The 72,089-nt window shown below is 37.4% G+C and overlaps 9 protein-coding genes across 9 annotated transcripts in view; 6 read left to right on the top strand and 3 right to left on the bottom strand.

Moving 5' to 3' along the window:
- LOC141677078 (uncharacterized) overlaps nt 1–1,347 on the bottom strand; it is a 12,405-nt gene extending 11,058 nt beyond the window's left edge. Inside the window, exon 1 of the mRNA XM_074482814.1 lies at nt 1,104–1,347. Coding sequence (XP_074338915.1) covers nt 1,104–1,283 — 180 coding nt within the window. The 5' untranslated portion in view covers nt 1,284–1,347. The remainder of the gene's footprint in view (nt 1–1,103) is intronic.
- Nucleotides 1,348–15,582: 14,235 nt separating this feature from the next.
- LOC141679160 (uncharacterized) lies at nt 15,583–17,010 on the top strand. Its single transcript, XM_074485669.1, has one exon. The coding sequence runs from the start codon at nt 15,583–15,585 to the stop codon at nt 17,008–17,010; it is 1,428 nt and encodes a 475-aa protein (XP_074341770.1).
- Nucleotides 17,011–17,508: 498 nt separating this feature from the next.
- LOC141679158 (uncharacterized) lies at nt 17,509–17,982 on the top strand. The gene has a single exon (XM_074485667.1). The coding sequence runs from the start codon at nt 17,509–17,511 to the stop codon at nt 17,980–17,982; it is 474 nt and encodes a 157-aa protein (XP_074341768.1).
- Nucleotides 17,983–29,924: 11,942 nt separating this feature from the next.
- On the bottom strand, nt 29,925–32,874 carry LOC141677425 (leucine-rich repeat extensin-like protein 4). Its single transcript, XM_074483356.1, has one exon. It carries the CDS (start codon nt 32,666–32,668, stop codon nt 30,416–30,418), a length of 2,253 nt encoding a protein of 750 aa, XP_074339457.1. The 5' UTR covers nt 32,669–32,874; the 3' UTR covers nt 29,925–30,415.
- Nucleotides 32,875–39,736: 6,862 nt separating this feature from the next.
- LOC141679157 (uncharacterized) lies at nt 39,737–42,626 on the top strand. The gene is made up of 4 exons (XM_074485666.1): nt 39,737–40,120; nt 40,777–41,301; nt 41,419–41,639; nt 42,134–42,626. The coding sequence occupies exons 1-4, from the start codon at nt 39,737–39,739 to the stop codon at nt 42,624–42,626; spliced, it is 1,623 nt and encodes a 540-aa protein (XP_074341767.1).
- Nucleotides 42,627–51,346: 8,720 nt separating this feature from the next.
- LOC141677749 (uncharacterized) lies at nt 51,347–52,327 on the bottom strand. The gene has a single exon (XM_074483797.1). The coding sequence runs from the start codon at nt 52,325–52,327 to the stop codon at nt 51,347–51,349; it is 981 nt and encodes a 326-aa protein (XP_074339898.1).
- A 7,504-nt stretch (nt 52,328–59,831) lies between these two features.
- On the top strand, nt 59,832–60,350 carry LOC141677745 (uncharacterized). The gene has a single exon (XM_074483793.1). It carries the CDS (start codon nt 59,832–59,834, stop codon nt 60,348–60,350), a length of 519 nt encoding a protein of 172 aa, XP_074339894.1.
- Nucleotides 60,351–62,184: 1,834 nt separating this feature from the next.
- On the top strand, nt 62,185–63,393 carry LOC141677743 (uncharacterized). Its single transcript, XM_074483792.1, has 2 exons — nt 62,185–62,714; nt 62,901–63,393. Exons 1-2 carry the CDS (start codon nt 62,185–62,187, stop codon nt 63,391–63,393), a joined length of 1,023 nt encoding a protein of 340 aa, XP_074339893.1.
- A 7,391-nt stretch (nt 63,394–70,784) lies between these two features.
- LOC141678729 (putative sulfate transporter 3.4) overlaps nt 70,785–72,089 on the top strand; it is a 3,722-nt gene continuing 2,417 nt past the window's right edge. Inside the window, exons 1-4 of the mRNA XM_074485098.1 lie at nt 70,785–71,076; nt 71,423–71,471; nt 71,574–71,781; nt 72,026–72,089. The exon at nt 72,026–72,089 is cut by the window's right edge and continues 108 nt beyond it. Of these exons, the coding sequence (XP_074341199.1) occupies nt 70,795–71,076; nt 71,423–71,471; nt 71,574–71,781; nt 72,026–72,089 (603 nt within the window). The 5' untranslated portion in view covers nt 70,785–70,794. The remainder of the gene's footprint in view (nt 71,077–71,422; nt 71,472–71,573; nt 71,782–72,025) is intronic.

Here is a 72,089-nt window from a genome sequence, read left to right as displayed (position 1 = left end):
AATCCTATAATATTTACAGAACTCTGTGATACTGATGGTGATCTAAATATTTTTAACTACGGGTACCATATGAAGTCAATGCAAGTTTCGCAACATCCGCACTGGTCAAACTTAAATCATCAATAGGCAAATTCAAACTCCACGATCTCGCAAATAGAATATGTATCACACAAAAAGAAAGCAACACATGAAATGCTAAACTACTACGATAAATAACAGAATCCTACAATACTTATTGTGATTGCAATTTTACTTATCATCAAACTAAACTGAATTAACGTTAATTCGATTTCTGCACTTGTCAAATCAAACTCTACGATCTTTCAAATAGAATATGTATAGCACGAAAACAGAGCAACACATACCAAATGCTAACTACGACGATATTTCAAATAGAATATGTATAGCACGAAAACAGAGCAACACATACCAAATGCTAACTACGACGATAAATTACAGAATTCTACAATACTTATTGCGATCGCAATTCTTAGTTTCTTACTAATCATCAAACTTCTAAAACAAAGTCAATGCTATTTCCGCACTAGTCAAATTCAGATCATCATTAATCAAAATTCAAAACTCAACGTTCTCGCAAATAAAATATGTATTGTGTGAAAACAAAACACACATACTAAATGCTAAACTACTACGATAGATAACAAAATTCTACAATATTTATAGTGATCACATTTTGTACGAATCATCAAACTATACTGAAATAGTCAATGCGATTTCCGCACTCGTCAAATTCAAATCATCATTTATCTAATTCAAATCCTATAATTCCGTAAATATAACACGTACGTAAGCACAACTAATCTCTCTCTCACTCTCCCGCTATCTCTATCTCTCTCTCTCCCTCCCTCTCTCCCTCTCTCTCTCTCGCTCTCTCCCTCTCTCTCTCTATCTCTCTCTCTCTATCTCTCTCTCTATCTCTCTCGCTCTCTCTCTATCTCTCTCTCTCATATCACGCACACAAAAAACAGCAGTATTATTCAGTAATTATATCAAACACAAAGCACGCAAGTTATATACATACATATTTATAAATATATGTGATCGCACAGGAGATAATATGGTTATATGAAATTTGAACCAACTTTGAGCTGTGTGTATGATATAGAGACTGTATGTATCGTCGGAGGCACAGTTCCCGAGGCGAACGACATCTTAGGCGGCGAAAACGCGTGTGTTACACGGCGATTTGGTGCGGCTTGTGAAGAGAAGTGATTGTGAAGGGTTGGAGTTTGAGAGAAATGGTAAGGCGCTGTTTGGGACATCGAAATTCAAAGTTTTGGCGTGGCGTGGTGGGAGGGATGAGTGTTTAATTAAAATGCTAAAAGTTCGGGTGCAAATAACCAACTCCTATCGAATTTTTAAGTGTTCATGTTCTAAAAAGCGGGAATCGGGAATTTTTGGTGGAGGGACATTTCAATGATTAATCGGATAATCGGTGATTAATTGAATTGAATAATCGGAATATTATTCGTAAGCAGTTTCTTTAATAAATAATAATAAATAATTTTATATAAATGACCTTTCATGAAATTTATAAAAATAAAACTAAATATCATTAATTCAAGATTTTCATAGTTAGAAAATTACTAATTACTATTTCAAACCTTAAGATTTAAAATAAATTAAGTGAGAGTAGCACAAAACAATTCAAATATGAAAGATATAATCATTGTCGAATAAATTTCGAATACCTTAAGATTGTGATGGGGCATGCGAGTTGATTGTTGAGATTTAAGAGTAATTCAAATAGGAATTTGTGTAGAGGATTTAGGTATATAAGAATATATGATTGTTTATGTACGTAAAAGAGTCAATATATTAATATATTATTATTATGAATTATTAAATTTTTAATATTATTATTATTTTCAAAAAACTATAATTTTTCTTAAAAAAATATTTTTATTTTTATTTTTAAACTTTGACCGATTCGACCGATTTTTTACCCAATTCGACCGATTTTTTCCCGAACTACCCGCCTTTTGACCATTTTTTTTAAAAACCGTACTTTGACCGTATTAATCATTAATAGAGACGAAACCCGTCTGAACTCCGATTAATCGGCCGATTTTTAGAACACCGGTTCATGTTAATATTAAGGTTAAAAAATTCATTTTGACTAAAGATATTTATTGACATTAAACTATTAAAGTTTAATTAGAAAAAAATATGATAATATCCGATAATAAATTAAGAAAATATAAAAATATTATTACTTAAGTTTAGTTGTGATTTTACTAATTTTTTAAAATATATGAATATGTTCGACAGCCAGAAATGCAACTTCTTTCATGTTTTCTAAAAATTAAAAACAATATATCGTATTTCAGGTCGCATGTGGTTACTAGGGGTGTAATGTCGTTTGGTTCGGTTGGAGGGTAAAAAATATATCAAACATCAACTTGCGTTTTTCCAATATCTTCATCTACAACTAGATCGTTGGTATATAAAAATCAACTAAATCCACCCACATCATTGCGGTTGCTTTTGCGGTTCAATTGCTCAAATATTTAAAAGAAAACTAATTTCAATAAATATTGCATATGAAAATTATAAGCACTTACAAGAGAAATTCAATATTCCTAAAAATTCAATAAACTTAAATGTCAAATAAATTTAATAGTCTAGTAACATATTACAAAAGAAAACCTAGTCCTGAAATATAAAAATTGATGCAAAAAAATTCGGACTTTATTTATATTGGACCAAGTCCAAATTTCAATATTTGAGTAATTTTGTTTATATGTATATTTCAAATATTTTTTTAAAAATATATTAATATATATAATATGCAGTTGCGGTTGGATTTTCACAGTTTTTAAATTAATGAATCTGCAACCAAGCCACAAATTAACGTGTTGTGCAAGACATGTTTATATAATAACAAGATTAAGTCACGTTAACAACCCTTAGATTTAGTTGTACGATAATCTAAATCTGTATTATGTATTGTATTTCTTTAGTCTATAAAAAGGTTAGAAGATTGGATTGTAGTATTTTTCTGTAAACAATTTCAAGCCTAAGAATAAACATTGGAAGAAGATCAAGTAAAGATCATGCCTCGGAGTAAAGGGTAATCTCACATGGAGGTCATCCAAGGAAGCAATACAAGAACGAAGACATGTAATAGTTAACATCTATTTATTTTTCACCTTAGATTGACCTAGATCTTTGTCATTAGCTTGATGAAGATTACATAAGATAAAACCATAACCAACCACGTTTATTTATTGCATTTTACATATATATGTGCATATGATGAATGTATGTGTAGAGTAGTTTATAAAGATGCATGCTTAATTAGATTAAGGATGTATGTATTAGATACGACACACATGTCATGCTTGCTAAACAAGATAAAATATGTAACGACTCAAGATTTTAAAATCAACGAACGATTATGAGATTCTCGTGTTTATGAAACACAGAATAAAATACAATTTTTTTTTATTTATGACATGGGGCGATTTTGTCAAAAGCGAGTTCTTTGAACTTGTAAGGTTGTGGGTTTTAAGCGAGACCGTTGTGACTCCCTCACTACCTGGAAATCAAACCATTGACGAATATTGATTTAAAGTATTTTATTCAAGGAAAAATTGAGAATCTCTTTCTGATGGGATCATGATCGTTTTAAAATTAACAAAACCCTAAAATTAATATTAAGTTGATCAGATGCCTTCCAATAAGTCTAATACGTTAACCCTAGATCGATAAGGAGTGGGTTCGCCAAAGCGAAGTACTCCCATCTATCGTGGGAGATGTGTTGAAGTATATTGATACTTTTGACTATTGGGTTTGACTTAACTAAGTTACCACACTAGGATTGTGAACTTAGAGGTATTGAGTTTGGCGAGATTTATTAGATAAATGTGAACAAATATTGTTCCACCAAGCTATCCAAGAGTTATATAGTTGATATAATTGACAAATGTTGTCTACCTAAATAATCATGTTTTAGGAGAAAAGCCAAAGCTGACCTAACGCATGGTGAAATATGGATCTTGGCTCACTAGAAAGGAGATAGAAGATATTCTTTCCGAATTAATAGTTAGGGCTATTGATTTGATAAAAATATTGGGAGATATATATTTTGTATATATATATGAATAATCACTTGAACATAATTTAATGATCATTTGTAGACTAAGTCATTTTATGCACTTTAATATTGTAGATATCAAATGGCAAATAACACAAATAATTTCTCTATGTAATAGTTCTTGAGAAGGACAAACTGACATGAAATAATTTTCTCGATTGACATGGAAACTTGAGGATTGTCCTCGAGTTCAAGGATGTCACTCAAACCCCTCCCTTATTTCTTCTAGCTGGGAATGAAACATGTGTTGAACAAAATGCTTACCATAAGTAAATTGATTATGCAACTGATGTTTCATGTCTCATGCTTGTAATTATGAGTGCTGATCTTTAGAAGCAACAAGAGCATAATGATGCTTATGATATGATTGAGCACCTTCAAAAGATGTTTGAAGGATAGGCTCGTCAGAAAGATTTGACAATAATAAGACACCATACTTTTGCATTAATGGGAGAATCATATATGGTTTGACCACATGTTCTAAAGGTAAAAGGCATATGTACCTTGATATTTTGGGTTTCAAGAATGGTCTGGAGACTCAGCTTGATTTGATCAAACGATCTTTGAATGACTTCTATTCTCAGTTTGTTAAGAACAAAAGGAATGAGATAGACAAAACACTCAATGAGTTGTTAAGCATGTTTAGAACTGCTGAAAATAACACAGTAAAGGCATGAATTACGTCCATATTGATGATGTACACATGGAATGCAAATGGGAAAGGAAAGTGGACAGACAAGGTGAAGATTTGATCTTATTCGGTGCCAAACCAAAATCAATCCCAAAGGGCTTTTGAAGCCTGATAGTGGTGTTGCTAAAGGAGATGATTGTCATTTCTGTGGAAATAACTGGATGATTGGAAGTTAAATTGTCGAGCTTGTTTGGAAGATCTAAAGAAGAAGACTAGCAATGGTCAAGCTTCAGGTATAGGGTTAGAATTGGAGCAAAAGTTGTTGCTTCAAATTGCTCTAGTTGAAGCAACTCGATACCTAATGTTTCCCATAAGGCGAGATTGAGAACTTGATAAATTGTTATGACGTGCCTGCCTTTAGCGGATACATTAAGTCAATTTCTTGTCAGGACAAGAAAGGTTTTCATTTTAATTAAATAAACAATAGTTGTTTATTATATTTCAATGATAAGACTTATAATGTTGCACAATTAGTTAACAATTTATATGTTCTAAGATGACTCAAATCAAACATTACCTCTAGCATTGTCGTTAAGCCATATTAATGAAAAACGCATTTTCGAGTTACATATAGATGAATACTTGGATAAGTTTGATTTTGAATCATACGGAAGATGTGAACATTGTCTCATTGGCAAAATGACTAAAGCTTCGTTTACCTGATCAGGTGAAAGGGCCACCGAACGATTATGACTTATACATAATGATGTATGTGGTCGAATGCGTATGATGGCAAGGGGGGGCTTATACTACTTATATTTACTGATAATTTCAGTAGATGTGGATATGTGGTTCTTATGAAGAACAAATCCGATTCTTTTGAAATGTTCAAAGAATATAAGGCCGAAGTAGAAAAGAAAACAAGGGAAAAGTATAAAAGTTTTACGATCAAATCGTGGTTGAGAATACTTAAACCTCAATTTCAAGAGTTTCTTGAAGGAGTGTGATAGTGTATCATAACTTACTCCTTCTGGAACACCTCAATGGAATAGAGATTCTGAGAGGAGAAATCGTACCTTGTTGGACAGAGTGCGATCGATGATGAGTCAAGCGGATCTTCCATTCAGTTTCTAGGGTTATGCTCTAGAAACGGCTGCATATACACTTAACCAAGTTCCGACTAAAGCGGTTCAAAATACTCCGTATGAGATATAGAGTGATAAATGTCAAAGCATTTCATTTATGAAAATTTTGGGACGTGAAGCGTTTGTAAAATGTTTAGCCTCGGACAAGCTTGGACCAAAATTAGATAGATGCTATTTTGTGGGATACCCAAGTGAGACTAGGGTATAGTTTTTATAATCCTTGCGGGAACAAAGTGTTTGTTGCTCGGGCCGCTGTATTTCTTGAGGGAGAACTACTTTCTAAGAAAATCAGTGGGAGGATAATACATCTTGATGAAGATCGAGAACCACATGATAATATTAAACCAGAGTTGGAATAAGATCAGGATGTACATCAAAATGTTGAAAGTAATCATGTCCAAGAAACACGGGTTATTCGTAGAGGGAGAAATTATGAATTTCTTTTGACTCAAGATGGTGATGTGATGCTTACGGATAATGATAAGCCTCTCACCTACCAAGATGCTATGAATAGTTGAGACTCCGAGAGATGGCTAGCGGCCATGAAATCCGATATGGAATCCATGTATCAAAATAAAGTATTGAATTTAGTTGATATAATCGAAGGGGTAAAACCTATAGGGTGCAAGTGAGTTTTCAAGAAGAAAACTGACATGGATGGTAAAGTACAGACCTATAAGACGTGATTAGTGGCAAAAAGTTTCAAACAAATTCATGGTATAGACTATGATGAGAGATTTTCACCGGTTACTATGGTCAAGTCCATCAGGATTTTGTTAGCAATAGTTGTTTACTTTGACTATGAGATTTGGCAAATGGATGTCAAAACTGCTTTCTTATATGGGAGCCTTGGAGAGGATGTATATATGATACAACCTGAGGGTTTTGTCGATCCAACGCTTGCTAAGATAGTTTGTAAGTTGTTTCTATCTATTTATAGATTGAAGCAAGCCTCAAGGAGAATGAATATTCATTTTGATAAAATGGTCAAGATGTTTGGCTTTATTCAAAACGAAGATGAACCATGTATTTGCAAGAAGGTTAGTGGGAGCCATGTGACATTCCTAATATTATATGTAGATGACATATAACAAATAAGGAATGACATACCTTCTCTATAGGCTGTTAAGACTTGGTTGAGAAATAGTTTCTCGGTGAAAGACTTAGGCGATGCTACCTATATATTAGGGATCAAGATCTATAGAGATAGATTGAAAAGATTAATCGACCTAGTCGGAGTACATACATTGATAAAATATTACATCATTTTAGGATGCAGGAGATAAAGAAAGGATATGTTTCGATATCTCATGGGATAGTGATCTCAAAAGATAACTGCCCCCTAAATTATTAGATGATATGGGCTGTTTGAGAAAGTTCCAGATGCGCCAACAATTGGATCTATAATGTGTACAATGATATGTATTTATCCTGATGTTTCGTATGCTTTGAGCATGACGATCAGATACCAGTCTAATCCAGGTGAGGGTCACTGGATAGTTTTCAAGAATATTCATAAGTACTTAAAGAGGACTAAAGATTTATTGTTGGTTTATGGAGAAGATAGGGAACTGGTTGTAAAGGGTTACACTGATACTAGTTTCTGAACCTAATTTTTGGACAGACAAGGATGATTACGAATTTATGTCTGTTTTGTGTTTTGTCTAAATATAATTGATTTTAGCTTGAATAATTCACAGCAAGAACATTGATGATTCTATGGAAGCCGAATATATTGATATTTTTTTTGAAACAGCCATGGAGACTGTTTAGGCATATTTTTAGGCAATATCGCCTTATTAATGAGATTAATAATCAAGGAGATATAAATGTAAAGTTCATATTATGATAATGTTGCAGACCCATTGAATAAGGCTTTGTCACAGCAGAAGTATGATGGTCATACTAGTTCCATGAGTATTAGATACATGGGTGATTGGCTCTAGTGCAAGTGGGAGATTGTTAGTGTTTGTGCCCTAAAGACAACACTATGATGTTTTAGTTTAAGACATTAGGATTATTAATGTTTATGTTCTATCAATTATTCTCTTTATAATTTATTAATTCTTAGTTTACTGCGATATAAATGTTAGATTAATAAATATCCTTGGAATATGATATGCAATTCTATATCTCTAAGTACGTGACTTAGAAATGAGATTATGAGAATAGTATCAATATTCCTAAAGGTCCCTAGTCGAGTATTATTATTAAGGGACAATAATAATGCATTAAGAATGGTGTGTTTGTTGACTGAAGATCACATCTCATTGATCATAGGTATAGTGATACTAAAGTCAAAAACACAGGCAAATGTATATGTACATGGTGCTGGACAGACCCAATGTGAGATTCTACATGTATGTTGTGTCATAAGTAATTCTCACAATGATAATGATGTAATGGTCCTTAGGCCTGAAGTCATTATATTTCTATACGAGAATTAATATACATCGATTCCATTAAAAGTTATCATTGACCGGGTAATGATAAAAGTGGATATTGGGTATATTATGAATCATATGAGAAATATGAATGATCTATATGAGATTTAACCCTCCTATTTAGGAGTGATATTATTGGCCTCTTGTGTGAGTTAGACTATGAAATGCGTGGTCACGCTCAAATGTTGATTTGATATGATAGTCTACTCATTGATCAAGGAAACTTGGATTAAACTATGATGAGGAGGACACATTACATGCCTATAGTTTAATCTATAATATTTGGTTAAAGAGATTATATTACATTGTACATTATTCATGAAAGGTTTAATCGATCACCGATTTAATTATTATTACTTGGATAACAATGATGTATTACTAGATGTCGCTCATTATTTACGATTTTTAATTAGATTTAAAATTCGTTATCAACGTAATAATAACCTATAGGGTCACACACAAAGAATGCTTGAAGGATTATTTAATTTAAATTAGATTTAAATTAAATTAAAGTAATTTGAATTATTTATAATATTAACTAAGTTTGTTTTAATTAATTAGATAAATAATGATATTCGAATTTACTAATATTAATTATGAAATTTATTTGTTAAATAATTCAGTGAGACTTATTATAATACAAATAGGAATTTCGAATTAATAATAACTCCTAATTGGTTAAGAGTTATAATTCGTTTTTCTATTCTCTATATAATATCTCTTGTGTGACTGATTTTTGTGTGCAAAAGACTTTTACTAAAACCCTAGTCACCAAGAGAGAAGATGGAGAGAGTAAGAAGAAACAAGTTTGTGCTAGTACACATCCAATCCTTGAGTTCAAGCATTCGTGTGGATACCGATATAGCGTAGATCGCGAGAGCGGGATACGTGGTGATTGAACAAGCTTTGGATCTCCATTAGTCAACCAATTGGTAAAGTTTCTTAAGGTAAACAATATGATCTACGAATTAAATATATGTTTTCGCATGGATTCTGCGGCGGATTTCGAAAATTATGATTTTTTACGTTTTTAATTACTGTTTCCGTTGCGTTTATGTGCTCGAAACTCAACAGTATATTGGCGTCGGAAGCGTTTTGCGTGATTCACAGTGGTAGCTCATGAGAGGTCACTGTAAACGTATGGTTAAATCAGGGCACCGAGGGAAGCCGGAGCACTCAGTCTTATGGAGTTGCTAATCAGTTGATTTACATCACTGTGTTATGGAAACATATTCAGGAATCTCGGAGACGGTGTGAAGAGGAAAATAAGGGAGATCATATTTTGATAATATCATTTCAGGTTGTGTTTATTTATTAAAGTACCTTGATCACGTGTTAGTCGAGTTTGTTTATAAATCTGCAAATAATGCAGATGATTTCTTAGCAAGAGTTGCATTTTCTATGTCAGACTTTGTGGAGTGAAACTGCTTCTCCTGATTTTATTTAACATGTACTGGATGATGATATGAGTTAAATAATGCAAGTGTTATGCCAAAAAATTGGTATAAACAATATTCAGATTGAGATTGATAAAATAGGCAAAATCGAAGGAGAAACACCTAAAATCTAGGGAAAAATAAGATTGACTTTCCATAAAAAATAAGGCACGCCCTAAGAACGCGCCCCATTGATTAAGTAGCTGATTAACAGTTGTGGTTATCATGTCTTAAAGGCGCACCCTCAAACATGATGGAGGAGGCGCGCCCAATTATTGAAAAGGAGGAGAGGAATTACTTGATTGGAATCTGTCCTGTAGTGAGCCTTAGGGCGCGCCCTAAGTAAGGAAGGCTCCTTGGACGGATTACTCGGACATGATTACTTTGACTGACCCACACTTTGGCTTGGACAGAATTAGAGCAAGCCCTAACGATGAATAAATTAGGGCTCGCCCTATGATGTAGAATGACATAGGAATAGATCAAAGGCTGATGACACGAGGCGGCGCCAACATACAAGAATGTTTGGGCGCGCCCTTAACTTCTACTTGACATATGAATGCAACTTTGACATGCTACTTGGATGAACTCTCTGGAAGATTTAAGGAAGATGGAGAATGTTATTACTAACCTATTTGATGCAGGTACTCTATTGAAGAACTCCTTCCTGTAGCACGTCTACAGGAAAGGCGGTGTCCGTGGTCAGAGACCTCCAGGGGTATGCCTGGACTGAAGGCCTCCTCCTGTAGTCAATGGGTGTCCTCATTAGGGATGTGGGGTGAAATCTGGTGTGTGCTTTGGGAGCTCTGTCTCTGTAGTCAACGGGTGTCCTCGTTAGGATACTTCGGAGTATCCTGCACTTTGCACCCAAAAGTATGGGATCACTTGTCCTGCAATCTGGTAGGGGCTCCTTATCGGGGGACAAGGATGCGTCCAATATTTGGGGTGAACCACGGCTATACCTGCGTCCGCAGACGAGAGAAACAGCTGGTAGCGGAGGGTTATCCTTGGCCAGGGAGATGCCTTATACGTGAAGTCTCGAAGTCGCGGACGAGCCTTGGGCCTTTGTAGTTGGGCCTCATCGGCGGACATTCCTAAAGCTAGTAGAAGACGGTTTCTAGTGGGTTTCCTACTGGGCCTCGGGATAAGAAATCTAAGCCCGTTAGGTTTCTTGTTCCCCAAGAACTACGTGGGCTTGATCCCCTATAAATAGGGGTACGTAGGCACATTGTAAAGGGTCAAAAGCGAGAGCGCAAAGGAGCTACCACTGACCCTAAGCAATCTCAGCCCCCAATAATTATCACCACCAAACACTCTTCATCTTTTCCGACGAATACTGTTCATCGAATCCACCGGTTACCGTTCAAGTTTCCGACGAAGAACCGCCATCAGAGATCTTGTTTCCGGCTACGAACCTCAAGTTTTGTTGCTCCCAAATTCCTCCGTCAACAAATTGGCGCTAGAAAGAGGGGCTAATCGAGATCTGCATCTGGGAGGAAGGATGTCTCAATATCATGATGGAAGTTTTTATGATGAAAGTTCTGAAGAAGATTCTGATCATGGCTATGAATATGAACCCTACGTTCCGCCAATGACTGATCGTCCCACGCCGGACGTTGGGGGACGACCACCTGTGCTCATCAGCAACGCCGACTTGTTGGAACAACTGTATCGCATGGGCGATGCTTTGAATGGTTTCGATTCAAGGTTGAGCACTGTGGAACGGCGCAAGACCAGGAGGGGTCTTCGCCACAACCGAGCGACTCATGCACCTGGAAAAACACCCATGACTGATAGGGATGCCTCAGCCGGCCATGACCGCACTGAAGGAGGGCGTGTGCTGATAACCCCGCGGCGCCTGGACTATTCTAATGACACGTCCCCAATCATCGAGCTAGTGGAAGAAGATGCTGATGGACGGCAAATTCTGTGGACAGACACCCGGGGAGCCACCCATCCGCACCGGTCTGGACGTAGTCTCGAGGAAGGCCGACAGGCGGAGTCGATGCCGGAGAATCAGCAACGGGGCTTCGTAGCTTTGAAAGATCGCTTGGGGATCCGCTTGGGCGATGATGATTTAAGAATGGTGTTACTTGAATGGCAGAAAGAAGCTGATCGTGGAGATGTGACGCCCCATGATACAACGCGTGTGCCCCTATATTCCCAGAAAAATCGGGAGCGGCACCATGATCCAACGCGTGTGCCCCTGAATTCCCAGGAAAATCGGGAGCGGCACCGCGATCCAACGCGTGTGCCCCTGAATTCCCAGGAAAATCGGGAGCGGCACCGCGATCATGAGAGAGCTCCTCCCCGCAGATCGCTGGATCGATATGGGCGTGGGTATGGAAACGATCGTTGGAGAAGGCCTCAATGGAGAGGAAGATGTGGAGGCCGAAGTAGATATTTAGAGGGATACCATCGCGACAATTACCGCGGTCACCTTGATTCCCGCTGGAATAACCAAGCAGATGGCTATGATTATGCGGAACATGATGATCACAGAAATGTAGAAAACTATGATCGTGGTACGACTCGGGACCGCGGCCAAGGTGGAGAAGAGAATCAAGGGAGAAATCAAGGACGAAATCCTGAAGTAATTGTGATACCCGAAGATGCCCTGAATACGAACCAGCAGCAAACCCTTCCCGGAGGGAATCAAGTGGAGGTACCTCCATTACAGCCCCAAGGTCCGCAGCCTCAAATGCAGACCATTCCAGGTGTGGGAACTTTCAATGTGGGAGATTTAAAAAGGCTACTTAACCATATGGAAGGCAGGGTGACAACCACAGCTGAAATCCCTTCCCCATTTTCGGTGGCAGTAAGAGAGGCACAGTTGTTGGTCGGGTATCGCAACACTACTAGCAATCTCCGTTTCCACGAAAACTCAGATCCGATGGAATTCCTGGGTCGTTTTAATATAGAGATGGATGTGTACCAAGTCCTGGACTTGGCTCGATGTCCTCTCTTGGCGGTAACCTTTAGAGAAAGTGCCCAACAGTGGTTTCAAAAGCTCAGGCCATGAGTGATCACCTCATGGGATCAGATGAAGACTCTGTTCTTAACCAAGTTCCAAGCCGCGGTGAGATACGCGCCCTCTGTCACCACTCTTGCCAATGTTAGGCAAAGGGAAAATGAAAGCTTGACATCGTACTTCAAAAGGTTCAATGCTGAATCTACTAGTGTGAGGGGAGCATGGGACGAAGCCCTGAAAAGCTTCTTGATCGCATGATTAAGGGTTGGCTCGGACTTTTGGAAGCACTTGCAAGGGAAAGACCCGGCTACTCTAGCAGATGTCTTCGCTTTAGCAGAATCTTTTAAAGCTATAGAACAATCTCTGGCAGAAGTGCAACCGACTTCACAGTCAAGTCAGATAAGCAAAGGAAGGAAGAGGGATAGGTCTCCAAGCCCAAGGTACCGAAGAAGTAGTCGAAGCCCATACCGGGTGAATACAGCAAGCACAAGGAGGGGATGGAGTCCTCCCTCAAACTACGACTACAGGACAAGCCGGTACACACCTTTGGTCGCATCTATTGAGCATATCTACGAAGTAAACAAAAATAAAAGGCTATTTAGAAAACCTGAAGCTTTATCATCATGGCAAATCAAAGACAAGAAAAAATATTACGAATACCATGAATCATCTGGACATAACACGCATGAGTGCCGACATTTAAAAGATGAAATCGAAGCGCTTATCAAGGAAGGATACCTCGGAGAATGGGTAGTCAAGGAAGTAAGGAAACACAAGGATGACAGAACAAGGGAAGAAGAAAGACGAGCCCCGCGCGGGTCGAACAATGATATCCTGGAGGAAAGTAAATTTGTCAGGGATGGCAGTATCCGAACAATCTACGGGGAAGATCCCGGGATGGAATGCAGCAACCGAGTCTTGGCAAGATACGCTAGGGAAGCCCGGTTCAGGCCTCTCACGGACATTCATAGGGTGGAAACTCGGCCGCCCAAAGTATTTAAGGGTGAGTCCATGGATATCACCTTCAGAGAAGTAGATGCCCGATGGGTACATCATCCCCACAATGATGCGCTGGTTATTTCCATCCAAATCGGAATAAAAAATGTCCATAGAGCCTTCGTGGATAATGGAAGCTCAGCAAACATCCTCTATTACAGCACCTTCAAAAAGATGGGACTACCTGATCATGATATGTCGGGGGAAGACTCGTGGGTCTATGGTTTTTCAGGAGCAGGAGTTAGAGTCATGTGATCGATTCGGTTGCCATTTACTTTGGGGGAAAGCCCATTGTCGGTAACAAAGATGCTTGAATTTAAGGTCCTAAATTAGGAATCATCCCACAACGTGTTGTTGGGACGACCTTTTCTGCGGGAAATGAGAGTTATCACTTCAATCCACCACCTAACTATCAAATTTCCAACGCCAAATGGGGTGGGAAGTATACAGGGTTCCCAGTATGACTCTCGGGAGTGCTACATGCAAGCTATGAAAGGCTTTAGAAAAGAATCCCATGCCGAAGATACTCCGGACGTAGATCAAGAAAAAAGTATTGAGCAACCAATCGAGGAAATCTGAGTCCACTATTATGTTGAGCAAGAAGATGAGCATCCCTCCGGGCTGCCCCCAACAATGTTGTACTTGGAAGACGCGATCAGAATTGAGATGTTGGAAGAAGAGGAGGCGATGGATACCATAGTCCAAACAGATTTCCATGGGGAACGGCTAGAAGGGAGATTCGATGTCTTGCAAAGCCTCGAACAGGATGATGCCCTTCCCCCTGAAGGAGCACCCTTACCCGCAAAACATACTAAAGAAGTTGATGCCCCTGCTATGCAAGGCGCGCCTTCTAAAGAAGTCGACGCTCCTCCTAAAGGGGATGCGCCTTCTCTACAAGATAATGAAATTCGTGATTCGCCTGACCTGGATCCCCAGATACCAATGCCGACGGAAAAGATGGGGCCGGCAGAAGATACGATCGAAATCGCAGTCGATGAAAAAGATCCGAGTAAGGTTTTGAGAATAGGATCCCAGTTGGCACCAAGGTTGAAGGAAGGTCTTTCTATATTTCTGTTGGCGAACCTTGATGTATTTGCATGAAGTCATTCTGATATGGTAGGAATTGATCCAGAGATAATGTGCCACCGATTGAATATCGACCCCAAGCATAAGGGGGTTCGACAAAAATGAAGGGCCGTAAGCGGAGAGAGAGCTATAGCCCTAGCAGAGGAAGTAGATAGGCTCTTGGATATTGGACTAATCCGGGAATCCTTCTACCCAGAATGGCTAGCAAACCCGGTGTTGGTAAAAAAGCCCAACGGCAAATGGCGAACATGCGTGGATTTCACCGATCTAAATAAGGCGTGCCCGAAAGATAGTTTTCCCCTACCAAGAATTGATCAGTTGGTCGAAACCACGGCAGGACATGCCTTGCTCAGCTTCATGGACGCATACTCCGGGTATAACCAAATCCTTATGTATGAGCCGGACCAGGAGCACTCCTCTTTTATCAATGATAGAGGGCTCTACTGCTATATCAGAATGCCATTTGGTCTGATCAACGCCGGCGCCACTTATCAAAGATTGGTAAACAAAATGTTCAAGAAGCAGATTGGGAAAACAATGGAAGTGTATGTGGATGACATGCTCGTAAAATCGAAAAAGGCGGAAGACCACATCGCCGACTTAATTGAAATGTTCCATATCTTGAGAAAATATAAGATGAAACTAAACCCGCAGAAGTGTGTGTTCGGCGTGGAGTCGGGAAAATTCTTGGGATTCATGGTCAACCACTAGGGGATTGAGGCTAACCCGGCAAAAATCAAAGCTCTGCTAGACATGAAATCTCCCACCAGCGTCAAACAAGTACAGAGCCTGACGGGAAGGATTCCGGCCCTGAATCGATTTGTCTCAAAGTCATCGGATAGGTGCAAAGAATTCTTCAAGACAATCAAAGGAAGGGGGAAGGATTTCTTGTGGACTCCTGAGTGTGAAGAAGATTTTCTGAAAATCAAAGAGCAGTTGGGAAATCCTCCGATGTTAGCCAAACCAGAAGACGGAGAGACATTGATTCTTTATTTGGCGGTGTCGGAATATTCCGTCAGCACGGTATTGGTAAAGGAAGAAGCAAGCTACCAGTGGCCCATATACTATGTGAGCAAAAGGTTGTTGGATGTAGAAACCAGATATACCTACATGGATAAACTAGTGTACGCACTTATTCTTGCAGCACGAAAGCTAAGACCATACTTTCAGGCTCACCGAATAGAAGTTCGCACCGCTTATCCGCTTCGACATATTCTACATAAACCCGAATCATCATGGAGAATGTTAAAATGGGCAGTGGACCCGGGACAATTCGATTTGGAATATTGTCCTCGCACGACAATCAAGGGACAAGCGCTGGCTGATTTCATACTTGAGTTCGATGCAGAAGTCGATGATAAGGCCATAGTATTGGCAAAACCAACCTCACAAGGAAGTCATTGGGATGAAAAGAGGCAAGAACTCCCACACCCTTGGTGGATATTACATGTGGAAGGGGCCGTGAACAACAATGGATCAGGTGTCGGAATTGTCTTGATCACTCCGGAGGGACACCGTTTGATGAGTGCTATCCATTTCAAGTTATATGCTACTAACAATGATGCTGAGTATGAAGCCTTGATCAACGGTCTGAAATTAGCTCTGGAGGTAGGGGCCGTGAATCTGATAGTTCTGAGCGATTCCGAATTAGTTGTGAACCAGGTCAACGGAGGTTTCCAAGCCCGGGGACCACGAACAGAGCTATATATGAGATGTGCGCAACGCCTACTGAAAAAAATTTCAAATGCCAGGCTAGAAAGCGTTCCGCGAGAAGAAAATAGTAATGCGGATGCTTTGGCCAAGATGGGGTCACAGATGGACAGCATTCAACTTGGACAAATCCCTTTGGGAATCCAAGAAATCCCAAGTATCCCAGAGGTGGAGGTGTTTCAGATGCAAGAAATCCCACAAGAAAGTTGGATGACCCCCATTCATAACTATATTCAAACAGGAGCTGTACCAGAAGACAAACTACAGGTTCGACGCCTTCGTTACCAGGCCGCAAAGTATGTCGAATATGACGGGGTACTATTCAAGAGAGGATTTAACCAGCCACTGTTACGTTGTGTGGATATGAAAGAAGGAAATTATATTCTCAGAGAGGTGCACGAAGGGATTTGTGGCAATCACTCGGGGGGTGGTTCCTTGGCATTAAAAGTGCTCAGACAAGGATATTACTGACCGACTATGAAAGAAGATGCTTTCAATTTTGTCCGGGCTTGTGATCATTGCCAGCGATTCGCCAACTATTCCAATGCCCCGGCATCTACCATTACCTAGTTGGCGAGTCCCTGGCCTTTTGCCATGTGGGGAATTGATCTCATTGGAGAGTTGCCCAAAGCAAAGGGGGGTGTGAAATACGTCGTGGTGGCTGTGGACTACTTTACCAAATGGGTAGAGGCTATGCCACTAGCCACGATCACGACAAAGAAGATAAGGGATTTTGTGTTCAATTTCATAGTATGCAGGTTCGGTATCCCCTACAAACTCATCTCAGACAATGGAAAGCAGTTTGATAGTAAAGAGTTAAGGAAGCTCTATGAGGACTTAATGATTAAAAAGGACTTCGCCGCGGTTTATTATCTGCAGAGTAATGGTCAGACATAAGCCATAAACAAAATCATAAAACACACCTTGAAGGCAAAATTAGAAGAGAAAAAAGGAGATTGGCCAGAAGAGATGCCCATGGTCCTTTGGTCTTACAATACCACCCCAAGATCGACCATAGGAGAAACCCCCTTTTTGCTGACTTATGAGTATGAGGCCATGGTTCCCGTGGAGGTAGGAGCGGGATCCCTACGGAGAGACGTGTTTATCGAGGAAGATGCAGAAGTTAACCAGAGGCTCCACTTGGATCTGTTAGACGAAGCCCGAACGAACGCTCAATTGAAGCTTGTTGCATATCAGCAGAGGGTCGCAAGGTATTTCAATAAAAGGGTAAAATCCGTACCGTTCAAGGTTGGAGATCTTGTGTTGCGAAAGGTTATGCCTAACACTAAGATAGCTCAGCACGGAGTGCTTGGAGCTAATTGGGAAGGATCGTATAAAGTTAAAGCTATACTCTGGAAGGGAACCTATCGCTTAGAAGATCTAGACGGTAAACTTATTCCTCGAGCATGGAATGCAGAACATTTACGGAAGTATTATCAGTAGGGTGTGGTTGTGTCCCCCTTGTTTTCTTATTTTGATTCTTATGTAATAGGCTAGTAGCAAATAAATTCCTCCTATCCTAGGGGGTAGTATATGTGACTGTGAACCTTGGAACTAGCAGAAGGAAGAAAAATTTTCAAATAATTTCCCCATAGAGCATAGTAGCCATGGGACTGGTGTAATTTATACACTAGAGCGCATTATCAATAAAAGGGAAAAGTTACTTCAAATTGCTTTATTTGCTTGACATAAAATTTCTCATTTGAAAAACATCAGAGGCGCGCCCTATGTTGAGGCTCGCCCTGTCTAATAATTTCTGCTTCATAATCAAGATAAACATAATATTCAAGGGTGAAAAAAATAAATGTACATGGACAACAAAATTAGCTAAAGCAAAAGCTAATCGAATTAAGGCGCGCCCTTTAACTGATAAGTAAATAAAAAATCGCGAAGGGATTACTGATAAGAAAAAGTACGTGTTATTTGCACTATGGCGCGCCCTCATATTTAAGTGCTACGATAAAAGGGACGATAACAATTTCAAGATCACATAAAACACCCACGAATGTGCTAAATAAATAAGCTCTGATATCAAAGGGGGCGCCTTGTAGCAACATTAGTCATAATGTACTGATAAGATTTGTGATGATATAAGGGCGCGCCATCGTGAAAATATGAGTCATATTTTTATAAATGGCCAAGGGAAAAATCAAAATGCCTTAACAAATTTGTATGCATATAGGGAAGAATAAAATTAACGTCGAGCCATACATGCAAAACTAAAAGGGTAGCAGAAAGATAAGTCATACAACTTTGCACAGCATCAAAAGAGGGCTGGCTCCTCAGAAGCATTTGAAGTTTAAATTAAAATGAATCAAGGCGCGCCCTGAGACTGGTCTGTTGGAGAAATAGATTGAAGAGGAACAGTGGGATCAGCTTCAGGCGCGCCCTTGGGGACTTCCTCTTGTGGCGCGCCCTCAACTTCTTCCTCCTCCAGCCCAAGTTCTATCCTCCTTGCTTTGCTTTCAGCAGCATGCTCCTTTTTAAATTCCACCATCTCAGCAACAGTCTCTTCCCCATACTTTTCAAAGGTATAATCAAGGTCATTGGCCAAAATATCAACCCTGTAGAAGTGGAAGCCACTGGCAAATGCCTCATCAGTCATTTCCCTCTTCTCATCAGGCCATCCCAGTTTCTACTGCTCCTCTAGATACTCAATCCTCAAGTTGGTTGCATCAAGCTCAGTATGGAGAGAGGTAGCCTTTTTGTTGGCAATCTCTAGCTGAGAAGTGAGTTTGGCCACCTCATCATTGAGGAAGGAAATCTCAGAATCCTTGGCCTTGATATCCTTAGCGTGCAAAAAGTTCTTGTCCTTGAGGTTGTTTCTCAGAATGTTGTTGTCACCCTGCAGCCTCTCTAGGAGCGCCCCCCTTCAAGTAGCTTGTCCACCACTCGAGTGGAGTGGATGAACAATTGACAAGATGATTTTATAGAAGCACGAGCAGCATCTCCCAAATCCATGGCTTGCCACTGTTCCACTTCTTCATCCGAAACATGAAGGGAACCCATGGGGCCAAGAGCGTTCAAGGTAGCGAAAGAGCCAGAAGGCGCACCCTCTGCTCTATGCCTCTTAGGCGCGCCCTATTTCTCTGTAAGATCAATTATGGGCCTTTTTGGAACAGGTGTTGTTTGAGGAATGGGAACAAAAGTTGGAATGAAGGCCTGTGCTGCAGGAGCGTCTTTCTTTGACTTGGGCCTAGGTTTGTCACCAGGGCGCACCCCAAAAGATTTAGGGATTTTTGGAGGAGCCATTTCTGCATAAAACACAGAACATGTTAATTGAACGTGATATTTAAATGTGCTGAACGGAGTAATAAATAAAGGCAATTGATAAAGATAACATTGATAAACATGTATAAAGTGCTACGCCCAGAGTAGGAGGGCGCGCCCTAAAGGGCGGAAAGATCGACCACGTGAACATGTATTTATATCTAGCAAGCTAATACAGAAGCTGACAAGAAGGAAGCTAAGACGCACCAATTGTAAGAAGGCGCACCTTTAGGTTCTGCAATTAATGAACCTGAAGGATCTTGGCCTTGTAAGGAGCCATCCTCTGTCTCTTCTTCTTCCTCTTCAGCTTCTTCTTCACTGTCTAAGTCAATGACACGAGAAACAGGAGCACCCTTCCTAAATTTTATATATATACACTTCATTCCTACTTGGTCAGAAAGAATTCCTACTCGCATCAAGTTGGTCTGGGTGACTAAGGTTTTTAAGTTCCACCTGTCAGCAGCCACTCTAAGGAGGGCTTCAGCTCATTTTTTGGGCTCGCCCTTAAGAGGTTTGGCCGCTGGTCTGTCTGAAAAAGTATAAGGATGAGAAAAGAAAGAAAAAATATAGAAATAACGCAAGAAAAAGAAAGAAAGGGTGTGCCCTTACTTGGTGACTTGTTAAATCTTATCCTTATTCTGGGAACGTCGTACAGGTAAAAGAAGTTTTCCTTCCAACCTTTCTCATGGCTAAGCTTGCCAGAGGAAAAACCCTTCTTGTTGTGCTGCTTGTCTACCACCAAATAGTAGTACCTGTGGTCAGACTTTCTTAGATTGAAAAATAAGCGACTTCAGCCATTACCGGCTGGGGGAAACCCAAGTCCGTATAAAGGATGAACAGAGCCAGGATAAACTTGTAGTTGTTGGGAGAAAGTTGGAGTGGAGCCACGTCGTATAGTTCTATCACTTCCCTAAGATAGGGATGTAAGGGCGCGCCTATACCCAAAGATACCAGCTTGGGGCTGGTTACCATTCTAGGAATCTTAAAGTTTCTCCCATAATTGAAGATATGGGGCCGCATCATGCTTAAAGGGCGCACCCATATGCCCTCCATATCATAAAATTCCATGAGTCATCCCAGTTGCTCATCTGAACAAGCTGAGGACAGGCCCACACAGAAAAGCTTCCCATGCTCCTTCCTGAAACGTTTCTTCACAGCTTCATTGCATGGTTCGAATTCCTCCCAATCAAAGTCTAATTCACTGTCAGAAACTTCCCAGTGTTAGAAGGGGATTGGAGAAGGTTTAGGGGAGGTGGAAAATTGGAAGGAGTCCTCGTCAAAGAAATTTTCTTCATCACGTAGAGGTGACACACTTACTTCAGGCGCGCCCTCAGTGACAGGAGAAGTAGGTGCGCCCTCTGTTTGTTGAGGAGATGGGCTTGGGGATACAACCCTGTAGGATACTTTAGAAGGTCCTGCGCCTACGTTGACACCCCTCTCAACACCCCTATACCTATCGGCATTCAAACTCTCGAACCAGTCATCGTCATCCAGTTCTGTCCTATCTGGGGCTGGCGATCTGTCCTTTTGGACCAGCTTCTGCTTCCCCTGTCTACGAGACAAAGGAATGTTGTCCGTAGAAGAACTATTTGAGGAATCTGCCATCAAGATACCCTTTTTGAAATCTTGAAGAAGGCGCGCCACCCGGTTCAGAAATTCAGGAGTATGGTGGGCGTTTGGGGTTGAAGATCGAAGTAAGTAATTGGAGGCGAATAGATCCCCAAATTTGTGAGGAAATTCTTGAAAGGGTGAAAAGGAGAGGACGCACCCTCGTCTCCCAGCTGTCAAAAAAACCAATAGAAATGTTGAGGGCGCGCCTAATTTGAAAGAGTGAGATACGAAAGCATGAAGGAAATAGAGAAAATAAGAGGAGGCTTAAGAAAATGATATTTCCTATTATCTATGACAGTTTACTTTGAGACGGGTCGTACGCTAAGAAGGCGCGTCCTAACATTTAAAGGATCTATAGAGACTGCTATGAACGATGAGCTATTGGATAATTAGATGACAACGGCGCGCCCAATATAAATGTAAAGGCGCGCCTTATCATAAGATATATGCTTTTGAATTTGGGGATAAACGATTAGGCTTCCTAGAAATATATAATTAGAAATTAGACCTAATAAATTTGGATCTAAAACAGCAAGAAGTCAGAATTAAACATATACATACACAGATACATACATCATTTTATGCATATCATCAAGAACAGCTAAGGAAGTTGAAAAGACAATGTAGCATGCAATGTGATTTATGCAATGAAATTAAGAAAAGAAAGAAGTTTTACATACCTTTTCGAATGAAGAAGAGAATGATCGGAAAAAACTGGAGAAATGGTGGTCGAGAGAGAGGATTCCGAGCAGAAGGATAGTGCCGCCGGTGGTGGTGCTCTGAAAAGGAAAAGAGGGTGAAGTAAGAGAGAGGGTAAAAGTAAAAAAAAATGACTGCTGGTGACTATTATTTAAAGTAAAAAAGAAGACAGTTGTCAAATCAGTCACATCAATCACGAATTCCTAATAATAAGGGGGATTATTTTTAAAACTGTTTGAACTTCTAAGACGCACCCTCTTGAAGGCACGCCTTATTTATTATGGCATCATTGAAACTGTAAGGAAAAATTGGAAGGCACGCCCTGTTTAAGGCGCGCCCTGTAAAAAGTATTGGAAGATTTGTTTATACATATTTTGATAAGGATGAGAAAAAAAATTTCAATCCCATTTTCAATGACATATGGAATTTGGGGGGTAGTTGTTATGCCCAAAAATTGGTATAAACAATATTCAGATTGAGATTGATAAAATAGGCAAAATCGAAGGAGAAACGCATAAAATCTAGGAAAAGATAAGATTGACTTTCCATAAAAAAGAAGGTGCGCCCTAAGAACGCGCCCCATTGATTAAGTAGCTGATTAACAGTTGTGGTTATCATGTCTTAAAGGCGCGCCCTCAAACATGATGAAGGAGGCGCGCCCAATTATTGAAAAGGAGGAGAGAAATTACTTGATTGGAATCTGTCCTGTAGTGAGCCTTAGGGCCCGCCCTAGGTAAGGAAGGCTCCTTGGACGGATTACGCGGACATGATTATTTTAACAGACCCACACTTTGGCTTGGACAGAATTAGAGCAAGCCCTAACGATGAATAAATTAGGGCGCGCCCTATGATGTAGAATGGCATAGGAAGAGATCAAAGGCTGATGACACGGGGCGGCGCCAACATACAAGAATGTTTGGGCGCGCCCTAAACTTCTACTTGACATATGAATGCAACTTTGACATGCTACTTGGATGAACTCTCTGGAAGATTTAAGGAAGATGGAGAATGTTATTACTAACCTATTTGATGCAGGTACTCTATTGAAGAACTCCTTCCTGTAGCACGTCTACAGGAAAGGCGGTGTCCGTGGTCAGAGACCTCCAGGGGTATGCCTGGACTGAAGGCCTCCTCCTGTAGTCCATGGGTGTCCTCATTGGGGATGTGGGGTGAAATATGGTGTGTGCTTTGGGAGCTCTGTCTCTGTAATCAACGGGTGTCCTCGTTGGGATACTTCGAAGTATCCTGCACTTTGCACCCAAAAGTTTGGGATCACTTGTCCTGCAATCTGGTAGGGGCTACTTATCGGGGGACAAGGATGCGTCCAACATTTGGGGTGAACCACGGCTATACCTGCGTCCGCGGACGAGAGAAACAGCTAATAGCGGAGGGTTATCCTTGGCCAAGGAGATGTCTTATCCATGAAGTCTCGAAGCCGCGGACGAGCCTTGGGCCTTTGTGGTTGGGCCTCATTGCCGGACATTCCTAAAGCTAGTAGAAGACGGTTTCCAGGGTTTCCTACTGGGCCTCGGGATAAGAAATCTAAGCCCGTTAGGTTTCTTGTTCCCCAAGAACTACGTGGGTTTGATCCCCTATAAATAGGGGTACGTAGGCACATTGTGAGGGGTCAGAAGCGAGAGCGCAAAGGAGCCACCACTAACCCTAAGCAATCTCAGCCCCCAATAATTATCACCACCAAACACTCTTCATCTTTTCCGACGAATACTGTTCATCGAATCCACCGGTTACTGTTCACGTTTCCGACGAAGAACCGCCATCACGGATCTTGTTTCCGGCTACGAACCTCAAGTTTTGTTGCTCCCAAATTCCTCCGTCAACAGCAAGTAAGTTCATTTTAAAAAAAAATTGCTAATGAGCTACGACTTCATATTACCCAAACAATTGCATCAATAGCCTGAAAGCACTGAACACAAGTTAGGCTCAATCACGTATATTCCCTTTGTTTCTTTTTAATAGTCTTTAGACTTTTTTTACTAATTTCTAAGTGTTTTGACTGAATATTTAAAATAATAATTTTTAAAATTTTCTTTTTTTGAATAAAAACATATAACTTAAATTTTTATTTACAAAAAAAAATTAAAAAATAATAATTTTTACTATGCGGTCAATTTATCTTGAGATGTGTAGAGAAAAGCCAAACGCAGATAAAATGAAACAGAGGGAGTATATAAAACTACATGACAGGTACTCTCTCAGTCCCTTCCAATTGTTTACATTTCTGAGTAAGTGTCTGGCACGCATATTAAGGTACACAAAAAGTATAGTTATGTAACTTATTTTTACAATTTTCTTTTTCTGAATAAAAGTTGAATATTTTAATTTTTATTCAGAAAAACAAAATTATAAAAAAAATTACATAACTATACTTTATATGCACCTTAAAATACGTGTCGGACATTCTCTAAAAAACGTAAACAATTGAAAGGGACGGAGGGAGTAATATAAATATCTAGATTACGGAGGCCTTGTGGGATTAGCCCAATCAAATCTAATGCTACAAAATTTGCAGATTATGAAGCCTTGCGGGATCGGCCCAATCCAACCTCATCTTGCATGTTAGCTAATGTACAATGGCACAGGTAATTCCGAAAATGCCAAAGTTTGTATTTATTTTTAATTTAGAAAATTTTAATATTTGACCTAACTTAATTGAACAGTTTTTTTTAATGTTGTACTGTAACCGTATAGTATTTAAGAATATTAAACTCTATTATTTGACGTCCTACGTTTAAATTGGTCATACTTCGTCATTTAAATCGGCTTAAAATTTTAAAATTTTAAACCGTTCATATTATAAGGGTTATTAATTTTTTTAACACGGTTATTAATCAACTAAAACATGCTCAAAAACTACAAATAATTTATTTTTCCAGCACAAAAAATAGGGACTTTTTTATAAATATCCAAGTATTACAATCTTTTTATAAAAATACTATCACTTTTTAAAAATATTTACAAAAATACGTGTAACAATTTTTGCAACCACGTTTGCAACCTGAAATTATAAAAAAATTGTAAAAATATGTTACGTAAATTGCAAACATATTTATAACCTAATATTCAACATAAAATGCAACCGAGAACAGTTACATAATTTATACTTAATTGCAACATATTATGCAATATCGTATTTTTGCAAATATTTTAAGAGTAATATAGTATTTTTGCAAATATTTTCATAAGTTAATAAAATCGTAAATACTTTTACAAAAAGTAATGTTTCTAGTAAATTCCCAAAATATATTATAAAATATCATTTATAAACCATAATACAGAATTGGAGAATGTATGGTTATGCCTCCCGAATCAGAACATGTCGCTTAAAGGCCGTATAGCTTACCCAATACGCAATCGAAGGGTATCTGCTGCAGATTTTCTATTATAAAAATATCAAATAAAAAGATTATAAGATATTTTAATGCAAAATTAAATATCCGAACAGTCGGTTGAATGCTTGAATAGTTTGTCTGAATTGAACTAAGAATAGAAAATATCCACATAAACAATTTGACAAGTAGGGTTTTCAATTTATGAAGATTTGGTGCACAGTGAAATCACCGGATTTAGCAAGATTTTAATCTGTTTCTATGGGGTCTCAAACTCGATATGATCCTCCTGTGTTACATTCTTTTGATTCTGTATTTTTTTTATTTTAATATTATATTCATTAAAGTTAAAATATTTATTTTTTGTGAAATTTAAGTTTAGAATCCCGTAAATCGGCGATCTCATTTAAATTAAAAAAAAAACTTTAATTTTGTATAAGTCATCAATTTTAACCGCACAAATCACCTATTCTTTTTATTTTATTATATTCATTTAAATTAAAACATTTAATTTCTTGAAAAGTTAAAGTTTAGAATTCGGTAAATTGATGATCTCGTATAAATAAAAAAAAATCAATTTTATATAAATCATCAATTTTAACTGCATAAATCACTTGTTCCGGTTATTATTGTTTTTTATTTTAAAAATAATTTGAGGACAAGCCTACTCCTTCATACATAATATTGTTACGAAAATATTTTTTCGTATAAAATAACAAAGGATTTTTTCAAAACTACTCATTTTGTTGAAAATATTTTTAAAAATATGTTTGCAACATTTACAATCTCGTATGCAATTTCGAGCAATCTCCTCGCAACATCTACAACTTCGTATGTAATATCGGGTAGTGCCCTCTGCACGCCCGTGCAATACTGACCGTATTTTTGTAAATAAGTTCAAAAATATGAATATTTTAAATAAATTCCCAATTAACAAAACTATACATAAATGTGGACAGCACTTCGCCCCTACATTAACAATTAATTTCAAAAAATAGATATGATAATGAGAAAGAAAAAATGTATATTTATATTCAATATATTCATGTGGCATGGCCTTTATTTAAATATTGTACAAATTTGAGTACGTGTATATATATATATATATAACTCTATATATATATATATATATATATATATATATATAACGAGAGTTACAAACAACTCAAATTAATAGTCTTGACCAACAACACCTCACAACAGCCTGTCTTTTGAAATACAGCCTCTTTCATGGGGTTGTTTAAAAGGTTGAGCCACAATCATGATAACGATTCAATTAAACAACATAGGGGCGTCATTTTTATTAATTTTCTTTTGGATATACATGAAAAATATGTGGCAAATATATCAATTTTGACAGCAAAATGAAGTGCAGTAATTTAATCCAAAGAATTATAATGTATATTAGAAATTTAATTGTTTGATTTGTATAAAAAAATTACTACTTTTTTTTTAAAAAATCTTCGGTTACATAAACCCGACTCAGTTCGGTTCCAATTATATGTTATAAATCATTACAAATCGAAATATAATAAATTATTGCATCGCAATTTATTGCTCGCATAATCGTAATACGTATATTTATGTAAATTATTATAAGAGCATATTCAATGGGTAAAAAACATTAGTTAAAAATGTGTTAAAGATACCATAAATAAATATTATAGAGATTGCGTAAAAATTAATTCACTCCAATGGTGTATTTATTTCTGTTAGCTAAAATTTTAGTAAACCTCTGTATATTGGCTATATTTGTGGAACATGTACAAAATTGTAGTTAAATTACACATAATCTACTTACCATATCAGATTCGACGAATTTTAGATAATCAATATTTTATATTATTTTAGCCAACCACTTTAACCAACACAATTGGAGATACTCTAAGACGTTATATATATAAATTAGTTAAATGCTTTCCTTTTTTTTGGGGAAATGGTGATGCTAAGCTACATTTGGAAGAGGTTATTAACGATAATTGAAGACCATTTCAGATACTAGCATTTTGTTGGGTCAAAAATTATAATGCCACCAAGCACATAAGTTAAGAACAGCTACAAAACTACAAATTAGGAACTCATTAAGCTGTACTCCAACTTAAATCAGTAAAAAGACTCATTCAAAAATCTTTTATTTTTTTTCCCTTTTCAAACTAAGCTTGTTAGACTTTAAAAGGAAGCATCTTGATGACATTGCCTAGCATCCTATAGACAAAACAACTCTCCATCCGGCTTTATATTCATTAATATTTAATACTCCCACTTAAGAGTTTTAACACGCGAATATTTGGCTTAACCCTAGCATCAAATTCGAGATCACTCGACGAATTCAATGCGTTGCCGGATATCACTCGTTCGTACCTATGTGTAAGGTGTTACGAGAAATCGTCCGTAAACAAAATATCATTCATTTTCCTACGAATTTAATGTGTTGCGAGAGATCACTCGTTCGTACTTACGTTCAAGGTGTTACGAGAAATCGCTGGTAAGCGAGATATCAGTCGCTTTCCTACGAATTCAATATGTTTCAAGAGATCACTCGGTCACACTTATATTCAAGGTGTTACGAGAAATCGCTGGTAAACGAGATATCAGTCGTTTTCTCCGAATTCAAGGTGTTACAAGGGGAATTAGTTTGGGATGATAAATTATGTTAAGATTTAGGGAAGAAAAAGACTTGAGCAGATGCAAACTAAAAGAAAGATATGGGGTTGTCAGAGTGTAACATGTGATATGTAGTGAGTGGAACTGGAGGCCAATGCATGACAAATGCCAAACTACTACTGGAGTTGTACTGTACTGTGTGTATTTCAGTTGAAAAAAGTATGTGTGTAATGTCTATGAATGTATAAATAGAGTAGCTAGAGTGGTTGGTAAATTAACAAAATGACAGTTAGGTCTCTCATTATAGAGGAGGCAATCAAGCACGGAATGTGAGATAGCCACCATTAGATTCACCTGCTTTTTCAGCTCCATAACATTTCTATTCCTAGTGTCATTAAAGTGTGGTGGTGCATTGTGTACATCACCTTCAATTCTTGATTTAACATTGCATTGGGTTTATGTTTTGGAGCATAATCACAACATCATTCCACACATTTAACCAAAAACATTGTTCGAGCACGGTTGGATAACTCAAGTGATTAAGAGTTTATCCTCTGTCGTCTCAAGTACTTTACTGATTCGATCATCGCTCACCCTAAGATTTATGTGAACACATACTCATTTGTAAGGTTATAAGCCATATTTGTAAAAAAAAAAAACATTGTTCAATTTTATTGGTTGGTAGCTACCAAGGTGTAATTCGAGTCCAACGCTCAAACTCGAATCGAAAATAAGTTTCGTATTTGATAAGACAGAATTTTAAAAAAGTTAACTCTGCGTTTGCGAACATAATCACACATTTAACCAAAAAAGTGTTCAATTTTATTGGTTATGAGCAACTAGGGAGTGTAATCGAGTCGAACAGCTCGAGTCGAGCTCGACTCGAAAAAGGCTCGAGGGAGTGTAATCGAGTCGAGCAGTTCTAGTCGCGCCCATTCAAGTAGTCGAGCTCGACTCGAAAAAGGCTTGAAAATTCCGTCGTCAGTGCTCTGAAATGTTCCAAGCAATTGAAAATGACTTGAGGTTGATAGGGGAACATGGGGAAAAAAATTGAAGGGGCTGTATGAAATCGCATCACATTGGAATAATAAAACCAAGCATAAAAGTGGATGGAGAATTTCAAAATTCCAATAGAGACGCGTAAAAAGTAAGCCACTTGGAGAAAAATTTGAGTAGATTCAGCAATGAAAGGGAGTGATTAGCACATGGCTGCAATCCCAATTAGTATACTTAATTATTATAATTATAGTTAAAAAGACTACTAATTCAACTTATGTAATGCAAATTAACATGGGTTAGTATTATAAGCAAGGAACACAATTCAAATTCCCTTGCCTTGTTCAGAAGACAAGGTAAAGTTCTGGTACACTACATATTTGAATTGTGCACTTGACTGGGAAGAAGAATGTGGATTGGCACATGAAAGTATGAAATCGGAACATGTAACCGAAGTCAGGAATAGCGATAAACAGGATATTGTCACTACATAATCGAGCATCGATGTTTCCAGGAGAATGACAACTAAGACCACAGCTCATATTTGATCAAAATAACTAAAAGTGTTTGAGGGGTAAGATAGCAATCCCTATCGGATTTGGTATTTCAAGATAACTAAAAAAATTCGCAAGCAGAGAATATGCAGTTTCTGCAACTAGCAATACACCAGTGATCGGATATGGAGTGATCGGATATGGAAAAACCGAGGAAAAGCCGATTGGCCATGGACTTCAATCGACATGAAATGAAATCATACAAATTACAGGCACATAGAGAAGAGAAAAAACGATCTAGCTAATAAAAACTGCAGATAGGTAAAATGTTCATGATCATACTATAAATTCCAAGCCAGAAAAATAATTAAAATGAAAATGTATGAATAGTAAAGAAAGAACGAAAAAAGAGAGATAAACAAGAATGAATCCACCCACAAACCAGAAGCAGCCAACACAGGGAGAAAGAACAACTGCTTCTAGCTATACTATCTATGATGTCTTTTATGGACTCTATACATACAAATTCCCTGCAACCTACTTTGAAATTTATTTCACAACTCAAATTTATCGATAATATATTCAATCATAAATCTTTGAGATAGACTTAATTTTTCCTCTTAAATTACCTTTCACTTTCTTTTCGCTTCACTGCTGCTGCTTGATGTAAAGAATCCAAATGTGGGCTACCGGTATCCAGATTACGACTTTGGGCCTCATCCGGAGAATGAGAATTGATAACGGTGTATTATAGATAGGTGAAAGACGAGAAAATGATTAAGTAAATTAATTTGGTTGTTTTCTGGTATAAGTTTGTGGTTGGGAGGAATCATCAGGGAAAATTCTCTAAAAGAATTAATAGAAAGGAGGGGGTGGAGGAGAGGCATAGGAAACCCCGAATATCGGAGGCAATGGACCTTCAAATTCAGGGGGTGGTGGGCTCATGATTGGCGGTGGGGGAGAATTGTAGTGGACTGGTGGTGGGGGAGAGTGATGATGAACTGGTGGAGGTGGTGATGAGTATATAGGGGATGATGGTGGAGGTGGCGGTGGAGGTGAGTGAGGGGGGTGATAAGGAACTGGAGAAGGCGGTGGTGGGGGTGGATAGTGCTCGGAACAAGGAGGTGGAGGGGGTGGGGGTTCTATACAAGGAGGTGGGGAAGGTGGTGGTGGGGAATGTTGCGGTGGAGGGGGTGATGAGTAAATGTAAGTAGGTGGGGGAGGTGGTGAATGAGGGGGTGGCGGTGGTGAGTGCGGTGAAGGAGGTGGTGGTGAATTATAAATGTACGGCATTGGGGGTGAGTATACTGGTGATGGTGGAGGAGATGGTGATGGAGGTGGGGGCGACCGGATGCAAGGTGGGGGAGGAGGTGGCGGTGAGGAATATACTGGTGGAGGAGGTGGAGGGGATGAGTAAACTGGTGGAGGTGGTGGTGGTGGTGGTGGTGGGGGTGATGAGTAGTAGACTGGTGGTGGAGGAGAGGGTGGAGGTGGCGATGGAGGCGGAGGAGGTGGTGAGTAGACTGGTGGTGGAGGCGGGGGAGGTGGTGAGTAAACTGGTGGAGGTGGTGAGTAAACTGGTGGTGGTGGAGGAGGTGAGTAAACTGGTGGAGGTGGAGGAGGGGAGTAAACAGGTGGAGGCGGTGAGGGTGGAGGTGGGGGCGGGGAATAAACTGGAGGAGGTGGTGGAGGCGAGTAAACTGGTGGAGGTGGAGGAGGCGAGTAAACTGGTGGAGGTGGAGGAGGCGAGTAAACTGGTGGAGGTGGAGAGTAAACTGGCGGTGGAGGCGAAGGCACGTAAACAGGAGGTGAAGGCACAGGGACAGGCACCGGTGGTGGAACATAAACAGGAGGTGAAGGCACAGGCAATGGTGGAGACGGAGGTGGAGGAGCAGGCAAACTCGGAACAAAAGGCTCACACTTAAAAGCCGAACAATCAACCTTCTTCCTCAAAAACGCCTTACATTGTCCTACCGATCTTTGCCCTGGTCTTCCCCTCAAACAATTCCTCCTATCACTAAACTCGGGAACCTTCAAACAAACCGGAGGCTCACTAGTAAAGAAATTATACTCATAAGTAAAGTTCAACAATCTCGGCAATGCACAAACACTCTGAGGAATTGCCCCGGACAACATATTATGACCTACATTGAGTTGTTCCAAACTCTTCATCCCACCAATACTCTCCGGCAAAGGCCCCATCAACTCATTATAACTCACATCCAACACCGTTAATTCTGTCAACAATCCAATACTCGCAGGAAAACAAGACCTTAGCCCATTATCCAGCATAATAACTTCATTAAGCGTTTTCGACATATTACCAATACTCGCAGGAAGACAACCCTTAAAATCATTTCCAGCTAATACAATAACCGACACCGGAGAATTACCAAAATTATCCGGAATCGAAAACTTAAACCGGTTATGATTAATAAAAATTGCATCTAGCTTTTTATCAAACAACTCCTTGGGTACCTTCCCTTCAAACTCATTAAATCGAAGATCTAAAAATTTCAAATTCGGTAAATTAAGAACTACATAAGGGAATTTTCCGGCAAACCTGTTGTTGCTAATATCAAGCTCATATAAAATCTTCAAATTCTTGAATTTCTTGGGAACTGTGCCACAAAATCTATTAGAATTTATATGAAACAATGCGAGATCTGTCAACAACCCAAGTTCCTCCGGCAAGTACCCAGCAATATCGCCGTGATTCAAATCAATTCCGGCGACTGTTTGGTCGGATTTTTTTCCCGGCGCCGGAGCACAAAAAACTCCGGTGTAGTTACAAACATCAGATCCGACCCAATTACCCGTTAGGTTCAGAGGATCCGAAATTATGGCTTGCTTCCATGCTTGTAGAGCAATGTAAGCATTTTTAAGCCTTGGATTTTCGAACACTAAAGTGGGGTCCACTGTGATATTTTCACCTCTATCTCCGAACTCATCTTTGTAATAAAGGAGTTGTCTGTGTTTGATGAAATGAACTTCACTTTCACTCAGTCTCCCATTGAAATTGTAAGCTTGAGAATGGTTCAAAAATGTGATAAAAACGAGAAACAAAGCAAGGAGAGTAATGGGGTTTTGGTTGATTTTGTAGTTCATTTTAGACTGCTTGTAACATTTCAAGAGTATGGTGGTAATGTGGTGGAGAGAGTGTATGGAAAATGGGTTTTTTTGAGGGGTTTGGATGAGAGAGAGAGAGAGGAGAGAGAGGGAGAGAGATGAGTTTATGGGGGAGAGATGTGAGAGAGATGGAGAGATATAGAAGAAGAATTATAGAGACAGCTAAATCACAGCTCAAAGGCCACAAGATATAGAGAGAGAGTGTTTAGTTGATAGAGATATATAGGAGAGAGAGAGAGGTGATGACTTTAGGTTATGTTTTTGTATTGAATTCTATTCATTTCCCACAAGCTAACATTTGGAATAATAATGAAAATAAAGAAATTAGTTGAATTTATTAAATCAACAGAGATAAGCAGTGTTAAAGATTTCGGAAATCGAAACTATTCGGTTGAGGTACCGATTTACATTTTATCGGACGATTTATCGGACGATTTATCAAAAAATGGTCAAATCGGACAAATATTTTTAACCGGTTTTTGAGCGATTTATCGACGATTTTTGAAAAATCGACTGATTTCTATAACAGAGCAGAGGGGTGGTGTAAATTGTAATAATAATTTTTGTTTGTAATAATGGGGAGTTGTTATTGTCCTTTACGGTTACGGCTAATTGCCGGCGACTTGTCCGGCGTAACTGGTGTGACCGGTCACCATTGCTTCAAATTAGCATCAATTTATTTTATATGCTTTTACCTCCTTTTTTATTCTATTTTGTTTTCAAATTTTTAAATATTTTGAGAATTTTTTCAATTTTTATAGAAAATTTCTTTTATTCCCGTGAAGTGATAACCTTTTTTAATTGATATTTATTTTTTATTATAGAAGTTGTATAATATATTTTATGTGGAAAAAGGTAATAATGATAAATATTGGAGAAAATGAGTTGAATTTAAAATTGGTACAAAAATAACAAGGATATTAATGTGGATATTATGAAGATATCTTAAAATTCATAAAACTCGAAATATATTTGGTAGATACGGCACCAAGACCCCAGTCTTGAGATATGAAAAAGTTGAATACGCGTATGAGATTAATTAGCTTGATTATCCAATTAAATCTTTGCATTTTAAGATTTGAAAAAGACGGTAAATTAAGAAAAATGTCATTTGTCAAATCAATTTATGACCAGGTTGGTAGCTCACTCCATATTGTCGAAAATTATTATTAATTTTAATTTAATAACACATTATCAATATTTACGAATTTTTTTCCGAAAATTGAGACCAGCCAAATCAATTTGTTTGTACAAATGATTTATATTTATTCGGGTAAATGGGTTGAATATACAAAAAACTCGGTATGACTCGTTTATTTATCCGTACTCATTTTTATGTTCAAGACCTGCTCGTTTAAGAAAACGAGTTGAGCCGAGTTTACTTAAACGAGCTGATTCCGAGTTTTGTTCACAAATCGTTATGTTCATTTGCAGCCCTATGTCCCGGGTACTGAGGCATTGAACCAAAATCGGCCTTACACTTGACTTTTGAACAATATTGTAAAACTCGAAAATTGGATTGATTCGGCAACGCCTCCAAAATTTCAGTAATCGCCTTATTTCCAAAAACTCTTTTTCAACTTCTGATTATTCGATCGAATACTTTCTTAACTCCGAATCGGTTCACCTCCGATTCCCAACATTAATCCTAGTTAACCGATTTTTAGAACACTATTTTTCAACAATTTTATAACGCAGTAGGATGATTATATTTTAAGAGGGACAGTTCCTGACAACGATTTGTCAGGTAACCTTATACAACACACCGTTTTATAGCCGTTGTATGGTTAATCCAACGGCTATTATTAAAAAAATTAGTCACAGCGACCGCAGACAATGTCAGAGGTCCGGAGAAATTATTTTTTTGCCTTTCGATCACGGACCGCGGACATTGCTTGCGGTGGGGACTTTAAATCGTCTGTTGATGTTAATACGGGGGTCTATTTTAAGTTTCAACCGCTGACAATATCCGCGGTCCGAGAACATGGACAAAAAAGTAATTTCTTCGAACCTCAGACAATGTCTGCAGTCCATGTGACTAATTTTTTGTAATAACAGTCCTTAAATTAACCATCCAACGACTATAAAACTGTTTATTATATATGGTTTCCTGACAAACCGTTGTCGGGACCCTCCCCTATTTTAAACTTAAGACAATTTTTTTCATTTTTTTATTAATTAAGTTTTCATGTTTTGGTAATTATGAGAGGACACTAACTTACACATTACGCTCACCCCCCACCAACTTACTCCAATGCTCTTTAAGCAGCAAGTATACACCGTTGTAAAATGCTGTTATATTTCTATCGAACTCCTACAAACCAATTTGACGCTAGAACACTTTACACTTAATAATAACTAACACAGTCCCGAGTCTTTATTTCAACTTAAAGGCGTCGTGGGTAATGGGGCTGCCTTTTGTTTCTTTCTTTTCATGCTCCCTTGTCAATATCACAAGAGGACTCGCCTTTTCTTGGGCTATTATAGTCTTGTTCTCAAAATTGGTTTAGTTCACTGGCTGTGCCGTAAATTTTAAAATAAGTCACTTATAACTTTAAATGAATATGTGAGTTTTAAGTGATAAGTAGATGAATATTTATAAGTTATGTAAGTATTTGGTTAATTTTACTTATAAGTTAGAATTTTTTTTAACTTAAATGAATTAAAATAAATAATTTTAAATATTATTATCTTAATTTATGGCTTTTAAATTAACTTAACATTTAAAAATATATATTTAAAAACTAAAATTAATAAAAAAAGGGAAAAATCAAAATAAGTTGTGAAAAAATACGCCGTTACTAACATTTAACTTATCAACTTATAAGTTGTAAATTCGACTTATAAGTTGGGTCGACAAACAGTCCGAGATAAGTATTTAAGAACTTATAAACTTTAAGTAATTTATAATCCCGTACACAAACAGACCCAATATGTTCTAGAATTATTCGTGTTCTAGCTTATAGAAACAAATCGTCTTCTAAAATTTGGTAGCAAATGTTAGAATATAGAATTTAAGTGATTTTAATTGTTACTATAAGTACTTAAGTGTTTTTATTTTTATTTTTTATATAAATTTTAATACATATATATATAATATTTAATTGAATTGAACTTAAACCGCACCGATTGAGTAGCAAATGTTTCGATAGAAAAAATCTGTTATTTCCTCGTAATGTCTACTTAAATTAAAGCTAATATGTTCCGAACTCCACCATCTAATTTTACAAAAAAAAAATTGAACTTTTGACATACATGAACTATATAAAAAATAACTCTTATCTCTGTGTTATAGAAATCGACCGATTTTTCAAAAATCGTCGATAAATCGCTCAAAAATCGGTCGATTTGATCGATTTGCGATAAATCGCCGATAAATCATCCGATTTCTTAAAAATCATCCGATAAACCGTAAATCGGTATCTCAACCGACTAGTTCCGATTTCCAAAATCTGTAACACCGACTCTTATTCATAATTTTGAATATAAATTTGAACTTAACATAAAATAAAAACTTAAGTCAGCATGCACTCATGCAGAACCAATAAAATATTAAAATCGGCTACAGTACATTGTTCAGGTAAATGCCAACTGATTAAACGTTTCCTTCGCAAAAAATAATATGAGAGGCTGCAAGAAGTAACACCTTCATAAATAAGTAGTTGCAGCAGCAGCAGCCACTCATAGTATAATGTATAAACATGTAATTTTTCTGATTCAGGTGCTGTTTAATTTCTTCAACCACTCTTGTTCAATGCGGTATACTTCCTCTATTTTCCGGAGAAATATATATACTACTTCGTTTGTGTTAACCATTTCTTTACGGTTTCTTTTTTAAAATGTCTCATCAAATTCTTTACATTTCAAAATTTACCAAAAATAGTCAATTTGTCCCACCATTTTCCCATTTTCACACTATTTTTACTTCACTGTCTCCTTTTTATACATTAAAAATCAATGGGTCTCACCACTTCACCCATTTTTCTTCCTTTTTTCACTACTTTATACATATTTTTTAATCTCCGTGCTCAAACCAAATGTAAATAAAAATTTCATGTTTAAACTTTTATGCAAAAAAAATTAAAAAAAAATATTATGAAACTATAATTTATAGAAATGTCAAAATACGTGCAAACAGTACTATAAAATCAACGAGACGGATGGAGTATAAGAAGAGAGCCGAAAAATTCACGGTATACTTGTGTCGGTAGTGAATGGCTCCCACCGCAGAAGACAAAGATGAGAATACATATGACTTGTAAAAAACTTTCAAACTGGTCCCAACCCTCATTTAATTTTTCACCGGAACACTTTCGTGCCCTCATGTTTCTCATCTCTGCAATTATATACAGTATACTTTGCATATTACTCTGCACACGTGTGACCAAGCAGTGGGGTCCAAAACGTTTACTGTTTCTGTTGTACACGTTTGTCAATACACATTTTTTATTGTTAATATCTTTAATTTCGTATTAATGTTAAATATAAAAATTTTATTGTATTAAATTACTCATAAATACGAATCCAACAAAATCATTCATTATTATATTTGATCTTATAGATTATACGTAAATTAGTAATCAATCGCTTATTATGAACAGTATAAAAAATCAAGAGACAAAACAATTTTGGACGGAGGGAGTACTAAACAAGGATACATTTTTTTTTGACGTAACAAGCTTTTTTTTGCTTATAACTTATTATCAGTTCTGATAACTTATTATAAAATGTAAGGATACATTTCTTTTTTAACAAGCCGGTTATTATTTGGACATGTCCAAAATAAATTTTAATTAATTAATAATGTTTTATAGAATCCTGTCCCGTTTGTTTTTAACATTTTATAATATAGTGAATAAAATCAATTGATTTTAATAAAAATTAATCAATCAATAAATATTAATTGATTTTAACATTTTAAAATTGTTTTATTAAAAGCTATCAAATATTTATATTTATTTTTCTGTCTTATAAATTGTCTTCCAATCACCGGGGAGGCTGGGACCGTGTGATAAAAAGTTACCATTTACTTTATTTAGAATTTTGGACTTGTATCATCATTTAAAAATAAATATTTATTTAGAGTTTAATTTGGTGCTCTATTTATAGGTTTATGCATTTTAAATAATATCATAATTCATTCCATCCTAATTTATCTATCTTATTTGACTTTTTAGGGTCAAATTAACTCAACTTTGACCAAAAATTTCATATAATATAATATCGAAAATACTTATAAAATTTATATCATTAGAAAGTATATGTTTAATCTACTTTTATATATATTTTAATTTTTCAAAATAATGAAATAATGAGTTTTTATTTACGGTCAAAATTGAGTCAATTTGACCATCAAAAATCAAACAAGACAGATAAATTAGGACGGACGGAGTAAATTTTATTAACAAAAATTATGACAATTGAGTTAAAAGCATTGACCAAATCATTTTGAATTTATGAGCCGATTTCAATTGAGGGCAGTTAAGCAAATAGGGCCTTTAATTGAGCCCGGAGAAGATTTTTAGCAACAGCCGTATAAGCCGCCGATACAGATATATGAACCAACATATCTGAATCGGATTATGGGCCCCACTCTATGCTTCTCTTTGGTACAAGTATTTACCACCTAAAAAAGTACTCCCTCTATTCCATCCATTTCTTTACGGTTACTATTTTGGGCCGTCCCATCCATTTCTTTACATTCCAAAAATAGTAAACTTTTAATAATATAAAACACTATTACACCCACTAACTTCCTCCACTCTCTCAAATCTATTATTAAATATTAATAGGTCCCAATACTTTAACTACTTTTCATCATTTTTCATTACTTTACCTACTTTTATATATATATATATATATATATATTGGTCTCCGTGCCCACCAGAGATGTAAACATCCTTGTGGGACGGAGGGAGTAATGCTTTATAATTAGCTATAACGAATATGCTTTGTTTGTTTGTAATTACATATTTGACCGGAATTTTAAAATACTTGAATATGTTGACCAAATATGGCTTATATTGTTTAAGAAGTTAACCTAGTAGTAGGGTTATAATTCGAACCGAGCAAGTCGAAATTCTAGTAAAGCGTAATTCGAACCAAGTTTAATTAAATTAAACTGAGCCAACTCATTCAGCTAGTCGCGTCTAAACAATTGTCTAAACTCGACTTGTTTAATTTTATGAATTGAATTGAGTCGGCTCGTTTACCTAAACGAGTCGGGCAGTCATATCGTGTAATTTCACACTTAATCGAGTTTAAATATCTATCCAAACTTGTCGCGTTTTATTTCACTATTTCAGTCAAGTCTGCTCCTCTAATTAGGGAGCCGAAACATTTGCCCGAACTCAACTCATTTAACCAAACAATCATATTTCAACCCACTTAAAAGAGTCCGAGTCGGGCGAAATCGCGAGCCAGCGTCCTTTCCGAGAAATACAAGTAACTTCTAATCAATATCAGGGGTGACCCTGAGGCGAACTATTCTTGTGCCTAGGGCCTCCAAAATACAAGTGCCCCCAAATATTTTATAGGTCTGTATATATATAAGTGTGTTTTTATTATTTTATAATTATTTTTTATTTATTTGATTTATTTTTTTAATTTAGTTTTTAGTACTTCAAAAATTAGTATATAATATTCAATTATTAAACTTATTTTTTTTACTAATATTCAATTTATTTTAGTATTTAATATTCACGCTTTTACTTTTTTAAGCCTTTAATTCTTTTAATTTTTCTTTCAAATTAAACATCCAATTAATTTTGTAAGTTAATAATTTTTGTTTTATTAAACAAGTACTAATATGGTAAAGTTAAAAACAAAGAGACAGAGGGCCTGATACTCTGATTTGCAAGAGATAAGTGAGAAAAACCTAGCGAGCATACTATTAGATTCATTCAATCAAAGCTTCTACGACTAAAGGCTAGATTAATAAGCAAAGAGGTAAATTTTCCTTTGGATTTCTTGTTTATAACAACAAATTGTATTAATATTGGAGTATTTGACTCATTTTATATTCACAAATCTCACGAAAATAGATCAATGGCTCAGATAAGAAAATACAAGCATGGAGGTGAAAAGAGAAAGGAGAAAAGGAGAAGAAAAGTTCTTCAAAAGACTCGGGTAGGCTCCCCGGACAGGTATTTTCCAAAAAATACAGTAGAGAATGTGGTTGTTGACGAAATGGATATTGGGCATAGTGATGTGAATAATGCTACTGTAGTTGAAAATCAATTCGTGAATGATGAAAATGAGAACAAAAAATCTAATGGTATTGAGGCTGACAGCGGAAGTAAGGAAGATAATGAAAAATTGGGTGTTGTGGATAATTTTTCTTTTGATGTTGATGATCCAAGATATCAGAGTAAAATTGAAAATAATAAGATAGAGTTTTTGGTTGAGAGGGGTCCGAAAAGAGTCAAAGATGTAACTTTTCCTAAGGATATTTCTGACAGAAGTTTTTCTTATAGACATTACATTAGAGATTTGCCAAATGGGGAAAGCAGGATATAAAATGGTTAATATATTCAGTTGCTTTAGATAAAGTATTTTGCTTTTGTTGTAAATTATTTTCCCAAAACAATTTGGTGGGTCGGTTAGGTGAAGTGGGCATTAATGATTGGCAAAACATCTCACAACGTCTTAGAAGTCATGAACGAAATCTGCATCACATTGAATCTATTGCACGTTGGGTATAATTGGAGAAAAGATTGAAGTTGAGTGTCACAATTGATTCAACCGTACAAGAAAAAATCACTCAAAAGAAGATGCATTGGAAACAAGTGTTAGAGTTAAATTGGCATTTCGGGGTAATAGTGATAAAATTTATGAAAATAATAATGGAATTTTTTTACAAATGATAGAACTACTTGTTGAGTTTGATCATATTATGCAAGAACATACTCGTCGTATTTTACAATGTGAGACACGTTGATTGAGTTTAAGATGCAAAATATTTTTCAGTTATATTAGATTGTACCCCGGATGCAAGTAATGATGAACAAATGCCTCTTGTCTTAAGATGCGTGAATGTCTCATAAAGTCCGATCAGAGTTCAAGAATTTTTTATTGATTTTCTAAAGGTCTATGATACATCAGGACTTGGATTGTATAATGAACTTGTAGAGGCGTTAAAAGTTCATGGCCTTGATATTGATAATATTAAAGGGCAGAGGTATAACAACGGGTCTAATATGAAGGGAAAGAATAAAGGTGTGCAAACTAGACTACTCAAGAAAAATCTGAGAGCCTTTTACACTCCTTGTGCTTGTCACTCTTTGAATCTAATACTATCTGATAAGGCTCATTGTTATTCCAAGGCTGTGTTTTTTTTTGGGGTGTTGCAGCGAAAATACTCATTATTTTCAGCATCTACAAAGAGATGGAAAATTTTTACTGATCATGTGCAAGGCCTAACTGTTAAGTCATTATTAGAAATATGTTGGGAAAGTCGTGTTGAGAGTGTTAAAGCAATAAGGTATCAAGCTCCGCAAATTAAAGAAGCTTTAAACTACTTGGTGAATAGTAGTGAAAATGCCAAAACAAGAAGTGATGCTGAAACTTTGGCAACCTACAATCTTCAAAATTTTAGATTCTTGTTAGGCATGGTGATTTGGTATCAATTGTTATATGCATTTAATCATGTTAGCAAAATTCTTCAAAGTGATGACATGCAAATTGATGTTGCTATCAGAGAATTAAAAGGTCTCCTTTGATTTCTTCAGGATTATAGAGAAGTTGGATTTCAGGAAGCTATGGTTGAAACTACTGAGATTGCCAATAAGATGGAAGTTGAACCGATATGTGTGAAAAAACGTGTGGTTCACAGAAAAAGGCAAGTTGATGAGAGCACGGGTGAAGATGTGACACAATCAGCTGAGGAGAATTTTAAGAATAATTATTTACTCTACATTATTGATCAAGTTATTTCATCATTTGGTATCAGGTACATATATATGATTTATTTTAAAATTATGAGATATATTAGTCATGAGAAAATTCAATGAATGCCACATTTTTATCGGAGACCTCGGAGACCACCTATGTTCTGCAATCAAAACACTATGAAATATATTATTTTGTGAAGTATGTTATATGAATATCACTAATTCATTAAAATTGTTGAAGATCGTTTTAATTTTAATAGATATAGTGTGTATGTTCTGCAATTTGAACAAATGTTCTGCAAACTAAACATGTTTCGTATAATAAAACTTTTTGTAATGTTCTACATGCGGTACATGTATGATATTCAAAATTTTGAATAAAATAATGATCTTTGCAAAACATTATTCGCAAAAAAATACGTTTTACAATGTGTTTATGCAAGATTTTAGTTGCTGAACATAAATGGTCTCCGCGGTCTCCAATAAAAACGTGGTCTTCATAGAACTTGACTCTATTAGCCATACATTTTTAATATATGTATTTTTTAATTAGGTTTCAACAATTACAAAGTTTTGAAGAAAATTTTGGAATTTTATGGAAATTTGAGAAGTTAAAGTCCATTGAGTCTGAAAAGTTGAGGACCTTTTGTGATAATCTTGCAAACATTACAAATTATGGTGAGAATTCAGATCTTAATGGTGATGACTTGTATGAAGACGTGTGTATGTTGCGCCGAAATTTTCCAGATGGTACAAAGAGTGCTATAGACGTGTTGACATGCATCAAAGAGATGGAAGATAGATACCCAAATGCATGGATTGATTATATAATTCTCCTAACGATACCGGTTACTGTTGCTTATACAGAACGAAGTTTTTCAAAGTTGAAACTGATAAAATGCTACCTATGTTCAACTATGTCTCAAGAAAGGTTAAGTGGCTTAGCTATGTTATCAATAGAAAATGATATGGTTGAAAAACTTAATTATGTAAATTTGATTGATATTTTTGCATCAAAAAATGCAAGACGTGTTATATTTAAGTAATATAATAAGATTAGTTTGCATAATGTTTTGTTTTTCCTCTTATTAGTATATTTGTAGCTCTCGATGCATAATTTATAAGGGTCCCATTATATGAGTTCGCCTAAGACTCCTCAATTCTCAGGGCCGACCCTGGTCAATATATTACAAAATTTAAAATTAAACCAGTTTTAAAGTGGATAAAGTTTAGCCACCCTATTATAATTTAGTAAAAATATAAATATTTATTTGTCATGAAAATTTAATATACTTCTGATGTCGAATCAAGAGCCATCTATTTATATTATGCTCATGTAATACCAAAACATAATAATATAAAAATCACCGATTCATTTATCATCTGGTGAATTGAACAATAATTTAATAATTCATACTTGCTTCTTCCTTTAATTAAATCGAACTAATTATAAGATTAGTTCAAATAATTGACCAAGATACATGAACTAAGATCTCTTCTGTATAAATTGGTCGATTTTTCAAAAATTATCGATAAATCATCCAAAACCGGTCAAAAATATTTGTACGATTTGACCGATTTCCGATAAATCACCGACAAATCATTCGAACTTTTAAAAATCGTCCGATAAATCACAAATCGGTATCTCAATCGAATAATTCCGATTTCCGAAACCTGTAAGATACACGATCCAGTAAGCAGACGTATAAGAAATAAGTGAGCTAACCTGTTTTAGATGTAATATTATTTCAAGTAATTTATTAAATTTATTATAAGAAATTCTTGTTTCCGCGTTATCAAAACTTCAATTTGAACAGCTATAAGAACTCTATAAAACTGGCATCCTAATCCATCAATACAGCAAGATTGATACAGACATTTACTTTCATTCTAGCTTAAGTCCATTTTATTATTAGCTGTTTTATTTAGAAATATATAGGCATGTAGCTCAAACTAATCAACTTTCGACTTGATTATACAATAAAAACAAAATTTGAAAAAATATCAAATAATGTGCCCGTTTGGGAAATCTTAAAATAAGTAACTTATAACTTAAATCGAATAAATGACCAATAAGTGATAAGTTAATAAATGCTTATAAGTTATATAAGTGTTTGGATAATTTAACTTATAAGTCAGATTTTTTTTATTTAAATGAACTAAAATAAATAATTTTTAAATATTATTATCTTAATTTTTATAAATTAAAGTTTGATTAACATTTTAAAAGTATATTTTTAAACTAAAATTGATAAAAAAATGAAAAATACAAAATAAGTTGAGAAAAAGTACGTCGTTACTAACATTCAACTTATCAGTTTATAAATTATCAGTTTATAAGTTATAAATTCAACTTATAAGTTGGTCGACAAACTTACGGGCTTATAAGTCAATAAGTTGGCTTATCGGAATTTCCAAACATGCCGAGTGACATACTAAATTGCGACTATTGCACATTCGTATGAAAGTATAAAAGTAAAGTCAGAGGATGAACTGGCTTCAACTAAATCCAGTCTTGTTTTAGAACTATCATAAAACTATATTCTCTTCTCTCTCAAGACCAACACATGTTTTCTTGGCCATGCTCATTGCTTTGCTATTGTTTGTTTGTTTGTTTATGCTAACCGAGTAAACCAAACCAAACCAAAACACGGAACACGCCACTTCCAAATTCGATCGCGGAAGAAGTATTTCGGGGTAAAATATACGTAGATCATGTCATTTCAGACTTCGATTGTGAACGAATTACTCGAAAATAATATTTATGCGGAATTTTTGTTATATCGAAACTAGTGTTCTAAATAATCGGTTTGACTAGGGTGAATATTCGGGTGATTGATACTCGAAAATTGGATGTCAACGAATTCGGATTTAAGACAATACTCGTATACTGCAGACAAGTACTCAAAAATGATCAAATACCCAAGAATAAAAAAATAAAAAATACAATAAAATAACATAATTACCCGAGTATAAATCATGTCATTCCAGAATTCAAGTTACAACTACAGCTATCTTCATGCTAAACACCAACTATAGACCTGCTGAAGGCATCACAAGTTACAACTATCTACATTCCGGATATCAGTTATAGACATGCTGAAAGTGTAAACCTATGAAAGATGAACAATCTTTGACTGTGAAAGGTGAGCTCTTGCAATAATTACCAACATCCCAGATTCGATGCAGGTTTTGCAAATAACCAAAAATACGAATAAATTCGTTTTGAACTGATTCAACATCAAATACCATTGATACGTAAAGTTATGTAGAAGCTCCTAAGAATGCAGTAAACAATATACAAGTCTTTCAATCAATCTGTGTCGGCAAGTGATAACAAAACATTCAAATGATTGAAGCTTAATCTATTGCAAAGTTAAGATTCGGTTAGGCCTAAGTAATATTAACATCCGAATTAATGAAACAATAATTAACCAAGCTACATTAACAAACCTCACGAGCTTTATCAACAAATGCCCTTTAATTGCATATTTATTGACACACAATTTGTTTATTTTAAGATTACAACAATAATTTTCAACCACCTTTAGTTACGCGTAAAAGAAGAAGGAATCAAATGATTGTGTATGATTGTGATTAGTATCCTTGATTTGCAAGGAACTATAGTAGTAAAATAAAAATGTTTATTAAAGAACCCAAAAGAGATTACTACAAAGAAAAATGTGCGTTTGTTGGCTATCTATACTCTACTATTATAAGCATAACACCCTCTATTTGGTAATCAGTTGCTCGGTACAGTTGTTTGATATGACAAATAACAACCGTCAGATCTAAAGTCAGAAAGATGAGAACCGTTGGATGCAATAATAAAATATTATTATATTAATATTTAAACTGCTCTCATGAATTCAGGGTTCGAACCCCGTCAACAACTTATTATATTTAAACTTTTATATTCTTTATTTAAACAATTTCTACAGATTTAGGGCTGGGGTTCTGTGAACAACATATTATATTATATTATTTATTTTCAGTCAAGTATCAAATTATTATAAAATATATATTGTTATAACTTATTCTATTCTTCAATTTATTTTTCAACTATTAAAAATTATATTATAAAATATATTATTAAAAATTATCGAATGTTAAAAGCAATCCGTGCATCGCACGGGTTATAGGCTAGTATTATATAATAACCAGGATGGGGTATAATTTGGTATGCCTCTTTTTTTTTATTGGTATGCTTTTTTTGGTTATCCTCATTTATGATCGTCAGATCTTTTATATTAAGTGATCAGGACCTTTAGATTCAAATATTAAAAGAGTATATACTACTCAAGCTCCCAGGTTCAAACCCCGTTAACAACAAATATTTATATTATTATTTATACACTATTAAAATTTTCAGGTTCGAACTCACCAATATCAAATATTTATATTATTATTTATATACTACCCAAGATTCAGGTTTGAATCCTGCCAACAACAAACTTTTATATTATTATTTATAAATATCCTCATAACGTAATGATCCAAAAAGAAATTTATTATAAATATATATAAAAAATATATTATAAAGCTAGTAAATTTAAAGCAAGAAAACACGGTGTAGCAGAAATATTTGAATGGCATGACACTAGGCTCTATAAATAGAAACTTTACAAGGAGATGTTGCATATACATGTACGTTTTTATTGTAACCGTTCCGAGCCTCCTCCTGCTATTTTTAGCATGAGATGAGACCGACAAACGTATCGGGCACCGGGAACACGTGTCACTCATAAAATTAGTTTTTTTATATTTTTTATTATTTAATTATTTATAAATATATGAAAATGTATTTTCAAAATTTAAAAATAAAAAAATATTTTTCCAAAATCTAATCGATATCCCACGAAACAAAAATTTTTAAATTCGTCCCTGGATAAAAATATACTGTTTTGCTTCTTCTGAGTTGGATTCTGGTTTCCATTTTTTTATTCTAGGTCTTATTTTAATTTTTTTTCGAAATTTATTAAAAATAGCTTTCAGATTATGGATTCGACTCTCGGTTTTAAAAAATTGAAGAAAAATAATAATTTACGGTTAATAATTTAATAATAGACAAGTATGCTTTAAAAAATATTAAAAACGGAGAAAAGAAAAAGGTGTATCTTGATTACTATATAGTTGTAGATTTGTCACAAGACTATGTACCACTTTATTTAAGGGCACCTTTTGTGGGTGTACATAAAGACTGTATAACATGGAGGTCACCCAAGAAAGAGAAGTAAAGATGGCTGTGCAAGGTAAAAAGCTGGCTTTTTAAAACAACAAGAAATGAGGGTTAGATGACCCAAGTTATTGGTCAATGACCTACCAAGTGAAATTGAATTAATTATATGTACCTTTTTTGTGGTTCAAAAATAAATGTATCTTGTTGTTGTTAACAATTATTGTACATATATTGTTTCACTAAGATTGTTGCAAATTTAGTTGTTGTATGGATGGTTGTAAAAATTTGGAATCAAATTTGGTGAGGTATGATAAATGATTAATTAATAGGTAACTAAAAATTAATCATGTGTAATTTTATGCAATAATTATGAATGTATTAATCTTATTTATTGTAAAATATACCCTTTAGAACATTGATTTCGTGAAAGAAGTACGGTTATAAAAATCGGACGATTTTTTAAAAATCGCTGATATATTAGTAAAAAATATGTGACTCGTTACGCTCAAAATTAGCCTCATTTGATTAAGTTGTCGCCTCGAGTTGATTGGATGACAAAGCTCAATTTAAAAGATAAGTTAGAAGAAAGATGTAAATAAATCATGTTAATTCAAAACACGGAACATGCCAAACCAAAACAAAACACGGAACACGCCATTTTCAAATTCGATAGCGAAGAACTATTTGGAGAGTAAAATTTAATTAAATCATGTTAATTTCATCGCGGAAGAACTATCTCGAGATTAAAATGTTCGTAAATCATGTAATTTCAGTATTTTATAGTGAATAAATTACTCGAGAATAAATGTATGCATATTTTAGTTCTATAAGAACTAGTCTTCTCAAAAATTGGTTGACTGGATTCAGTACTCGGAAAAATGTATGCATATCCGGGAGGCTTATATCGGATAACATTATGGTGTCATATGAAGTAATGCACTACCTGAAAAGGAAAAGAAGAGGCAAAGATGGTTTTATGGCGCTGAAACTCGATACGAGTAAAGCGTATGACAGAGTCGAATGGGACTATTTGCGAGAAATTTTGAATAAAATGGGTTATGATCAGTGGTGGGTTCACTTAATAATGCGATGTGTGTGCTCAATTTCCTATCATGTAACTCGTGCAAGTAGAGAGATGGGTCCTGTTTTCCCTAGACGTGGTATTCGCCCTGACCCACTGTCTCCCTATTTGTTTATTTTATGTGCGGAAGGGCTCACGGTTTTGCTAAGAAAGTTTGAGAGAAATAAGTTGATCCAATGGGTGAAAGTATGCAGACAAGCTCCTAGTATAAGTCATATGTTATTTGCGGATGACTGTTATTTATTTTGTAAGGCTAACATAGAGTCAGCAAATTATATTGTATAAGTGCTGCATATATTCGAAAAAGGGTCAGGGCAGAAACTTAATCTGGAGAAATCATCTGTTTTACGAACATGGATGATACGAGTAAGACTCAAGTAGGTCAGGTGTTGCAAATCAGAGAGGCGGGAGAAAATTGTTTGTATTTGGGATTGTCTAACATGATAAGCAAAAGTAAGACAACTACATTAGGTTTTCTGAATGACAGGATGAAGCAGAGGGTTCTCTGTTGGGATGGTAAATGTATTTCGCATGATGGAAAAGAAATTTTACTTAAATATGTGGCTCAATCGATCCCAATCTATGCGATGAGTGTCTTTTTACTCCCGGATGAAATATCGAAGAATTTGGAAAGAACTATGGCTCGATACTGGTGGAATTCTAAGGACTATGATAACAGTTGTATTCATTGGATGAGTTGGACAAAGCTATCAAGACACAAGTTTATGGGAGGAATGGGATTTAGGGACTTGAAAGATTTTAATCTTGCTATGTTGGTGAAACAAGGATGAAGATTTCTCTCGAATCCTTCATGTATAGTGAGTAAGATTTACAAAGCGAGATATTTCCCAGATGGCACTTTTCTTAATGCTACTTTGGGTAACAACCCAAGTTATATTTGGAGGAGTATTTTCGAGGCAAAAGATGTTGTTATTGTTGGTGTAAGGTGGATAGTTGGTTCTGACAATGCAATTGGCACAGTGGGACATCCTTGGTTGGGAGACTCTCAACACTCATACATAACATCGACTAATCCGGGGCTGCTGCATAATAAGGTGTCATCTTTGTTTGAGATTGGTCGTCGAGCTTGGGATGATGATATTTTACGTGATATGTTCAATGATAGAGATCATGAGTGCATAAGAAATATTCATATTATTCAGGAAGGGGAGGGTATGTGTTATTGGAAGGAAGAAATTTTGAGTCAATTTTCTGTGTATAGTGCATATCGTATGATCCATAGGCAAAAAGAAAGATGGAATGTTGTTGGTAATGATCATTTATGAAGGAAGACTTGGAGAGTTAAAACTCCACCAAAAGTGATGAATTTGATGTGGAGGTCTATGTCCTCCTGTCTGCCAACAAATATGATGCTTCGAAGCAAGCACGTTGTTAGGTTTGCAAAAGAGAGGAAGAAACGATTGTGCATGCTCTGTTATTTTGTTCTGTTGCAGCTCAATGTTGACGGCTGGTAATTCCCTCATTCCAGTGGTCTGAGTTTCAGAACTTAAATCAATGGTGAGAGCAGATTCTGTCCAATTATGATAATGATAAAAGAGCTGAAATTGCTGCAGTTTGTTGGTCTATTTGGAAGGGGAGGAATGAAGTAGTCTGGCAGAAGAATTACACTTCGGTTTATGTCATAGTTGCACGAGCCGAGCAATATCTTGAGCAATGGAAATTTGCCCAAAACAAAGCGTCGATAATCCGTTTCCCTAATTTGGTTGAAGGAGATGGAAATAACATTTGGGTTAAGCCACAGAGGTCAATAATCAAGGTATCGGCAGATGCCACGACATTTAGTGAATTTAACTCTTATGGTGCAGGCTTGGTTGCGAGAGACTCGTCGGGTGGACTGGTGCTAGCAAAAACGTTGTATAAGGCTGGTATAGTCGAGGCAGCGATGACATAAGCTATGACCATTAAAGAGGCCCTCAGTTGGATCAAGAGTATGCATTGGCAGGAGGTGGTGGTGGAGTCAGATTCCCTTGTGACAATGAAAGCTTTTCGGAGTAAGGTGCAGTAGACGTCTCCATTCGGTAGTATAATAACCGAATGCAGGAGATTGTCGCAAGAGATTAACACAGTAAATCTGTTTTTTATTAAACGATCTGCTAATATGGCGGCTCACGAGTTAACTCGGTTGTCATGTTCTTTTCCAGATCAAATTTTCGATAGGAGTTCTGTTCTTATTAGAGTTGAAGTTTGTAACGACCCGCACTTCCGGACCATTAACTCTAAAATCGAAACTAAAAGCAAATACAATTTCTTGATTAAAAAGTCTATTACAGAGGTCACTATTACAAAAGCGCAGCTAAAAGCGGAAGTCCAAAAATCAATCTACTCCAAAACTAAGGTCCTCGAACTCCAATGCTATACAACTCGAATCTCGGACGAAACCTGAAATTGTAAGAATGAGCTATACAGCCCAGCAAGAGACCAATCGATCCAACTAGTAGGCCAAGTAACACACACACATATAACAAAATACACCGATAATCTATACGATACGATATACGAAACACACACTTTCGATACACATTCTTATTCTTATTCGATACACATAGCACATAAACAACAATAATTCAAAATCCATAATTCATGCCACGATCACTACAACCCGGTGATAACGGTCCTAAATTTTCTCAAAACTGTCACTACAATCCGGTGACTGCGGTCCTAAGTTCTTATTCGATATTTTCACAAACCATGGCACAAATCAAAGATCTCAAATTATCGTCCAGACATCACATATATATAATAATACATATACTATAACACATAATACTTTCAAATATATCATCACTTAGCCCATATTTTGATAATCAAATATACACGCATAATACACAATTTTGAAAACACTAGTAAGATCGATCGAAAACTTACCTCAAAAAATGACCAGATCTAAAATTACTCGATTTTGACCCTCTAAACGATGTTATCTTGAAAAACACGAAACACGAAAGTTGTAGAGAACGAAAAGACCTCTCCGAAAAGTCCAGAATCACTGAATTCCGACTTACGATGAATTTTCTACGAATTTTACAAAACAGCTGATTTTTGCTGAGAAAGTCCTACGAATTTTAATGATAAAAACAAGGAATACGAATATGGTGTATTTATAACGATACAAAACCCTATATCTCAACTAGGAAATAATAATATTTCCTCCTAAAGATTTACAACCTCTCCAAGTAAATTCCATAAATAAAATATTTGATACACACAATTACCTAAACTAAAAAAAATTTCGATTTTCTAAATTATTCTTACACTTATTTCCACAAATAACAAATCTTTTCACAAATCAACTACCTTGCACAAAATGTTTTCAGAATATTCTAATTTTAAAATATTTATCTAGACAAATTAATATCTAATTTCTAATAAATAAATTAAAAATAAAATTACGAATTTTACATTCTTCCCTCCTTAAAAGAATTTGGTCCCCAAATTCACATAACATAAATAAATTAAATAAGTCACTAAAGAAAAGAAATCATACCTTAATTGCGATAGTTGTCATTTCCTGTCAGCTGAAACACACGTCCTTTGCCCATCTTGTTATCTGCTTCCTTCCTTGGTGGCGGTGGCGGATTGTGCGGACAATTCGAAATCTTATGTCCTACTTCTCCGCAATGAAAACAAGCACCTGTATTCCAATGACAGACTTTGTCCGGATGATTCTTGCCGCACCTGGTACACGTCTCTCGATCACCTTGACCCCCGATGTTATCGTACACGTGTGGCTTCTTGAGTGGTCCCCCTTGAAAAGATTGCCCACTAGTTTGAGTGAACCGCCTCTTATTCCAACTGCCAGACGCCTTTTCAGATTCTGCCAAGCCCCTTTCGATCACTAACGCCTTGTTGAGGACAGCCTCGTACGTCTGAAGTTCAAACGACGCCACTGAATTCCTGATGTCACTTCGAAGTCCCTCCTCTAATCTTCGTGCTCGACTGCTCTCATCTGCTACTAGGGTCGACGCGTACTTCGCAAGCTTTGCAAATTCTGCTTCGTATTCAATGACGGTTCTTCCACCTTGTTGAAGTCGAATGAAGTCCCTCTCTTTCTGCAGACGAACTGTTCTCGGAAAGTACTTGTCCTCTAAAGCCTTCTTGAACTTTGCCCAAGTGTACGGTTCATGATTTTCTTTAAGATTTGTCGTCTCATTCTTCCTCTTTTCCATAAGCCACCAGTCGTAAGCGCTTCCTTGCAATTGGTACACAGCTAAGGTCACCTTCTGTTCCTCATTGCTCCCCAGAAGTCCGAAAGCTTTTTCCATCTCTTGGATCCACATCTCAACGATAGCCGGGTCTGTAGCTCCATCAAAAGTTGGCGGGTTCAAACGCTTGAATTGAGAGACGATGTTGGGCTTCGGTTGCTGATTCACAAGTACAGCTAGAGTTTCAGCCAGCTGGTCAAAGACGTTTCCTCCTTCATCATTATTGCCCTGATTTTCATTGTTGTTCTGATTTTCTCCATCCATCTTTACTAGAACACACAAAACAAATTCTAAACTTATAGTCAATAATCAAAAAAAACACAAAAGTCAAACATATCAAATAATCACACAAATAAATGCCCTAAATCCAAAATAATTTTCTAAGACCTATACGATAGTCTAAAGGATCGCATCCTAGGGAATGTACTAGTCCCATACCTAATACACTCCGAAGGACAGCCTGCTCTGATACCAACTGTAACGACCCGCACTTCCGGACCATTAACTCTAAAATCGAAACTAAAAGCAAATACAATTTCTTGATTAAAAAGTCTATTACAGAGGTCACTATTACAAAAGCGCAGCTAAAAGCGGAAGTCCAAAAATCAATCTACTCCAAAACTAAGGTCCTCGAACTCCAATGCTATACAACTCGAATCTCGGACGAAACCTGAAATTGTAAGAATGAGCTATACAGCCCAGCAAGAGACCAATCGATCCAACTAGTAGGCCAAGTAACACACACACATATAACAAAATACACCGATAATCTATACGATACGATATACGAAACACACACTTTCGATACACATTCTTATTCTTATTCGATACACATAGCACATAAACAACAATAATTCAAAATCCATAATTCATGCCACGATCACTACAACCCGGTGATAACGGTCCTAAATTTTCTCAAAACTGTCACTACAATCCGGTGACTGCGGTCCTAAGTTCTTATTCGATATTTTCACAAACCATGGCACAAATCAAAGATCTCAAATTATCGTCCAGACATCACATATATATAATAATACATATACTATAACACATAATACTTTCAAATATATCATCACTTAGCCCATATTTTGATAATCAAATATACACGCATAATACACAATTTTGAAAACACTAGTAAGATCGATCGAAAACTTACCTCAAAAAATGACCAGATCTAAAATTACTCGATTTTGACCCTCTAAACGATGTTATCTTGAAAAACACGAAACACGAAAGTTGTAGAGAACGAAAAGACCTCTCCGAAAAGTCCAGAATCACTGAATTCCGACTTACGATGAATTTTCTACGAATTTTACAAAACAGCTGATTTTTGCTGAGAAAGTCCTACGAATTTTAATGATAAAAACAAGGAATACGAATATGGTGTATTTATAACGATACAAAACCCTATATCTCAACTAGGAAATAATAATATTTCCTCCTAAAGATTTACAACCTCTCCAAGTAAATTCCATAAATAAAATATTTGATACACACAATTACCTAAACTAAAAAAAATTTCGATTTTCTAAATTATTCTTACACTTATTTCCACAAATAACAAATCTTTTCACAAATCAACTACCTTGCACAAAATGTTTTCAGAATATTCTAATTTTAAAATATTTATCTAGACAAATTAATATCTAATTTCTAATAAATAAATTAAAAATAAAATTACGAATTTTACAAAGTTGTATTACAAAGTGATTTGAAATAATAATAAAAGCTTCTTTATTCGTCAAAAAAAAATTAATACAATTAATTTGTAGCCGGAATATTATTGAACGTTATCGTCAAAGAAAACGAAGTGAGTCATGTGTATATCAGACTTAAATGTGAAAGAAACTTGGGCTGAACGAAGAAGATAACGTAGGACAACTGGCATCTACTGGGCAAGAACGATGTGGCACATGCATTTGCCAACTCAGCAAAATAACAAAAAGAAAAAGAGTTGCTATATTGTGACATTGTCACATTGTTGAAGTGATAGGGCTACGTAATTCCAAAAACTGCAACTTGATATATATGATGAAACGTCTAATCTTATCATGTAAGAAGACTAGGGAAATATCTTATACTTTTTTAAAACAAAATTTATACCCTTATAAATATATAGTATTTGTTTTAAAAAAATCGGAGTAAGAGAGAGTCGAAATAAAAATCGGTAATGAATAATATAAGATAAATTCTTAACCACTTTAACTAATGTAACATGTCCAAAATCTTTTTTGCTAATAAAAGGATCGAATTCGAGTTACTAGTCATGGTTAGATAATCTTAGTATATAATATGACAAATAAAATAAATCTTTTGGGATTTATTAGTATGTAAAACATATACACTCCATTCGTTATTTTCTAAATGTTTTGTTTATCAAAACTCGGTTAAATTAATCAAAATTTCACTTTAATTTTACAAGTGTAAATATAAAAATTTCGATATTTTAAAACTTGTATGAAAGAAAAATATAATTTACAATTATATTATTTTATCAATTTATTATTTATGAAGAAGGAAGTGTAACAAAGACATGATAATATTTTTCATCATCACAAATTTACAGTACAAATTTGTAGCTTACCCATTTTCATCACTTGTGCACTAATGACTAAACTAAAATATTGTTTGCACAGGCTGCCAAGCCCAGCCCATATACGTTTTTCCGTGAAGATAAGATAGCCCATGAGGCCCATTTCCAGCATAGCCCGCAGGATAGCCCAGTATTTAATACTCTACATAAATGGAGAGAGTTTTTTTTGTAAAAAAAAGTACATATAGTTTGATTTTGTTAATTTTACAAAATTAGTCCAGTTAAAATTATAATTCTCCATTTCAAAATGAGGTATTAAACGAGAATTTGTTATTCAACGAGTTATTACGGCACAGTTTGTTGCTTGTTTATCTCGTCCGCTTGAATAGACTTTTCTTTATTGTAATAATCAAGTTTTTAAAACAAATGATAATCCATTTTGATTTTGCACACATACTTTAAACTACACCAATCATATTTTTTTCAATATTCTTCAAATTTTTGGAATAAAAATTTAAATGCTATTTAATAATTCTCGGGGACGAACGTGGAACTTATCGTATGACTACTTTTATAGATTTTGGAAATTTATCGTATTTTTTTAAAAAATTATATTTTAAGTATGCGTTCAAAACACTTAGAAATAAGAGCAAAAAAGTCAAGCGATTATTAAAAAAAACGGAAGGAGCAGTCTTTATTATCACATTACAGTATAACAAAATTGAAATAAATCACTTCACTTGGATATTATACGAAAGTGTAAGTTTCATGACATTGTAATTTATTGTGAATAGAAATGTATCATTGGAGACCATTTCATGAGGTCTGTAAAGTAGATACTCTTTGTTCATGAGTAATTATGTTACTCCCTCTGTCCCTCCCATTTGTTTACACTTTCCTTTTTGAGATGTCCCATCCAATTGTTTACATTTCAAAACTTTCCAAAAATAGTAAAGTTTTTATAATTTTTAAATTAACTACATCCACTATTTTCCTCCACTATAACCACTTTATACATATAATATTAATCGGTATCACTACTTTACTCATTTTTTCAACTTTTCTCCACTACTTTATCATTTTTCTTAAACTCCGCGCCCCACCCAAATGTAAACATTTGGAAGAGACAGAGGGAGTAATACATTACCTTTATTAATAAAAAGAGTGAATCATATTTTTTATCGTAAGGAACCTGGAGCCGCCAACCTTCGGGTGCGTACTCCACAGACTTACACAATTGCTTGTAAATCACGTGAAACAAGATAAACCGTATTTAAGCGACATGTTCTCACTAATGAGACATAATCATATATTTTTTTCCCGTGAAATTCGAACATGTGACCAATAGGATAGTTATCCCCCTTTATTAGTTTTTTTTTTTTTTGCCAAGGATCCCCCTTTATTAGTTAATTATATATATAATATATTTTAATAATAAAATTAATAATTTTTAATACCCAGTTACGTGAATGGTACATACATTTACAGATTCGGGGACTCACTTGTTCAATTTGAATCAATATTCGATCTTTAAATATCAGCAAACCACTTCTTGGAAGATGTTCAACTGAATATGTGCACAGTAGCAGGGGTGATTACGGTTCGGGTTAAACCGCATAATATGCATAAACCTAACCGATATTAAACCAACCCAATCCGAAACCGAAATGTGGTTTGCGGGTACAGTTCAACTATTTTAAAAATCCGAGGGTTATGTGTTGGTTTTGGTTTGACCTTAAATCAATCCGCTTCCGATCCGAACCGCATTAATATATATATATATATATAATTTTATATTTATGATTATATAATATAAAACAATTATATTCTATAATTATTAACTAAACTTGTGTATTGTGTATTACTTTCCTTTAAAAATAATGTTAATGAATTTTTGATTACTTTTACATTGAACATTTATTATTGCAACTAATTAATCAACATGTTATTAGGCGTTAGTCATTTGCAACTAATACGAATGATATACTTTACTACGATTGAATAAATAAATATATTATTACTTATTTAAATTGTAAGAAAGAAAATTTAGATATAAGAAATGTTTTTTAGAAAAAAATAATAAAAAATGTTACTTTATTTCCCGAGTTCACTAATAAGAAACGTCTTAAACAACCAAAATCCGCTAAACCAAACTGAATAAAACCGAACCGAGTGGTTTGGTTTTATTGGGTTATGAGATGTGATTTGGTTTGAATTTTTTCAAAACCGCAATTATACAGTTTGGTTCCGGTTTAACATATAAACCGAACCAAACCGAACCGCGACCACCCCTACTCAATAGTATGGGGACAGAATATTTCTAAAAAAAAAGTTTATTCAAAAAACGAACGCAGACATGAAATCAAAACTCACTTTTCGTTTTGAACAAATCATATCTAATTGTGAATTTACTTACACAATAAATCTCCTGATTCTGGTAACCGTAAATCTCCGAAATTTGGTCGAGTGAGATTTTTGTGCAAAAAGATTAGGAGTGGGTAATTAATAATTTAATTTCCTTTTGACTTTGAGGATCCCCCTAATGACAATAAGCATCGAATTAGCAGTGTTCTTTTCTTTTCATAAATTAATTAGCCGAATAATTTTATGAATTCTATTCCCATTAACCCATCTTTTCGGGAAAGAAATAAAAAAGTAAAATTAAGAACAGATTTTACCGAATAGATATTTAACTTGAATAAACTAGTTAAAGAGGGGATAAATATCCTCTTAGTCACAGGTTCGAATCTCACGGGAGGAGAATTTATGTTTATGACTCCTGAGTCGGAGTCTGTCGCTTAAATGCGGTTTACCTTGGTTCACCTGTTTCGCAGGTGATATGGATAGAAAATACATCTTAAATGTCACATTAATTACACTTAGGCTTCTTGTCTTAAGTCCTTTACAGACCTGTATGGTCCGAGCTCGTAGCAGACTCAAGACGACCTATGTAGACAAGGCCCACCAGCAGGGGTCGTCGAGGTCTACGAACACAAGCTGTTCACGGACTAGGCCCAATACGGCTGGAAGAGTAGAGGCATGTGTCCTAAACGGACTCAAAGTCCTACACAGAAGGTTCTGGAGTTCCATCCCTTTAAGGACTCCTAATCGTCATCTAAGTTGGAGACTTGTCCACCAAGTCTCCCAACACAAGTCTCACCCTAGACTCACCTCTATATAAAGGGCCCTACCCCTCAACCTAGAACTACGTTTTTTGGCATGATTCTCTACTACACAGAGATACGTATGCATCTTGCAAGGACCGATAGTCCCGAACGCGAGAGCAACCATTAAAACTCGAACCTCACAAATCCTAACATTAATTACTAACGCACTTTAGTTTTTATTTAATAACATTTGGCGCCGTATGTGGGAAGACTACAACAACCATGGTGAACACACGGAGCAGAAACAATAGTGGGACAGACACTCATGTCCCGTCGCGAACAATCGCATTAGTAGTGGAAGTACCACCGCACTCAACCTATGCCTCCACCCAAGGGGGAACCCTGGTAGGGGCAACTGAGGCTTAGCCACAAAGGACGAATCCCCCAGCTCCTCAAGGGAAGAATCCACAATTTCAGCAACTACATGCACCTATGAACCCTCAACCCGTTAGGTATGAGTACTCGACGATCGTCACTACTGACCCCCTTACGGGATGCCTCTATACCTCGAGGCTGGAGGAAATGGACACTCTAATCGGAGTGAAGCACAAGGGCGGACGCCCCAATACATACGTGGCTTGGCTCCTATTCTAGAGGATCAAGAATTCTCTGGACCCTATTCTGACAGAGACTCCGAGTCATCAGATGACGACGTTGCTCCAAGGAGGAGGCGTGTTGGTAAAGAGTCGATGCCTAGTACCAACCAGCGGCCCAGGAGCACTCAAGAGACGAATCCCCAAGATTTTCAGGAGAGGATCAGGGCTCATGAAGCGGAGATCCAAAGGCTGAATCGCGACCTGGAGATTCACCTGACCCCAAGACCCCCACTTTCTCCGAGGCGGAGAGTTCTTCCTCCAATCATAGACCTGGATGGTCCAATACCAAGAAGGCTGTTGCCTCAAGGGCTGATCTAAGTGATCTTATGCCATTAGGAGATCCTGATGATCCAAACCCACCATTCACTGACGAGATAATGAACGCCCGCATCTCAAGGACGTTCAAGATGCCCACCATCAAAGCATACGATGGTACCGGTGACCCTGCTAACCATGTAAGGACGTTCTCTAACGCCCTGTTGCTATAGCCCGTGAACGACGCTATTAAGTGTCGGGCCTTTCCACAAACCCTATCGGGTATGGCTAAAAAATGGTACAGCCGTCTGCCCCCAAACTCTATTGGATCCTTTAAGGACTTGAGCCAAACTTTTATCAAGTAATTTATTAGTGACAGAGTACACGAGAAGAGTTCGGCTTCCCTCATGGGCATAGTCCAAGGAGCAAAGGAGTCCCTGAGAGACAACCTGAACCAATTTACGAATGAGGCTTTGAAGGTCCCCGATCTTGACAATAAGGTAGCTATGATAGCCCTACAGCAGGGGACTAGAGACGAGTTTTTTAAGATGTCCCTAGCCAAGCGCCCACCCGAAAGCATGCTGCAGCTCCAGGATAGGGCCGGAAAGTATATCAAGGTGGAGGAAATTATGAAGAAGACAGCTGTGAGTAATGAGCCTGCTGGAAATAAGAAGCAGAAGACGGATCAAGAGTACGATGTCAAGGACAAGTATCCTCGAATTGGTAAAAGCTCTAAGTCCTCCTCTTCTAAGAAGAATCAGTAACCAAGGTTCACTGAATATGCAAGGTTGAACGCTCCAAGGAGCCAAATCCTTATGAAAATTGAGAAGAAAAAAGAGTTCAAATGGCCGAAGCCGCTAAGGGGAGACCCCGAGAAAAGAGACAAGAGTCGATACTGCAGGTACCACAAAGATGTTGGTCATGATACTGATGATTGTAGACAACTCAAGGATGAGATTGAGTATTTGATTCGAAGGGGAAAATTCGGACGTTTCACCAAGGGTGAAGAGCCTGGAGGCCAGAAAAGAAATAATGACCGAAGAGATGACGATCGAAGGGGTAATGACAGAGATCGCAACCCACAACCCCGAGGGCTAGTAATCAATATGATCTCAGGAGGTTCTACAACAGCTAGGACTACAAGGAACTCTCGAAAAGCTTATGCGAGAGAGGTGATGAGCATAGTTGGAAAACCATCTAAGCGCTCTAAGTTATAGATGACGCTTGAATTTGGTGACCCAGTTCTTGAAGGTTTGAAATTTCCTCAGGATGATCCTCTAGTTATCACTCCGGTAATTGGAAATTGTCCTGTTATGAGGGTCGTGGAGGACAATAGAGCTTCCGTGGATATTCTTTTTTATGATACATTCAAAAGGATGGGCTACAATGATTCTCAACTAACTCAATCTGACGCACCCATCTACGGGTTTAACCATGTGGAATGCAAAGTCGAAGGAGTAATACAACTTTTCGTGACTATCGGGGAAGAGCCCAGGGAGGCCATGCAGATGTTGAACTTTCAGGTTGTTAAGGCAGCCTCTACTTACAATGCCATCATGGGTAGAACATGGATCCATGCGTTTAAGGCCGTTCCCTCAACCTACCACATGGTACTGAAATTTCCAACTAGTAATGGTGTTGTAGAAGCGAAAGGAGATCAGAAAATGGCCCGCAGTTGCTATGTTGTAGCACTTAGGCCCGATGGAACCGGGGGGCAGGTCCTTCCCTCCCCGTAAAAGACATGGATGTCCGTGAGAATGATGAACTTCGAGGGAAGCCGACAGAGGACTTGGTCCCAATTCCCCTAGACTCCTTAGACCCGGAGAAGGTCACGTATATTGGAGCATCTTTGAACAAGCCCTTGAAGGGCCAATTGACAACTTTCCTACAAGCGAACGGTGATGTGTTTGCTTGGACAACAGATGATATGCCTGTGATTGACCCGAATCTTATAACTCATAGGTTGAATGTTGACCCGACTCGAAAGGTTGTGAAGCAGAAGAAGAGAACTTATGCCCCTGATATGCTGGAATTAAATATGAGGTCGAGAAGCTCTTAGAAGCCGAATTCATTGAGAAAGTGCATTTCCTTGGGTGGTTGGTCAAACCCGTAATGGTTAAGAAGGCCAATGGGAAGTGGAGGATGTGCATCGACTTCACTGACTTGAATGATGCTTTTCCCAAGTATCGTTACCCCCATCGAGGATTGATACCCTGATCGATGCCACCGCTGAACATGAGATGCTAAGTTTTATGGATGGCTTCAATGGTTACAATCAGATTAAAATGCATAAGGATGACACCCCCAAGGTATCTTTCATAACTGACTTTGGTGTTTTTTGTTATCTTGTTATGAATTTTGGACTTAAGAATGTAGGAGCTACTTACCAAAGATTGGTAAATAAGATATTTGCCCATCTAATTAGGAAGACCATGGAGGTCTATATTGATGATATGTTAGTCAAAAGCCTAAGTAAGGTCGATCATATTAATCATCTCAGAGAGGCATTTGAAGTGTTGAGGCACCACAAGATGATGTTAAACCCCGCCAAGTGTGCTTTTGGTGTTGGGTCTGAATTTTTTTGGGCCACACAGACTCTAAGAGGGGAATAGAGACCAATTCCGACAAGATCAAAGCCATCCTAGACATGGAGCCACCACGCTCCATCAAGGACGTTTAGAAGCTGACAGGAAGAATGGCAGCTCAAGGGAGGTTCATCTCCAAGTATGGAGAAAAATGCTTGCCCTTTTTTAGAACCCTTAAGAAGGTGAAGAACTTCGAATGGACAACTGAGATCCAAGAGGCCTTTGAACAACTAAAGAAGTACATGACTGAAGCCCCGTTGTTGGCTAAACCAACTCCGGAGGACACCCTTTATTTGTACCTAGCGATATCTAAGCAAGCCGTGAGTGCAATCCTCATAAAGGAAGAATAGAAACTCCAAAAGCCTGTATACTATGTAAGCAAGGTGCTCCATGGAGCAGAGTTGAATTACGCCACCACGGAGAAGTTCACACTTGCTCTCATTATAACCTCGAGGAAATTGAGACCATATTTCCAGGTTTACAAGATCGAATTCCTGACGGACCAACCCTTGAGGAATATTCTACATAGCCCGAAGGTCAGCGAAAGGCTCATTAAGTGGGAAATTGAGTTAGAAGAGTTTGACATCAAGTACAAGCCTCGAACGACCATCAAGGCTCAGGCCTTAGCATACTTCCTGGTCAACTGCAGCACTAACGACCAAGAAGTCGGGAGGCAAGAGATAGTAACCCCAGAAGGAGGAGAGAAAGAGAAGGATAAATAAACGACTTTGAAAGAGTATTGGGTTCTCCATTTTGACGGAGCGTCCAAAATAAAATCTAGTGGTGCAAGCCTAGTCTTGCAAAGCCCCGATGGGTTTATGATTGAGTATGCTTTGAAGTTGGACTTCCCAACTATGAACAACGAAGCATTGATAGCCAACTTAGGCTTGGCAAGAGCCGTGAGGGCCAAAAACCTGAAGGTCTGTGGAGACTCAAGACTTGTACTTGCTCAATTTAATGGAGAGTTGAGGCCAAAGATGATACTATGGCCATGTACATGAGAGTCGTAAAGGGAATACTGACTCAGTTTGATGAATGGTACGCAGAACATGTTCCGAGAAAGGAGAACACTACGGCGGATGCCTTGTCCCAGTTTGCCTCGTCTGAAATCGAGAACTATCCGAGAAGTATCTACTTCCAGGTCCTAAAGACCCCTACTATTCATGTCATAAATCTGATAGCACCGGTTGGTATGACAAGCTGTTGGATAGACCCGATAAAGACCCATTTAGAGACTGGGTGGCTCCCCGATGATGCCTATGAGGCACGCAAGCTGTCGGTGAGAGCCTTGAGATATTCATTGATTGAAGTCCTCCTCTATAAAAGGTCCTTTGTAATTCCATACCTGAAGTTCTTGAGATCTATTAAAGTAGATGAGGCGCTTAAAGAAGCCCATGAAGGGATTTGTGGGCAACACTTGGGGGGCAGGGCCCTCTCTCATAAAATAACTCGATTAGGATTCTACTGGCCAACTATGCTAGAAGATACAAAGACTTATGTGAAGAAATGTGACAGGTTCCAGAGGCACGCACCGATAGTACGACAACCTCCCTAAGAGGCTTATATCTATCAGCACACCCATCCCTTTTGCAATGTGGGAAATGGATATACTTGGACCATTTCATGTAGCATCGGGACAGAGGAAGTTCATTGTGGTAGCCATAGACTACTTCACAAAGTGGATTGAGCCTAATGCACTAGCCAAGATAACCACCAAGGAAATTGCCCAATCTTCTGGGAGAATGTGTTATGCCGATTTGGGATCCCACGCATTCTTGTCACGGATAATGGGCGACAATTTGATAATGAAGAATTCAGAGGGTACTGCGATGATAACAGCATAGAACTTCGCTTCACCTCAGTTGCTCACCCACAAGCAAACAGGCAGGCGGAAGTCGCTAACAGAATCATCCTTGATGGACTTAAGAAAAAGGTTGAACATTCAAGGAACACTCGGGCAGATGAGTTGCTGCCAATACTATGGGCATATCATACCACCTACAAATTGACTACCGAAGCTATCCCGTTTATGTTGGCTGACGGAGCTGGGGTCGTGGTGCCCCTCGAGATCACTCATGGATTCCCTAGGATCGAAGCTTATGAGCCAGAGACCAACGAAGAAGGCATGAGGCTTGCTCTGGATCTCATTGACGAGGTCAGAGATGAGGTCAACGCCCGCAATGCAGAGCACTAACGAAGAGCCTCCCTCTATTATAATAGGATGGTTAAAGAATGGTTTTTTCAGCAAGAAGATTTGGTTCTAAGAAAGATTGAGATATCGGGAGTCGGGGAGAGAGGAAAGCTAGCCCCTAGCTGGGAAGGACCTTAAAAGGTCAAAAATACATTAGGACGAAGATCCTATAAGTTGGAGACCCTGAACGGTGATGAAGTGCCCCGCACTTGGCACGCTTCAAACCTGAAAGTTTATTATGTTTAGGAAATTTGTGATGTGTTCCTAGTACTTAGTATTAAGTTTATAAATAATGTCGACGAAACCATCTTATGTAAGGGTTGAACCCATTTCTCGGAGATATTATCTATTTATGCAAGTTTATTTATATCATCTTGTCTACCAATTTATTTAAGTACGAGCATCTAGAGAATGCAAGTCCCGAAGGACCAAATTCCGAAAATAAAAGACAAGTTTGAAATGAAATCAAACGAAGTACATGAATAAAGATACCGAAGGATCACGAGTTAAGTCCCGAAGGACCAATATGTTACGCACCAATATAGTTTGAATAAACAAGTTTTAAAAATAAGGGCACATATGGCAATCAAAGCCATGCAAGACCATATCATTCACTCGTCAGAAGAGACCTCCTCTTCCTAACCATTCCCCGCTCCCTGGCCATCTTTCTCCTCCCCCTCCCCCTCCTCTTCCGAACTAGCCTCGGAGGAGGAGTTGCCGCTCCTTGCAACCGGCTACCTGATCTTCCCATAAAGGGCTGTTGGGGCCTTACTCTTAGAACCGGAACCCCCATGAATGGAACTAGACTGAGACCACATATGGGAGGTCTGAAGCACGGACCCGGAGGCCTGCCCGGAAGGATCCATAACAGGTAGTGACCAAGGGCAAGATAAGAGACTCGGATTGACGACGTCCGATACATGCCATAAACATCATTCACTCCCCTCTTCCAACCTATGGCCAGGTTAACAGGGCGTATCTCATCATCATGCTCGTCCATCATCTTGGTGAACAACGAGGATCTATGGTAGGATTCCACGAGGTCTTTTTATTCCTTCTCCGTTTTCTCCTCCACTCTAGCACACTTCCTCTCCAAGGCAGCAATCTTGCCCTCTGCTTCATGGGATTTGAACTCCCACTCATCTAAAGAGACCTTCACCTTGTTCATTGAGGTCTGCAGCACTGCATAGTCACTTCTCATCTTTATACTCTGAGTGGAGGACGCAGCGAAGTAAGTATTGTCCTGACAAGGAGAACATAGAAAATAGTTATAAAAAGTTTAAGTCAGAAGGGATGAGCCCCCAAGTACGAGGCCTAGGCCAACCAACATAAACAAGGCCTTTTGACCGAGCAGAGCCCCCTATAAGGGTGGTTCCTATGAAATTTCTACAAGTTCCAAAAGAAGTGCACTCAAACGAAAAGTTTATACAAGTTGAAGTGTACCTCATACAAGGGATGAGCCCCGGCATCTCTGCCTCAAGAAGTTTTTCTCCAAAAGAGACATGAAGAAGGTCGGGAGGAGTAACACAGTTCCTCGACCACTCGAGGGCTAATTCCGGACTTCCGAATACTGAGTCATTATTGGAGATGCCCCAAGAAGGTTCCCAAGGGGTCCTTGCACTCCCATCAAAGACTTTGGTCCTCTTCTGGCCAGATCCGGACGCTTCAAGGAAAACAGGAATCTTAGGGACTCGGTTGGTCTGCTTGGATGCGTCCCGAGCCATCTTTCCCGTAATCGCATCATTCTTGTTGACCTTGGTGTCAAGAGCCTTAGTAGCTGAAATGAGATAATAAAAGACAGATATAAGAACAAACTTGTAGAAATTTGAAGTAGAATGAAAATAAATACCCTTTATAGAGAGGCCGCTAATGCAAGCCTCAACGAGCTTGGTTTCTGTTACGAACTCCCAATAGGGGGTTCTCCCGTCATCATCAATAAGGTTGCGGGCATGAAGCTCAGCATCTGAAAGGTTAAGGACGTAATGAGAACTGTCAGCCGGACTGTTGAAGTCACGTATAAAGTACGCTCCTCAGTCTCCACCCTTCCATTCTAAGACCACAAACTTCTTATTCCATTTATGGTTTGAGTCATGAAGAGAACTAGTGTTCACCATGTGAGGAACGTGAGCCCTGTGTTGTATCATGACCCAACCAGGTATGTCCAGAGGAGAAGCTTTCATCATGAAAATGCTTCGAAACATCGTTACACTCAACCAAGTCATGGTACGTCACTATGAGGAGAATAATAAAGGCCCGCTCGTTGGGGTAAAGCTGACATGGGTGAATCTTGAGCTCGACCAGAAGCCTCGGAATGAAGGGGTGCAGGGGAAACCTTAGCCCGAACTTCAGAGCTGCCTTGTACACAAACAGTCTCTGGAGGCAGAGATTGTAAGCCCTCTCACTAGGCTTAGCATTATGAATCTCTAAATAATCGGGCCAAGAGTAAGTCGACTGAATCTCTTCGACATCCTTTTCACGGAGTATACTCCTGTGATGAAACGCATCAAAATGGACGGTACTTGGGTACTCGTCCACCCTCTCATCCAGCATGCTCTTCATGCTGGTTAGAACAACATTTAATAGAGAAAGGAGAAATAAGAGCTATACCTTGCAGATAGCGAATAGTAGCCCTCTTGTGCATAGCTTCCTTCTGGGAGAAAGAGGACTTGCTAAGACCATGACCTTGAGACATCTTTTAAAAGCTTGAGAAGGATTGAGAGCTTGTGAAAAGTTTGAGAATTTGAGAAGTTGAGAAATGAAAGTGTGAATGAAAATGAATACTTCTCATCTTCTTTTATTGGAAAAGAGCTACCTGCTACAAAAGGTCGTAACTTTGCCTAGTTCGCGCTAGCAGGTACCTCTTGAAAAAACACAGGAAATGGTGGAGAAAAACGATCAAAAAATAGGAAAGGACGATGTAATAAATGAAGAAAGCGATGCAGGACACCACTTATCGTATGCCCGACTGAGACTAAACATAAGTCATTAGTCTTGGCTAAGGGCTGATTACGTTAATCACCATGATTAGCAAAACTTATAAAGGTTAAAACAAGATTAACATTTCAGCTAAATAAGTTTCGTGAAGGCCAGAGTGCTCACGAGTACTAGAACAGAACGTTCTCCTCATGACGGATCAGACTACCTTGCAGGAGACTCCCAAGGTCCATTAAGAGCAGACCTGGCCGACCTGACAGCAAATGGAGGCCTTATGGCCGACCAGGAGCCTCTGTAGGAGAGCCCAGCGGGCCCCAAGGTCCATTAAGACTAGCCCTAGCCGACCAACCAACAAATGGAGGCTTATGGCCGACCAGGAGCCTCTGTAGGAGAGCCCGGAGGGCCCCAAGGTCCATTAATACTAGACCTGGCCGACAGGAGCCTCTGTAGGAGAGCCCGGAGGGCCCCAAGGTCCATTAAGACTAGCCCCGGCCGATCAGCCAATAAAAGGAGGCCTTATGGCCAACCAGGAGCCTCTGTAGGAGATCCCAGAGGGCCTCAATGTCCATTAAGACTAGCCCTGGCTGACCAGCCAACAAAATGAGACCTTATGGCCGACCAGGAGCCTCTGTGGGACACCTCAGAGGGCCCCAAGCTCCATTAAGAGTAGCCTTGGCCGACCAGACTACAAAATGAAACCTTGAGGCCGACTAGGAGCCTCTATAGGAAAGCCTTGTGGCCTTCCAAAGTTGTTCTGGTGGCTCCTTTGAGAAATTTTGTACGAATTTGTATGAATGGATGACCTCCAAAGAAAACAAGTTTCGTGAAGACAAGGACGTACAAGAGAACGAATTCGAAAAAGATCAGAACATTAGCGAGAACAAGTTCTGTGAAGACCATAGGGTTCACGGAAATAAGTTTCGTGAAGAGTAAAGTGTTCACCGTAACAAATTCAAAGAATTTTTTCTCCCGGCCGACCAGACCACCCTGAGAGAGGCCCCAAGGCCTATTAAGAGCAAGCCTGGCCGACCAGGCTACAATTAAAGCCTTGAGGCCGATCAGAAGCTCCTATAGGAGAGCCCTGAGGCCGTCAAAAGTTTTTCCGGAGACCCTCCTGTGAAGCCTCTTCAAAATTTCTTGGAAAGGATAACTTTCATCGGAACTAAGTTTCGTGAAGAATAGAACGTCAACGAGAATGAGTTCGTTGGCGTATAGAATATCCTACAAAGCAAGTTTGGACAAGTTCAATGAAGTATAAGACTTCCTATAAGACAAGTTCAATAGAGCACAGAACGTTCGGTAGAACGAGTACAGAACGTTCGATAGAATGAGTACCGAATATTCACTGAAAAAGGAGTAACAGAGCCACGAGGAACTCTAGGGCAACCATGAGATTAATTCCATGGATAACCAAGAGCAAGAAGAGCATAACAAAGTGTGTGAAGGGCTTGAATCTAAGTACAAGGTTCTACAAAAAAAAATTGGAGTAAACACCCTTGGCCAGCAAGGGATATGAGGACCTGCCCCTGGCCGACCAAGAGGTGGCTGACCTCATGAGGCCAAGCAGCCCACAAGTGGGGCCATGTGGCCGAGCAGGGCTTCCTGCAGCAGGAGGTACTGCAGAGCCCCGACGGCCCCCGCAAAATTTTTTAATTTTTGTTTGCAAAATAAAAAAAAAATACTAGAAAAAATCCGGAAATTTTTAAATTTTCAGGATTTGAAGATTAAGCCTCCGATTAGGGAAGATTATTGAAATTTAAACCCGATTATGGTCGATTAGTGTATATTACGCGTAATTAACCCGAATCAGGGGGAATTAGTGACTCGTGTGATGAAATTAGCCTCCATTAGGACCGTTTAACCTATTCACTCACGTGATTAGTGTGAATTATGAATAATTAGTGTCTTATGTATGTTGATTACTCCTGATTAAGACAAATTAGCCCTGATTAGGGCAGATTAGCCTCAATTAAGGCCAGTTAGTGCATTCTAGCTTAAAATTAGGCTCTTTTAGGCCTAGTTAGTAGCTTGTACATGGAAGTTAGCCCCGATTAAGGCTGATTAGCCCCAAATAGTGCCTGTTAGCGGCTTTCACCCTATAATTAACCTTGAAGAAGGTTAAGGGGTGATAAATGCTCGTTTTTTGGTCCTGATTAGGACGGTTTAGTGTTAAACACTATCCAATTAGCCCGTGCAAAGGCCTCAAGTGTGTATACTCGCACTATATAATTCGTTGTAAACATGTAGGTCGCTCCACACTTTACGATAATACGACGATACCCATGAAGGGCCGACACCCATGAAGGCCGATACCCGAGAAGGGCCAAAAGTACTTTGAGTCGCGAAAAGACCATTATAACTTCCACGAAAACTCGAGCAGTATTTCCGAAAGTTGGGGGCAAATGATATGGATAGAAAATACATCTTAAAGACACATTAAATGTCACATTAATTTCACTCGGGTTTCTTGTCTTAAGTCCAATATAGACATGTCTGGTCCGAGCTCGTAGCAGACTCAAGACGACCTATGCAGACAAGGCCCACCAACAGAGGTCGTCGAGATCCACGAACACAAGCTGTTCACGGACTAGGCCCAATACGGCTGGAAGAGCATAGACATATTTCCTAAACAAACTCAAAGTCCTACACAGAAGGTTCTGGAGTTCCTTCCCTCAAATGAATCCTAATCGCCATCTAAGTTGGAGACTTGTCCACCAAGTCAACACAAGTCTAACCCTAGACTCACCTCTATTTAAAAGGCTCTACCCCTCAACCTAGAACTACGTTTTTTGGCTTGATTATCTACTACACATAGATACGTATGCATCTTGCAAGGATCGATAGTCCCGAACGCGAAAGCAGCCATTAAAGCTCGAAACTCACAAATCCTAGCATTAATTACTAACGCACTCTAGTTTTTGTTTCACAACAGCAGACTGTTACGTGAGCCCGTGAGGTTTATCCAGTACGCACCCGAAGGGTAACAGCTGCGGGTTCCCTGTGATAAAAAAAACTAAAATACGCTATATTTTTAAGTGTCCAAAATTTTTATTAACAATACTTTCCGTCCAAAATACTTACGGGTTGCGCATGCTAGACATTTGTGTTTCATTTTTTAGTTGCATTCGAACCTGTTTTTGTTGCACGCCGAGTTGCAAAAAAGAAAAAGTTGAAAAATTATATTTTTTTCTAAATTTAAAATTTTGGTAAACATATTTTTGCAAAAATCATATTTTTAATTCAAATTATCTGATTTTTCAGTAAACGTAAAACGGGTTCATGTGCGATTTTTTTTTTTTCATAGTTAACCCCCAACCGCTACCCTTTTGATGTGAACTGGATAAACCTTACGGTTCACGTATTTTGCACATCGTTCAGTGAACTCTTCATCACAGAATTTGTTTGATCTTCAAATGCATGTTCGTTCTTTAAGCCTCATCTGTCACGGGGATTTCTCAGCGTTTCAAATTTTGTTGAACCCGATATTTAGTCTTTTCTCGAATTCATAAAAATGTACTATTAATTATGTAAAACTTGTACCAGAGACAAATTCAGGTGAATATTAGGAATGTACGAGAACCATTTTAAAAGTGTGCCCGTAGAAAGCAAGCAAGTTCCCACCTGCTTATAGAAAAAACTATTTTTTAGCTATTAACAGAAACAAATGCTGATTTAACCATAAAATCTTACCAAAAATATTTTTATTTTTATTTTTTTGCATTAATACAAATACTTATCATAAAAATTATCCAACAGTTTTTACAACATCAGTTTTTTTCGCATGCACTTTTTTTAACACAACAATTTTTAACAACGATACCAAACAAAGTCATAATCATAGAGTAAAATGCAACGAAAGTTGGCGATTAACTCAAATTAAGATTTATATTGTTTTACTGTATTCGATATTATTCATCATTTTACGAGCGGGATACACGAGTACGGGTATTCGGCCTAATTTCTTCACGTAAGTGTAGAAAAGCCTGTTTAAATCAATTGCTTCCTTTGCGAGCAAAGCAGCTGAATGTCTAATTGTGATAGTGATACTATCAAACTTATGTTGGGGTTCTGGTAAAACCAGACTGTGTGCCTTGCATTTGGAATGATAGATAAATGATTTATAAGAAGCTTAGACAAAGTTGCATAGTTGGTTAAAGTGGGGATAACTATCCTCTTGGTAACAGTTCGAATCCCACGGGAGGAGAATTTATGATTATGCATCCTCAGCCAGAGTCTGTCGCTTAAATGCCGTTTACCTTTGATTTACGTGAACCACTCTAAGGGTGCGGGTGCGGTTCCCTGTGCAAAAAAAATATGTAGCATTCACATATTTTCCTAGATACGGACTCATCCATTCCCAGTTCACTGAATTTTCCTTCTTTAATAGTTCCCATTTTTGTTCTAACAGCACTACATCAGTAACAGTGTCGAATCTTCACCTTATTTTCGGACCGTAAAAGTCCAGTTACAATGTCTAGTGATCATGCATTGATGAATCAAACTATGGAAATTCATACAGTTGGTTTGCCTCCAAAAAGAAGCACCTTTTGTAAGCTCAAACACAAATTGTCTGAGATTTTTTTCTCAGATGATCCCTTGCACAGATTTAAGAACCAGTCGATTTCACGGAAATGGATTCTTGGTTTTCAGTACATGTTGCCTATTCTTCAATGGCTGCCTTGTTATACTTTAGAACACCTGAGATCTGATCTTATTGCTGGCTTCACTATCGCAAGTTTATCGATTCCACAGGTGATTAGCGAAACTGTTCAGTAATTAATTCATGATTATCACTTGAATGTACATTACCTGATGTTTCTGCTACTCTGTACTCTTTTGTTTTTATCATGTTTTATTTGAGCTCAATATTCTTGCATGTTATAACTTCAGTTTGTTTTCTAAATTCTAATAATCTGGTTCATTCATGGAGCTGTGAGTTTACTCTTTCGTGTGTTAAGGGAACCAGTCAATCTAAAACCTCAACGTGTTAGAGGAAGGCCCTTATCAGAATCTTATATTAGTATTCTAACTTGTGCTTAGTGAACTACCTGCTTGCTTTGGGTGGCTTTTCTCGATGTGATTGTAGCTTGTTTTGCAGGGAATCAGTTATGCGAAGCTTGCTTATCTACCTCCAATACTTGGATTGTGTAAGCCTCGATTTTATCTTAATCTTTCGATTTGTGCATGGAAATTTTCATTTTTCAGTCAAGTTTGCATATCAGTAAACTTAAACAGATAAAATTGTGCAGATTCGAGTTTTGTGCCTCCTCTGATATACACAGCATTGGGTAGTTCCCGGCATCTTGGAGTAGGTCCGGTGTCAATAGCATCATTGGTAATGGGATCCATGCTCAGTGAAACAGTTTCTCCTACAGATGAACCTCTTCTTTATCTCCACCTTGCTCTCACTGCTACCTTCTTTGCTGGTTTATTCCAAACTTGTTTAGGCCTTTTCAGGTGACCGCGTTATCCTTAAAACAGTTTCTATCAAACGAATAAAATGCATATCTAGAACATTAAATATGCATCTAGTATGCTACAAAAAAGTAAAATGTTAAAACAACAATGAATCTTTGGCAATGTTATGCAACTCCAGTATACATAAAATTGAACTACTTGTACCTTTTTAAGTTTCTTTTTGCGTATAGATTACTGTCAATGCACCGTTAACTTATGTGTTCTAGATCCGAGCTTTCATCAGGTTAGGGTTTATAATAGATTATCTATCAAAGGCAACATTGGTTGGTTTCATGGCTGGAGCAGCA

This window comes from Apium graveolens, chromosome 8 (genome assembly GCF_009905375.1).
Source record: "Apium graveolens cultivar Ventura chromosome 8, ASM990537v1, whole genome shotgun sequence".
Classification (NCBI taxonomy): Eukaryota; Viridiplantae; Streptophyta; class Magnoliopsida; order Apiales; family Apiaceae; genus Apium; species Apium graveolens.
The sequence above is the reverse complement of the archived record's forward strand: the minus strand, read 5'-3'. Positions and strand labels throughout refer to the sequence as shown.

What these genes read in the sequence shown, in the direction of transcription:
- LOC141679160 (XM_074485669.1), top strand. Translation starts at nt 15,583, where the DNA reads ATGAAATCTCCCACCAGCGTCAAACAAGTACAGAGCCTGACGGGAAGG.
- LOC141679158 (XM_074485667.1), top strand. Translation starts at nt 17,509, where the DNA reads ATGCCCATGGTCCTTTGGTCTTACAATACCACCCCAAGATCGACCATA.
- LOC141677425 (XM_074483356.1), bottom strand. Translation starts at nt 32,668, where the DNA reads ATGAACTACAAAATCAACCAAAACCCCATTACTCTCCTTGCTTTGTTT.
- LOC141679157 (XM_074485666.1), top strand. Translation starts at nt 39,737, where the DNA reads ATGGCTCAGATAAGAAAATACAAGCATGGAGGTGAAAAGAGAAAGGAG. An exon ending in GTCCGAAAAGAGTCAAAGAT is followed by an intron (nt 40,121 to 40,776) that starts GTAACTTTTCCT and finishes GATTTTCTAAAG; the next exon opens with GTCTATGATACATCAGGACT. An exon ending in TTAGATTCTTGTTAGGCATG is followed by an intron (nt 41,302 to 41,418) that starts GTGATTTGGTAT and finishes TGATTTCTTCAG; the next exon opens with GATTATAGAGAAGTTGGATT.
- LOC141677749 (XM_074483797.1), bottom strand. Translation starts at nt 52,327, where the DNA reads ATGGATGGAGAAAATCAGAACAACAATGAAAATCAGGGCAATAATGAT.
- LOC141677745 (XM_074483793.1), top strand. Translation starts at nt 59,832, where the DNA reads ATGACGCTTGAATTTGGTGACCCAGTTCTTGAAGGTTTGAAATTTCCT.
- LOC141677743 (XM_074483792.1), top strand. Translation starts at nt 62,185, where the DNA reads ATGGCCATGTACATGAGAGTCGTAAAGGGAATACTGACTCAGTTTGAT. An exon ending in TATGTGAAGAAATGTGACAG is followed by an intron (nt 62,715 to 62,900) that starts GTTCCAGAGGCA and finishes CTAATGCACTAG; the next exon opens with CCAAGATAACCACCAAGGAA.